The sequence below is a fragment of the Triticum aestivum genome, chromosome 4B (genome assembly GCF_018294505.1).
Source record: "Triticum aestivum cultivar Chinese Spring chromosome 4B, IWGSC CS RefSeq v2.1, whole genome shotgun sequence".
NCBI classification, from domain to species: Eukaryota; Viridiplantae; Streptophyta; class Magnoliopsida; order Poales; family Poaceae; genus Triticum; species Triticum aestivum.
In genome coordinates, this window is record NC_057804.1 from 24,184,975 (window position 1) to 24,257,063 (window position 72,089).

Consider the following 72,089-nt stretch of genomic DNA (forward strand, 5'->3'; position numbering starts at 1 on the left):
GATTCTTCGGTGCCTTCCTTGCTTGCATACAATTTCCTCAAATTGCTTACTTCCGCAAGGCTCTTGTAAACACCTTTCTCTATAATTCCCTTTAGTAAGCTACTTTCTTCCTCAAGTGTAACTTGGCTAAGAGAATCATTAGTGGAATCAAGAGAAGTACTAGAAGCAACAATATTGAATTTTACATGATTATTGTTACTACTAGAAGAAGAATCTTTCTTGTTCTTGTTGCTAGATTTTACTTGTGGCATGTAAGTAGACAAGAGTAAACACTTGGCAATGTAAGAAGAACTTTTCTTGTGAAGATCATCATTGATTGCTTTTAAGAACCCATGCTCTTGCTCAAGGTTGAGCTTTTCAAAGCGTAGCTTCTCATGAGTCTTTAAAAGCTCTCGATGATCTTCCAAGGTAGTTTCATGAACTAACTTAAGAGTGTTTAGTTCTTTAGTTAGACGCTCAATCTCCTTATTATCATTGTCATTTGTTTTATCTTGATTAGCATGATTGATAGCAAGTTCATCATAGTTTTCATCACTACAGTTGTCAACAAGTAAATCATCATCACCTAGCAAATCATCATCATCACTATTGAAATCAACATACTTGGGGTGTGATACCTTTGGGCCTTTAGCCATGAAGCATCTTCCAATTCCTTCATTTGGTGAGTCAAATATGTCGTAGGAGTTGGTTGACACAAGTGCTAGACCGGCAACACCTTCATCTTGAGTATATTCGGAGTAGGAGTGATAACTTATCTCGGAGTGATGGTCAGATTTGGAGCCGGATACCCATTCACCAACATGAGCTTGATGTCTTCGTTTTGTGTACCTCCTTGATGACTTGTCCTTCCTTTCCGAATCCTTGCTTCTATGAGAGGTTCTTCGTTCATAACGATCATCTCTACTCCTTCTCTCTCTTGGAGGTGATTCTTTTCTCCTACTTCTCCTTTTAGGTGAGTCTTCTCTTCTTTTGTAGGGAGTCGTACACTCATTGAAGTAGTGTCCGGGTCTTCCACAATTGTAGCAATTATGCTCACGACTAGAAGATCTTTTATCATTGTAGGACCTTGACTTGGAACTTCTTTCTTTTCTTCTACTCTTGTAGAACTTGTTGAAATTCTTCACCATTAGGCTCAATTCTTCATTGAAGGCTTGTTTCTCACTTGATAATGTAGGAGCATCATATGAGGCTTTGTAAGCACCACTTGACTTGTGATGAAGCTCTTCTTTATCTCATGAGCAACAATTCTTCCAATGACTTCCATTGGCTTGAGATCTTTGTAGTTGGGCATCATTTGGATCAATGTGCACACGGTATCATATTTTCCATCCAATGCTCTTAGGATCTTCTTGATGATGAATCTGTCAGTCATCTCTTCACTTCCTAAGCCGGCAATCTCATTTGTGATGAGAGCAAGCCTAGAGTACATTTTAGCGACACCTTCACCATCCTTCATCTTGAACTTGTCAAGCTGACTTTGAAGCACATCCAATTTGGATTCTTGACGGAGTCGGTACCTTTGTGCATATCAATCAAAGTATCCCAAATTTCCTTTGCATTCTCAAGACGGCTGATTTTGTTGAATTCTTCAGGGCATAATCCGTTGAGGAGGATATCGCAAGCTTGAGCATTGTATTGCAGCATCTTTAATTCTTCCGCGGTAGCTTCACGATTCAGTTCTCTCCCATCAAAGAATTCACCTTGCAAGCCAATACACACAATAGCCCAAACGGCGGGGTTATGTCCAAGAATATGCATTTGCATTTTTATCTTATGCCTCCAACTAGCAAAATTAGTACCATCAAAGTAAGGACCTCTACGGTGGTAATTCCCTCACTAGACGTCATACTCTTCTACGTTGTGAAACCAAGGCTATGGTCACCAAAGCTATGAGAATCAAGGCAAATGGAAACCAAAGCTCTGATACCACTTGTAGGATCGAAAGTATGTCTAGAAGGGGGGTGATTAGACTACTTGACAAAATAAAAATCTAGCCTTTTTCCCGATTTTAAGTCTTGGCAGATTTTAGCAACTTAGCACAAGTCAAGCAATCAACCTACACATGCAAGTCTAAGAGTATAGCAGTGGAATGTAAAAACATTGCATATGAAGGCAAAGGGAGGAGTTTAGAGGGAGCAAACACAATGTAGACACGAAGGTTTTTTTGTGTGGTTCCGATAGGTGGTGCTATCGTACATCCACGTTGATGGAGACTTCAACCCACGAAGGGTAACGGCTGCGCGAGTCCACGGAGGGCTCCACCCACAAAGGGTCCACGAAGAAGCAACCTTGTCTATCCCACCATGGCCATCGCCCACGAAGGACTCTCCACACTAGGATAGATCTTCACGAAGTAGGCGATCTCCTTGCCCGTACAAACTCCTTGGTTCGACTCCACAATCTTGACGGAGGCTCCCAAGTGACACCTAACCAATCTAAGAGACACCACTCTCCAAAAGGTAATAGATGATGTGTTGATGATGAACTCCTTGCTCTTGTGCTTCAAACGATAGTCTCCACAACACACAACTCTCTCACACAGATTTGGATTTGGTGGAAATATAATTTGAGTGGAAAGCAACTTGGGGAAGGCTAGAGATCAAGATTCTTGTGGTTGGATTGGAATATCTTGGTCTCAACAAATGAGTAGGTGGTTCTCTCTCAAAAAATGTATGTTGGAAGTGTAGGCACGCTCTGATGGCTCTCCACGAATGAAGAGTGGGTGGAGGGGTATATATAGACTCCACACAAAATCTAACCGTTACACACAATTTATCAAACTCGGTGGGACCGAATCATAAAACTCGGTCGGACCGATTTAGTTCAAAATGTGAACGTCAGGGTTTTTGTGGAACCGACATGATCAACTCGGTGGGACCGATTTCATTAGGGTTAGGGCATAACGTAATCTTGGTGAGACCAATCACATGAACTCGGTGGGACCGATTTCTGTAATGGGCAAACAGAGAGATGGTCAGGCAAACTCGGTGGGACTGATTCGCTCATCTCGGTGAGACCGAAACATTACGAAAAGGAAACAGAGAGTTTGCATTGCGAACTTGGTGGGACCGATCGCTCACTTCGGTTAGACCGAAGCATTACGAAGGGAAACAGAGAGTTTGCAATCCCATCTCGGTGAGACCGAGATTCCTATCGATGAGACATAACTGATTAGGGTTTCTGGCTATGGCTATGTCAAATGAACTCGGTGGCGCCGGATAGATCAAATCGGTTGGGCCGAGTTTGACTTTTGGTTTAGGACATATGTGGATATGAGAAAGTGGTTGAGGGCTTTTGGAGCATATCGCTAAGCATTTTGAGCAAGCAAGCCATTAAGCAACACCTCATCCCCTTTTAATAGTATTGGCTTTTCCTATGGACTCAATGTGATCTTGGATCACTAAAAATAGAAAATGTAGAGTCTTGAGCTTGAGCCAATATGTGTCCTTAGCATTTTGAGGGGTCCACATTCCTAGTCCATGCCATGCCAATCAGTGAACTTTTTGAAATTTTCATCTTAAAATAGTATTAGTTAAATGAGCTACATGTTGTTAAGAATTACCAAAACCACCCAGGGATAGTTGCACTTTCACTTTCTCTATCATGAAAAATGGTTGGGTTAAATGGATCGCCTATTGGCAGAGGAGCACCAAACAGATAGCTGGCTGCCACAAATTTAACAGAACTAGTGGTTGGGTCCGTCATTGCGGGTTGCTTGAGAGAAAGTTGTGCGCACCTGACCTTCATCTTGAAATTAAAAAAACATTCCCTCGTCACGCAGACATCACATCCATCTCAAAAAAAAGGCTCGAAAAACTTTTATCGGAAAGAAAAAGAGGAAAGTCTCACTGTCATTTAAAAAAATTAAAAATTTTCTCACCGTGATCAACTAGCATGCGCCATGTGGCGTAGCTGATTGGCCACCATTTTTCCACCGTACCTTAATGGGTTTAATTAGTCTGTGGCGATCTGTTGCCTGCCACCGTCTTCCTGATATTTGTTTCCTTATCTTGCCTGCAACTGTGTTTCTTTTATTGTTGCGCACGTCGTCACCTCCTACTTTTTTCCAGTTTTGTTTACTTTTGAAATACTGAGGAACGGCTGGTAATTAACTTTGGTTGTTGTTATTACTGTGGATTTTTGGACGCAGGACCAGCTTCCCCGGCCGCCGTCGTCAGCAACCCCCCACCCTTGCCACCCTCGCCTGAACCTCGCCGCAAGCAGCCAGCGCGTACACACCTATCTCTCGCGCGCTCTGTATATAACTGATTATCTACCTATGTTCATCTTAACCACCCTTTTACATATTAACTAACATGTGATTTCACTCGGTTTCACAGACGACACGCCAGCGATCCAGCGAGAAGTTGTTAAAGTTGTATCGAATATTGTGTACAAGGTAGGTTACAGTTGGATTCTGAGTAGTATTGTGTTTAGATATGGAGTCGTATCCTAATAGGACACTTGTATCCTAGGCCTCTCGTATATAGCGGGAGTAGATACACGATGTAACATATGCCAACATAATAGCACAGAAACGCAGGGGAAGTCGGCGGCATGTACCGGCGTCCAGGGCAACCGGGTGCGGTATTGTAGCGGTGTCATGAGGAGGATCGTCCATAGTCAGGCCCCAGGATACAGCCATATCGATAAACCTCGTTAACAAATTTCGGTGTTGTACTTGTGTGATTACTTGGTACTCAGATGATCGACGGAGTGCCTCGAATTTATTTTAACAGAAACCGCCCGACCGCCACAGCAGCATGACGGCACCGCCCACGCCAAGGCTGTCACCGCTCACATCAAGGCCGCCACCGCCACCCAAGAAGGTACATGCCCTAGCTGTTCCGTTTTTAGTATGCTTTTATCTGGGGATATATGGGTTCGTTGTTGAAGAATACACCTCTTTTTTTGTGGAATACACACGAATGTGCGTATTTTATATTATAGAAGGAGGGGAAAAGAGCCCTCATACAGTAGTTAATTACAAAGCGTATGAACGCTTACTCCACCCGGCCTTGCCGGTGTACATACAGGTTGCTAACTCCTCAGACACGCCCCCCTAGCTAACTCTCCGAAGAATCTTGCTGTGTCGCACTTGAGTAGGCCAGCCTTTTTCCATGTCCTTCCCCTCCTCTTGTATTTGTTTTAGCACGCACGATTATGGATGGCAGTGCACCATCGAAGACAATTGCGTTCCTGTTTTTCCACAGCTCCCATAGTACTAGCATGAAGAGAGTTCTGATGTCTTTGTGGGCTGCTTTGTTCGTAACCTTGTAAGTGCACCAATCCTGGAGCGAGTTGGGCAGCGCCATCGCCCATTCCGGTTTCCCCAATGCCCGGCAGAACACCGTCCACGCCTGTCTGGCAAAAACGCACTGTAGTAGGATGTGTTGGATGGACTCTTTTGCTTGTTCGCAGAAAGGGCAAGCCTCCTGGTGGTCCAATCCACGACGCGCTAACCTGTCAGAGGTCCAACAGCGGTTTCTGAGTGCTAACCATGTGAAGAAGCGGCATCGCATGGGCGCCCCAGAGTTCCATCTGAATGCAGCCGTCGGGATAACTTCACGTCCCCAGAACTTGGCCTCGTAGGCTGAACATGTGGAGTGTTGTCCATTCTGTTCCCAGGACCAACTAAACTTGTCAGCGCTTCCCGGTTGAAGTTACACTGCCTGCACTCTGGACCATAGTTGTAGATATTCATGCAACATCGGTTCTGTGAGCTCTGGGCCTATATCCACTGCCCAAGTGCCTTCCTTGAGAGCTTGCTGCACCATGCGCGAAGAGCGCGTACGCTTGACCACTATGTTGTGCAGGTTCGGCGCAACCTCCTGTATTCGCAGACCGTCCAACCACCGGTCTTCCTAGAATAGTGCCGTTCTTCCATCCCTCACGATTGCTCTAGTCGCCGCATGGAAAAGCTGCATGGATTGTTCCGGCACCGTTATGGCAAACTCCGCCCACGGTTTGGTAGGATCAGACCTTTGTAACCATGGCCACCGCGACTGCATCGCAACATTCAGCCAGCCCAGGTTGGGAATACCAAGCCCTCCTGCCCACTTCGGTTTACACCTCTAGTTTGAGAGAGTCGAAGCCGTTTATCTGTCGTTTCCACGTTCGCTTAGTTCTGCTAGCCGCTCTTCCTGTTGACTGTATCATGCAAGAGTAATAAGGCCATGAGTTCTCTTATTTCGATGCAAAACATCGACGAGATAAAGAGTTAGCAGGGCGATGTCGCATGTGTTTCCTGCCGTACGACATAGCTTTGTTAGCACAATTGTCCGTGCGTTGCAATGGTAGAAAAAATAGTGTGTATTTAAAGTTAGTGAGAATTATATGTGCAAGTAAAACGTTGTGTGCACGAGAAAAAGAAAACATTTAGCTTCTCGGTTTTGCCGGATGTGAAGTAAACAATACGCTATTTTTTCATTCATTGATCGAGGGCATTTAAGAGTTTTGTTACACCATCGTACGCCAGAGAAGGCCCATGAATTATTCAATCCACTTTTCCTTTCAATCGAGGACATTTCTAGATATAAAGTTTCTGAATATTGTAGAAAACATGACACAATTTTAAAATCCTGAACAGTTTTCAAAAATTATGTACATTTTCAGAAAAATGGGAATAGAATAACAGGAAGATTTTTTAACATTCACAAACATTTTTTGAAAACATCAACTTTTTTATAAAAACATGAATATTATTTGAATTTGTGAACATTTTTTGGAATGGGAACATTTGTTGAAAATTCCTAACTTTTCAAAAATGTGTATATTTTGACACTATTTTGAATTGTGAAAATTTCACTAAAACAAGAATATTTTTCAAATTTGGACACTTTTATAAATTGCGATTTTCTTTTTAGAAATCTCGAACAATTTTGAAGAACAATAAAACTTTTCGAAAAAATGGGAAACTTTTTTAAAGTTCTGAATATTTTTCAAAACAGCAACAAAATTTTGGAATTCTAAACATGTTCTATAATTTGGTTTTTTTTATTCTGAAATTTTTTTTAGAATTTGAAATTTATGAAATAAATACTATAAGAAAAATAAACATGAAAGTAAAAAAAAAAGATAAGGGAAGGAGAATACAAATAAAAATAAAACACAGAAACAAAGAGAAATGTGCTGATCAAGAAAAAGGCCGCGACTTCTTCAAACCCCACTGAAGAAGCCAAACTGTGAAATTTTCACTAAAACAAGAATATTTTTCAAATTTGGAGCATTTTATAAATTGCGATTTTCTTTTTATAAATCTTGAACAATTTTAAAGAACAATAAAAGTTTTCAAAAAATTGGGAAATGTTTTCAAGTTCTGAATATTTTTCAAAACAGTAACAAAATTTTGGAATTCTGAACATGTTCTATAATTTGGTTTTTTTAATTCTGATTTTTTTTTAGAATTTCAAATTTATGAAGTAAATTCTATAAGAAAAATAAACTTGGAAGTAAGAAAAGAGATAGGGGAAGGAGAATACAAATAAAATTAAAACACAGAAACAAAGAGAAATGGGCCAACCCATTACTGGTTGTCCTATGCGAAGCTCCTACTATTTCTCGCCCTGTGCGGAAAATAGAATTTTCACAGCTGCGTGGGCAGAAAGATAAGTGGGCTGGCTTCGCTGGGCCACAATGCGCGGCCCATGTACAAAATTCTGAAAAAAGCCTTTTTTTCCAGCAGACTAACGCATACGAATTTCGTACCACCTCGGATAAAAAAAATCGGCGGTGAACGGATGAAAAAATTGGTGAAACGCACCTTATTTTATTAGTAGGTGTAGATATAGATATCTGTGCTTAACAAAATTGAATTTAAAATGCTTGGCTTTTTTTTAAACAAGGCAAAAGACTTGCTATTTCCATTGATTAAGAAGAGGTTTTAGAATAGACATCGCCAAGCGGCGGAAAAACAAAACAATTACTCTCGCGGCATTACATTACGCAAATGCCTAGCGCCTGCAGTGGCCAAATAGAAACTTCCTCTTTGATGTGTCGCATGAAAGTCGCCATCGGCACCGCTTTGTTTCTAAAGACACGAGCATTCCTTTCATTTCAGATCTCATATCCCACTAGTAACAGAGAAGACATGGCCTTCGTCGGTGTGCGTTATCAGAGAGGACCGCATCCCACCAAGATTTCACTGAATCGAACAGGAGCCACGGGGCCATGGGAATAGCAAGCCCAAGCCATGAGAAGACCGCATTCCAAATCCGAACAGAGAAGCGGCACTTGAAGATTGGGTGTGCCGCGGATTCTTGCAGCTGATTGTAAAGTGGTCATTTGTCGCAATTTGGCCATCCTCTCCTCTGAAGCCTATTAGCCGTCCAAACTTTGTCTTGGATAACAAGCTAGGCGAAAAAATTGCATTTGTGGGGAGCCCGCGCGTTCCAGACCGTAGCAGCCAAACTTGAGTGCGGGAGGTCATGAAACTGCACCAAGTAAGCAGACTTTGCTGAGTACTGCCCGTCATTGGTTGACTTCCACACTATAGAGTCCTGGACACCCGGCTGAATGGCCACGGTCACTAGCTTCTCCCAAATTAAAGGGCCAAGAATTGTTGAAGATGTTCTAGAGTGAGGCGAGTGTCAATCTTGATTTGCTCTATCCAGTGCCCATCCTTTACGGCCGTGGCGACCGTAACATCTTTTTTGCGTGAAATATCAAAAATCTTTGGCGCAATATCATTGGGCCTAACACCCTGAAGCCAAGAAGATTCCCAGAAGGAAAGCTTCTGTCCATCGACGATCGTGACCTGATACGTCTCCAACGTATCTATATTTTTTTATTGTTCCATGCTATTATATTATTTGTTTTAGATATTTTATATGCATTAATATGATATTTTATATTATTTTGGGGACTAACCTATTAACCTAGAGCCCAGTGCCAGTTTCTGTTTTTTACTTGTTTTGAGTTTCGCAGAAAAGGAATACCAAACGGAGTCCAAATGGAATAAAACCTTCGCGATGATTTTTCTTGGACCAGAAGACACCCAGGAGACTTGGAGATGAAGTCGGAAGAGCCATGAGGCGGCCACAAGGGTGGACGGCGCGCCTAGGGGGTAGGGCACGCCCCCTGTCTTGTGGGCCCCCCGTGACTCCCTTGACCTAATTCCTTCGCCTATATATTCACATATATTCTCAAACCACCAGAGGCATCCACGAAAATACTTCTCCACCGCCGCAACCTTCTGTACCCGTGAGATCCCATCTAGGGACCTTTTCCGGCACCATGTCGGAGGGGGATTCGATCCCGGAGGGCTTCTACATCAACTCTATTGCCCTTTAGATGAAGCGTGAGTAGTTTACCACAGACCTACGGGTCCATAGCTAGTAGCTAGATGGCTTCTTCTCTCTCTCTTTGACTCTCAATACCATGCTCTCCTCGATGTTCTTAGAGATCTATCCGATGTAATATTTTTTTGCGGTGTGTTTGCCGAGATCTGGATTTATGATCAACTTATCTATGAATATTATTTGAATCTTCTATGAATTCTTTTATGCATGATTTGATATCTTTGTAATTCTCTTCGAATTATTGGTTTGGTTTGCCCAACTAGATTGGTTTTTCTTGCAATGGGAGAAGTGCTTAGCTTTGGGTTCAATCCTGCGGTGTCTTTTTCCAGTGACAGTAGGAGCAGCAAGGCACGTATTGTTTTGTTGCCATCGAAGATAAAAAGATGGGGTTTTCATCATATTGCTTGAGTTAATTCCTCTACATCATGTCATCTTACTTGATGCGTTACTCTGTTCTTCATGAACTTAATATTCTAGATGCAACCAGGAGTCGATCGATGTGTGGAGTAATAGTAGTAGATGCAGAATCATTTCGATCTACTTGACACAGATGTGATGCCTATATTTCATAATCATTGCCTTAGATATCGTCATAACTTTGTGCTTTTTTATCAATTGATCGGCAGTAATTTGTTCACTCACCATATTATTTGCTATCTTGAGAGAAGCCTCTAGTGAAACCTATGCCCCCGGTCTATTTTCCATCATATAAGTTTCCGATCTACAATATTAGTTTCCGATTCACTATTTTGCAATCTTTTACTTTTCGATCTATAAACCAAAAATACCGAAAATATCTACTTTACCTTTTGTTTAGTTTCATATATCTCTATCAGATACCACTTTTGCAACTAACCGCGAAGGGATTGACAACCCCTTTATCGCATTGGGTGCAAGTTGTTTGATTGCTTGTGCAGGAATTAGGTGATTTGTGCGTTATCTCCTACCGGATTGATTCCTTTGTTCTCAAACTGAGGAAAATACTTATCTCTACTTTGCTGCATCACCCTTTCCTTTTCAAGGAAAAAACCAACGCAAGCTCAAGAAGTAGCATGACCTCAGTCAAGTCCGCGAAAAGGTCGCAGTCAGATGTCGTGCAAGGCGTCCAAATCCACACCACTCACGGGGTGGGTCATCCCACTCAAGCCATAGCAACCTCAGTCGGAGGGCGGCTGCAAACTTGCGAAGGTGCAAAATGCCAAGGCCCACATATTCCTTTGGCTTGCAGACGTGGTCCCAGTTAATCTTGCACTTGCCGCCACTAATCGTGTCAGATCCTGCCCAGAGGTAGGCACGCCACAACTTGTCAATCACTTTTAGAACCTCCACCGGATGTCGAGCGGTGGATGTGATAAATAGCCCATTCGTTCGGCTCGGCCCAGGCAGAGCAAAAGTTTCCCGTGCTTTTCACTATGTAGTTTATCACCTCTTTCTTTTTGTCAATTATTTCAATGTGATACTCTGGTAAGACTAGTTTCCTACGGGTGGTTTTCGGACCTTCCTGAATCGTGAAAAAAAGTTGGGTCAAATTCATTGCCCATAGGATTAGTCTGTGGCTGTCTGGCCTACCAATGTGTTACCTATCTCGGACAGCTGGTAGTTAACTTGTTACTTTTGATTTGACTCAGGACCCACTACACCGGTTTTCACAAGTTGTCCCCGCGCATATTATCTGAGTATATCGGTTAGTACCGAGTGTGCTCTCCGCACGGAAGATGATTCATGTTGCTCTCTGCTGAGATCCACAATTTCTCCATCCAATGTGCCAGCATGCCTTTGCACGCTAGGCGAGAGTGGTGGTGTCAAGGAAACCGGAATGGGTGTTGAAGACATTATCAAGATCTATGCCGACTGTGTTAGGGTACAGCCGGACGACATCTACATCCCGACGAATGGATGCAAAGAAGGTACATGCATCAAACTTCCCTTTATATCTGATGAAATAAAAAAGTTAACTACGAGGCAGGAACTGATTGCATGCATTACTTTGTATTAGTTCTGAAGTCTGCACCCATCTCTCAGCCGCCAAATGCCGCATTATATTGGCATGTTCTTATCATTTTATCGGTGATTGCTTTCACGCTTGTACTCCTGGTGGTGTATTTGGTTGCAAACTCAGATCAAAATAAACATAAATTATTTATACCAAACTTTTATTTCTCTATAACATATAAAATCAATGTACAATTTTAGTTGTAATGTTTTCTGTCACACAAAGAAAAATTGACAACATATATGTATACGGTTCTGGCACTTATCACCCAAACCATATTTTTAGTAAATATACAATATTTTGCAATATTTATTATTATTATTTATTTGATGCCTTGACTATTCTAAATATTCATACAATCAAGTGTCGCAAGGTCCAAGAAAAAGGAAAAATGGAAGCCTACACTGATTGATTTGGGAAATTGAGATCAAAATCATAGTGTATATGTATGTATTATGTTTCATTTGTAGCTTCTAAATATCTGGACTGAGATCTCTAAAGAATGTTATACAACTGATGTCTAGACACAAATTTCTAGAATGTATGATTGTCTATTGGTACCCAGGTTTTGCATCGTAATAGGAGCAGAAAAATTGTCAGTTTTGTTAGTAATGTGATTTATTTTGAGCATATTTTATCAAATTTATTTTTTGTAGAATCACACCAACCAGGTTTTGAATGTACATGGGGGGCTCGAACCCAAGACTTATGCGGTTAGGAGAGGCGGGCTTACCACTTGAAGTGGGAAGCAATATGTGAACTTATGTGGTAAAACCTGCATATATCTTGTGAAGTTGGAATGTTTTAAACACAATGTTTTGTTTGGAATTTTCGGACCAATGTGTACTTGCAATTATCCTAGTGGTCACCTTTTTGTGATTATTGGCGCGCTAGTGATTCATCTTGTGTGGAAGGGTAAATTAATCCTGCAACTTAGAGCATCTACAGCCGGACCTCTCAAACTGGCCTCATAAGCCCGGCGGGCTGCCCGATCACGTTTTTACGACCCAGACGGCCCCCTCAAACGGCCCTCAAACACCCGGACTGACCGACACCCTCCATATCTAGCCCAAATATGGGGCAGATATGGGGGCGCCCTGGCACGCCTGCCACGTCGATATGACGGTAGGGTCCCACGCGGAAACACCAGGAAACCCGGCGGTCCGACGCTCGCCGCGTCCGTCGCCGTGGTGTGAACGCCGCGTGGCGCCGCTCCGGCTCGCCGCCCAAGACCAAATCCAGCTATTTAAGCCGGACGGCGTCCCGCAACCCTAACCCATCCCCCTTCCCCTCTTCCCGCAGCCAGTTCGAGCCCATCCACCTCCTCCCTCTGCCGCTCCTGCGCTCTGCCGACGGTCCAACGCTCCGCCCAGCTCCAGCAGTCAGTCATGGTCCGGAGCAAGATCATCTACTACGCCATGCTACGAGATCCGACAGGAGATCCGGACGAGGCAAGCCGCGCGCGCCGCCCACGTCGCTGCCGGGCTGTCTCCGGACTCGCCGGAGCCAGGGGAGGAGGAGCAGCAGCCGGGGGAGGAGGAGGAGGAGGAGATGGCTCCGAATTTAAATTTTTACATCTCTTGTTTTACATCTTCAAATTTGCGTCTTCTATTGAAGATGCTCTAAGTTCCTCATTGTGCCACTACATAGCTAAGTATCAATGGAAAACTAATGTAATTAACTCATCAAACAAGGATGAGGCATTTCGTACAAAAAGAAACCACAGGAGAATCCAAATCACACACAAACTAAAGAAATAGAAGGGGCATCAGAGAACATATGACTGCACCATTACACACTAAGTGTTAAAGTGTCTGAGACGACCGTCGTGAGTATATATGGTTTCTCGTCACATGCACAATACAGTATTGTAAAAATCAGTATGCATATTAACACAGATATTTTCCACCCATGATTATTAATTGTTAGTTCTACTTCTACCAATAAACATGTGCACAAAAGTTTCAGTAGTTCAAGTTATTATTCTAAAACTTGCATAACACGATGGTCTCCAGGAAAGTGTAAGGTGATGGCACTGCTGTCTAGCTTTTGTTCCAATAATCATAATACTAAAAGGTGGGGATGGGCATTGTACAGTTTCTAAATTTCACTTTGCAGCCTCTCTGCATTGCACTTCGCAGGGGTAAGACTAGGTTTCTATAATCCCTCCCCAGACCCCATCTTGTGTGGGAGATTCTATGCGCTGGATCCTTTTAGAATTCATGTAAATTTACACATGCAATGTTTGAGCCATTCAGATTCCAGTAGTTTTTCTTGGGAAAACAAACTTTTCTGTGTGTGGGCATAAGAAACCAATATAGGGCTCTAAAATGATTTGTTTAGGGCATAACAAACTTTTCTACGCCTGCGAATGGACAACACGTCCGAACCTTGTGGTCCGGACGTATGCGGGGGCGGTTGAGGGTCCGGGTTGAAGATGCCCTAATATTGAAAGTCACGCCTTTGGCTAAGGACCACGCAAAATGGCTGAAATGTGTCATGACCAGAGGGAGAAGGAGGGGGAGAGGGGATCGAGATTGGATCGGTAGGTGAGAAGAACAGGGGAGGAGGAGGAGAGAACTTGACGAAGGGGAAAGGAAGATTCGATTCTAATCACTTGCTGCCTCACGCATTCCATCATCGTACAATAAGTAGCTGTTCCCACTGGGCTCACCCTGGGCCACGACCCAACACACACACGTGGCCTCCAGCCCATACACGACACACACACGGTTGCGGTTCAGTTAACAGCAGTTAACTGAACTGCATTTGCAGTCCGCTGCAGATCGTCATCTGCAGGCGTGACATTGCCCCCGTCTTGAGAGGAAGCTCCTTCCCAGATGCAGACCAATGGGTAGCGCTCTTTTAATGTGTGATAATCTTCCCAGGTTGTGGTTGTTGGAGATCGATTGGACCACTGCACTTGTAGCTGGATTACTGGCGCATCTCCTTTCTTCATCATGCGACGCTCCACGATGGCCACTGGTTCCGTGTCGCCGGTGACCAAGTCCGGTACCTGCGGCAGCTCGGAGAAGACCGGGGTGTAATCGGGGGTGTAAGGCTTCAGCTGAGACACATGAAATACCGGATGGATTCAGCTGTCGGCTGGTAGTTGAAGACGGTACGCCAGGTTGCCGATCCGTTCAGTCACCGTGAATGGCCCGTAGAAGTTGTAGGAGAGCTTCCAGCAGGAGCGATTGACAACCGACGACTGTGCGTACGGTTGTAGCTTGAGCAGCACTTGCTCGCCGACGTCGAACGCGCGCTCGGCACGGTGACGATCAGCCTGCTTCTTGAAACGCGACTGAGCGTGAGCAAGCTGAGCACGGAGGTGTTCCGTGTGGGCCGCCCAGTCCAGATCCTCCGCAGGTGCGCTCGGGGTCGAGTTGTCGCTGAAGTGCGGTAAGCCACCCAGGTTAGGGTCGATGCCGTAGAGCGCCCTGAACGGCGAGCACTTGAGAGACGTGTGATGCGTGGAGTTATACCAGAACTCTGCTGCCGGCAGCCACTTGCGCCATTGCCGCGGGGTGTCGTGGACGGCGCATCGTAGGTACATCTCTAGACACTGGTTGACCCGCTCCGTCTGGCCGTCCGTCTGGGGGTGGTGGGCGGTGGAGTAGAGGAGCTTGGTGCCGGCCGCAGTGAGCAGTTGTCGCCACATGGCACTGGTGAAGATTTTGTCACGATCCGAGACGATGGAACGAGGGACGCCGTGCAGCTTTATGACGTGCTCCCAAAACGCGCGGGCCACCTGCGCTGCCGTGAAGGGGTGATGGAGTGGCACGAAGTGCGCGAACTTGGTGAGCCGATCGACGACGACCAGGATGGAGTCACATCCTTCGGACTTGGGTAGACCCTCGACGAAGTCCATGGTCACATCTTGCCATGGCGCGTCCGGAATCGGCAGGGGTTGAAGCTTGTCGGTCGGGTGCTTGTTCTCGTGCTTGGCGTGCTGGCAGATGCCGCATTGACGAACAAAGTCTTCCACGGCGCGCTTGAGGCCGGGCCAGGCAAAGAGCTTGCGCACTCTGTGGTAAGTGGTTGTAGCTCCCGAATGGCCCCCCACCGCGCTGTGATGGAGCGCTGCGATGAGCTTGGTCTGGAGCCCGGAGTTGGCGCCGATCCACAGGCGGCCGCGCTGACGTATTACTCCATTCTGCAGTCCCCGGCCTTGATCGTCCTCGCCCACCACTGCCAGCTTGGCGAGCAACTCTTGTGACTCGGGGTCAGTCTCGTAGGAGTTCGCCACCTCTTGCAGCCACTGGGGTTGGCACATGGACAGCGCGTCGAGCTCCAACAGGGCCAACGCGAGATAGTGCATCGGCGGGGCCGTTGTCGACACCTTTCTTGTAACGGAAGGAGAATTGGAGGCCCACCATCTTTGCCATAGCCTTGCGTTGCAGATCGGTGACCAGCTGCTGATCGCCCAGTGCGCACAAACTTTTGTGGTCGGTGACGATCTCGAACGGGGCACGTTGCAGGTACGGTCGCCACTTGTCGACGGCCATCATCACGGCGAGGAATTCTTTTTCATACGTGGAGAGCTTCTGATTCCGCACCCCAAGAGCCTTGCTGAGGTAGGCGACAGGGTGGCCATCTTGGGTGAGCACCGCGCCCACGCCCGTGTCGCATGCATCCCTTTCGATGGCGAACGGGCGTGTGAACTTGGGGAGAGCCAAGACCGGCGTGCTCATCATTGCCTGCTTGAGCATGTCAAAAGCTCGCTGTGCCGTGTCGCTCCAGACAAACCCTTTCTTCAAGAGGAGCTGCGTCAGAGGCTTGGCGATGATGCCATAGTGAGGAACGAACTTGCGGTAGTAGCCTATCAATCCCAAGAATCCACGTAGCTCAGTTGGTGTCGAGGGCACGGGCCAGGCCTGCATAGCACTGGTCTTGCTTGTATCTGTGGCAACGCCGTCTTGTGAGATCACGTGCCCAAGGTACTCGATGCTTGTTTGCGCGAACGAACACTTGCTGGCCTTGGCGAATAGCTGGTGCTCACGCAAAAGGTCCAAGGTGAGGCGCAGGTGTTCTTCGTGTTCCTGCAGGTCGAAGCTGAAAACCAAGATGTCATCCAAGAAAATGATGATGAACTTACGGACATAACGGCCGAAGACTGTGTTCATCAGGCACTGGAATGTGGCTGGCGCGTTGCACAATCTGAATGGCATGACGCGAAAATGGTAATGACTGTGATGAGTCTTGAACGTTGTTTTCTCCTCGTCTTGTTCCCTCATACGGATTTGGTGATAACCCGCGCGCAAGTCAATCTTGGAGAAGTACTTGGCCCCGGCCAATTCGTCGAGCAGCTCATCAACCACAGGGAGTGGAAATTTGTTCTTCACGGTTGCTGTGTTCAGGCATTGAAAATCAACGCAAAAACGCCAGCTGCCATCCTTCTTTTTCACAAGCAGCGCGGACTCATGCTATGCGCGATGAGGCCCGAGTCGAGCATCTCCTGAACTTGCCGTTCAATTTCATCCTTCTGCGCCGGCGAGTAGCGATACGGCTTTGTGTTGATCGGCGTGATACCCGGTTCCAGGTTGATGGTGTGATCATACTGACGACGCGGAGGCAGGGTGGTTGGTTCTGCAAACACATCTTGATACTCGCGCAGAACCTTCTGAATGTTGTCAGGGATAGGTGTAGATGGTGGTTCGTCAGTTTTCTCCATGATGACCAGAGCTGCTGTCCAGATGTCGTTGGCCATTTCCATTCTGTGAAGCTCATAAGCATCGAGCTCTGAAATTGGAGGCCTATTGGTGTTCTTCACCCCTTGCAGTTTCACTGTTTTGCCCCCAGTGTCAAACTGAATCGTCTTCAGTTCCCAGTGGCACAACATCGGGCTGTGGGCAGAGAGCCAGTCCATTCCCAGTACGCCATCGTAGGCACTCAGTGGCAACACTCGAAGGTCAGTGTGGAATGTGTGACCAGGCACTTGCCAGGCCATTTTGCGCACCATTTTGTTGCATAGCAGTCGTTGTCCATTTGACACCCGAACGGACACAGGAGGCAGATCTTCCTGCTTAGCAGCAATCCGGGCAGTGAAGTTTTCACTAATGAAACTGTGGGAACTCCCGGAGTCGACTAACAGCAACATGATCTGGTCGCCGACTTGAGCGCGTAAGCGAATTGTAGATGGCCCTTCCTCACCGGACACGGCATGCTGGCTCAGAGAGCAGCATTCTGGTTCTTGTTGAATTGGAGCATCCAACGGTTGCAGTGCGTGCACCGTGTCGTCGGACAGAGTTTCTCCGAATTCACCCACTTCAATCATCAGAATCTGCCCCGTGCGTTTGCACTCATGCTCGCGAGAGTACTTATCCCCACAACGGAAGCACAAGCCATTAGCTCTTCGGAATTCTCGTAGCTGCCGTTCCCGAGCAAAATCATCGTCCGCTGGGCGCGGTTGCGCTGCTGCTGTCCGGACTGGAATGGTGGCTGCTGTAGATGCTTGTGGAGGTAGGCGACCCACTGGCATGATCCTTTAGCGTTGTGCACGTTGTCGCTCCAACTCCTCTTCCTGAATCCTTGCAAACAGAGCTGCTCAAGTGATACTGGAGGGGGACTGAAGACGGACGCCTAGCCGGAGTTCATCCTTGAGGCCCAGCAGGAACTGAGAGACGAAAAACTGCGGGCTCAAGTGCGGATCCAGAGACAGCAAGTGATACATCGATGTCTCGAACTGCTGGCGATACTCTTGCACGCTCCCAGTCTGCCGCAACTGAACCAACTGATGCATTTGCGCTTCGAACTCTTTTGGCCCAAATTCCTCTTCCACGGCTGTACGGAAAGCCGCCCACGATAAGCCTGAATGTTTCTGACGGTGAGCCTGCAGCCACATCGCTGCCAAACCATCCATGTACAGCGAGGCCGTGATGACCCAACTGTGCGGCGGCACTCGGTACAGCTCGAAGTAGGAGATGCAGCGCTCGAGCCAGATGCGTGGGGCGTCGCCGTCGAACCGGGGAAAATCGTGCTTCGGTGGTTTGGTGTAGAGATCTGTCCCGCATTCCCGATCCGGGGCCGTCGGAGAGGGCTGAAGCAGCAGAGGTGGCCCGTGGTTGACCAGCCGCGCATAGGGAAGCTGAGCCGCTCCCTCCGTATAGAGTGGGGGAGGAGCGGGGCGAGTCGGCGGAGGTGGTGGTGGTGGTGGTGGTGTAGAGGAGCCCGCCGTCGCCGAAATTCCCGAGGGTGACAGGGCGGTGTGAGGCGCGGCGGAGGGGTCGACCGTCGGTGCGGCCTTGCGCGCCTCATCCACATCAGCCTGGGTGAGATCGATTTGCTTGGAGAGGTGCTTGAGCTCGGTGGAGACCTACTCGTTGTAGGAGAGATGCGCTTGGTGTCGCTCGTCGGCCGTTTTCTGATTCGCATCGAGGCGACGGATGACCGACTCCAGCAAGTTCTGCAGCTTGTCCGTGGTCTCCGACATCGCGTCGAGGACGCGGCGAGTCTGCGCCGAGGGCTTGGACGGCGCCGTGGTCTCGCTCCAAATCGGTTGAACCCCGAGCAGGATTTCGTGCAAACTCGCCGGAGCGGCTGCACCTGCCTCGGTGGATGTTACCGGCGATCGAGAGGGTATGAGAGTCGCGGCGGCGTGAGGTGGTGGGAAAAAAATCTAGGCTCTGATTACCAAATTGTCATGACCCGAGGGAGAAGGAGGGGGAGAGGGGATCGAGATTGGATCGGTAGGTGAGAAGAACAGGGGAGGAGGAGGAGAGAACTTGACGAAGGGGAAAGGAAGATTCGATTCTAATCACTTGCTGCCTCACGCATTCCATCACCATACAATAAGTAGCTGTTCCCACTGGGCTCACCCTGGGCCACGACCCAACACACACACATGGCCTCCGGCCCATACACGACACACACACGGTTGCGGTTCAGTTAACAGCAGTTAACTGAACTGCATTTGCAGTCCGCTGCAGATCGTCATCTGCAGGCGTGACAAAATGTAAGCATGGTGTATGGACATGAAACAGCCCTAACCGCCTCACATCGTTGGGGAGAACTTCTACTTCCTCTAGGAAATCCAGATCGTCCTCCTCCTCCCCATGTAGTTTCATGCTAGCAAAATAGTCTTTCAAGCTAGGTTCTGGCAGTTTTTACACTTGCCAACACCTGACACCACAATGGATGCAAGTGTTGCCTTCCCCTCACCCCTCGCATCCTCTTTTCTCCAAGATCTGTTGCTGAGAAGAAACCTGGTGGAGATGACAGTTCGTTGTTCGAGCAGCATTACCATAGGGAACGCTCAAGCTGGCCGGCCCATGTAGTGCAAGTCGCTCGTCGTTCCTCTGTATTTTTCCTGTTTTTATTACTAGTTTTCAAGTGATTGTTTTATTTCGTGCGTGAATGACAACTCAGGATCAGCCTCCTGAAAATCTGAGGAGGGTATTTTAGTCGTATAAAAAGTTTGGCCAAGAAATAATTCTGGTTAACTTAAAAACAATTTACGAGGACAATATAGCCTGAACTGTACATATCTTTGACCCCAGATACAATGTTAGTTATACCCTGTTTAATCTTTTACATGAGTGCAATTTGATCATGTTTGATTGCATACTTCAGAAAAGGAATCAACACAAGGTGAACTCAGTACTAGCACTTTTTCAAGAAAAAGTTCAACGGATCATAGAGAACTCCAGTGTTGTGCTACGTTTTCTTTTCAATCTGTGCTCGTTGCCACGACACATCGAACGAGTGAAGAGTCAGAAACACACTCACACATCCGGAAAAGGAAGCAACAAGGGAACCAACAAACATGACCTGCAGCTACTTTCGACCAAGATTCCACATTTATCGACCAACCATATGCAGTCATTGGATTGGACCAACAAAACCAACTCACAGATGGGGGACGGATTGCGACGTAATAACAGGCTAAGTTAGTTCTATAATAACAAAATGGCTCCCAGACTCTCTTCCTCTCGTGACCTCCACCCAAGCAAAATAATTCAACAACTAAGCATTTGCCTCAACCCTCTCGGCGTACGCGTGGCCTCCTCCCTGGTTGCTGTAGTAAGAGTTGCCGCCGCCAGACCGGCCGCCCCTGCCCCTGTTGTTGAAGTTCCTCGGCTGGTAGTACCCTTCTTCGTTGTTGTTGTAGTACCCGCCGCCGCCACCCCGGCCATTCTGGTACCCGCCACCGCCTCCCTGGTATCCGCCACCCCCACCCTGGTATCCACGCCCATTCTGGTAGCCGCCGCCCATGCCACGGCCGCCTCCACGCCCGCCACGGCCATTGGGGTAGGCCCCCCTCCTGCCACGACCACCTCCCCGCTGGTTCTGATGAGACCGCCTAGGGTGCTGGAACTGCTGCTCTTTTGGCTCAGCATCCCTCTCATCTTGCTCTTCCATGTCAAACTTCTCCTGCTCTGCCTGAACAGAGGGATATTCCTCGGGAGGGTTCACGGGGGCTTCACGATCCTGAAACTGGCGTGTTAGCATCAGCCTGTAAATATATATATATCATATACAGAAAAACAATCCACAGGTCATCGGTCTTTACCACATTTTGCACGTCCGCTGAATCAGACTGATGATCATTGTAAATTTCCGTAGCATGGGAGTCTTCCTTCTCCTCCTGTCAACAAGTAAACATACCAACAAGATCAATATAAGCTCAATCATTTCTACTTTTAGAGGTAGACAAACAAAATACTTGACCCCTCAAAATGTCAAACAATAAAACCGTGTGAAATTCAAATATAAACAACCATCTGATAGTTACAAAACGTATTTGCTCAGTCTATCATAGCTCAGCTAAAATGAATAATAACCAAGCCATTACAACTAAGCAACAGTAGAAACACTTTACACTAACAAAAACAATAAATCTAGCAAAGTATATTTTTTAAATCTCATAAGCAGAAACACTTCACACATGGTAGCGCTTTAGGTGCACCCTCAAAGTCCTGACTCTGATCACCATATGCTAGTATCAGGAAATTAGTGGTTCTTTTGCTTTTCTGGACAAAATATAGTGGCTGATTATTTGTTTTATACTTATTATACAATTGAACCTAGAGACAAGGAGTCTGGAATCAGAGTACAGCTAGCCAGGAGAACCAGTCTTCTGGGAAATATGACCCTCTCATCAAGAATAACAGTTACATGTACCTACATTTTGTTCTCTATATATCTATATACACCAGCTATCATGACACTGGCATGGCTCACTGGGCAGCCACCGGCAAATAACACCCAAATCTTCAGTGAAATCAGTGCAAGTGCAGATGACACTACAAGTTTGTTTTAAAATAGAACATAGGGAAAATGCTATTTTTACACAAATAGACACACTCAGAATGAGAAGGACATATCGAGTCAACAGCTGAAAACATATGAGCGGAAAACAAATGCAATCAACCCCTCAAACAAAGCTGAGGCACTCCGTACAAATAAAAACCACAGGAGAGCCCAAATCACATACAAACTGAAGAAACAGAAGGGGCATCAGAGAACATATGAATGCACCATTACACACAAAGTGTCTCAGACGACCATCGTGAGTTGCAAATGGTTTCTCATCACATGCACAACGCAATATTGTTTAAAAACAGTTTGCATGTTAACATGTTAACTTTCCCACCCAAGATCGTTAATGATTAGTTCTACCAATAAACATGTGAACGAAAGTTTCAGGAGTTCAGGTTATCCTAAAACTTGCATCAACACAATTCTCTCCAGGAACTAAAAAATACTGAAATGCCATCAGTGAAATATGAATGCACCATTACACACTGAGTGTCTCAGATGACCGTCGTGAGTTGGATAAGGTTTCTCATCATATGGCACAAAACAAAAACAGTTCCAGCGACTGGAAAACACACAAAAGTTAAACATGCACCCAAATTCATGATTGGATGTTTGAAAAGTGCAAGACAGCATGATTTCTCCAGGAGAACTATTTAATTATGAATGCACCATTTCAACGTATCCCACCTTGTTGATTTATCATAGGTATGGAGGTGCATCTTAATGGTACTCTACACCAAAGAACTGTGATATTACCAAAGGTGTTGTAAGTTGATGGCACTGCTGTCTAGCTTTTGTTCCAATAATCATAATACTAAAAGGTGGGGGATGGGCATTGTACAGTTTGTAAATATAATGTCTTGAGGCAACATGCAGCAGATGATGCCTGGACGATGTCTAGGTTGTTATAAAAAATGGAATGTGAGAGTGAACTCACAGGTTAGAAATCAGTTTAGAAATTTAGGAAAATGACACTAACTTTAGTTTGAGTACACATACAAAAGAGTGGGTACAGCAGCAGCCTTGTCTTCTACATATTTAAATTGTAAGTGATTTTATGACGAGCACCAGAGGCTGGAGCCTACACTTATCATATTAATGCTGGGTAAATAACATCCCTATAATCAAGCTTGCGCAACAAAACTGGCAAGAACAATAAGGGTAGATTCTGTAACTAGAAAGACTGTAAAGGGCTTAGGACCTTGCAGCTTAATCCTAAAATAGAAGTCAAAGAAGATTCCTCAGGACTCAACAAAGATTATGAATGACCTATAGTTATGAAAGAGAATCTGCACCTCAGGAAAGTAATCCTGCAACAATATCATAAGTACACAGCTAGAATGCCAAAGAGTACCAGACCCAAAGAATATTCAGCTTTTAAGTTGTTTTATCAAAGTTATGTTGGTCCTAAGTCATAATCATACAGTAGATATGCAACAAGCAAGAATGACAGAGAGGTAAAATGGAATGCAGGAGCATGTGCTTCTTCAGTAGATAGTAAATACTCCCTCTGTAAAGAAATATAAGAGCGGAGGGAGTAAATAATTTGAGTGTCTTAAAATTCAGGTGAAATTACACGTGCAAATGTGTGATCCATTCAGATTCCAGTAGCTTTTATTGGAAAAACAAACATATTTTTGCGCCTGAGCAAAAGAAACAAATCTAGGTCTCTAAAATGCAATTCTTTATGAGCACAAAAGTTGCTTTATACAAAGGGTACAAATATTGTCAGAGCGCTAAACTTTGTTTCTCCACTCATCCTGCAGAAATGCCAGTTTTTTTAGTTAAATTTACAAACAAAACACGTGTACCCTTTTTCAGAATGTTTTTACATCAGGTATTAGTGTTTTTCAACCAGCATTTTAAGTAATGGACAACAAAGTAGACTCTGAAAAATTAGACACGCAAAGAAAAAAAGAAACAGCTGCAAGATAAACAATCATGCTATTGCAAGACCACAACAATGAATTCTAGATAGTGGTGACACTACACATAATATTATACAAAGCACATAGTGGTTCAGTTATTATCTTCAGCAGTTTTTTCCAGAACACCAATGCACAGGCACTCTCTGTTACATCTAAGCAACGGCCCACAACATCCATATGGAACAGCATAATCTACATCCCAAATGGAGAGACCTTGCAGTTTTCCACATTGATCATTACTACTGAATCGGCACAAACAGCAGCAACAGCAGCATTGCTGATCATAATAATACTAGGAGCACATCATTGACCAATCGTTGACAAAGATCAGAGCACAGTTTAAGGGCAATGATAACTGCACCATGCTAAGCATAAATTAAATTACGCAAAAAATGCAGTTTGCGAACCTTGTGACCTTCAGCAGCTAGGTTCTCCTCCACTGCTGATGCCTCTGGTGAGGCAGTCATACTCTCCTGTGCCTGCACACCTTCAGCTCCATAGCTCCCTCCTCCAACTGCAGCTGCTGTGTAGTAGTCTGATGCCATGATCCTGTCCAGCTTAGCCCTCACCGCAGCATCTACAGCCAAAAGCCACAGCTTTCAGTCAGCAATAATTTCCAATCAAACCAGATAACAAATCTACCATATCAATAACACTCACAAGTAACAGAGGAGCCAGGGTGGATCGGCTCGTCGGCGCGGGCGAGCCATAAGCGGGCATGGTGGGCACAGGCCTGGAGCGCGTCGCGGTGGGAGACGCCCACCGCGGAAGCAGGGCGAGCCGCGGCAAGGGCCGCCACAGCGGACACGACGTCGAGGTCGCCCTCCACGAGCAGGTCCACAGTGTCGTCCCCGACGCAGTCGTAGGTGATGCAGCTGCTCCGCTCATGCTCGCGGGCGACCATGGTGGCGATGAAGTCGCTCTGCGGCTTGACGTCGAAGAGGGTGCCGAAGTAGACGAGCGCGAGGAGGTCCTGGACGGAGGAATCCGAGCCGGAGGGCTCCGGGGCCGGGGCCGGGGCGGGGGCGGGGGCGACGGAGACCTCCTCAGCGACGGCGACGGCGAGCGGCGCGCGGAGCCGCTCGAGCTCGTCGATGACGGCGGCGAGGGTGGGCTTGGAGCGCATCACCTCCTTCTGCTCCTGGTTGAGCGTCTTGCCGGCGGCGACGGCCTCCTCCATCTGCGCGATGCGGTTCTGCTTCTTGCGCAGCGCGCGGAGGCGCTTGGTGACCACGGAGAGCGTGGGCCCGTCGTTGGCCTCGGAGGCGGCCGCCGCCGCCGCGGCCGCGGAGCCGGAGGCGGAGGCGGTGGGGGAGGCGGCCATGGCGGCGGCTAGGGTTTTAGGGGCGATTTGGGGATTTGGGCTTGGGAGTCGCGTCGAGTCGGGGCGGCGAGATTGGGGCGGCGTGGGAGACTGGAATTTATGGACAAGGGAGGGGTAGGGCGATTTGCGGGCGGGCCAGATGGCCGCGCACGCATCGCAAAGCACTGCCTCCACCTACAATGAGATCTTTCTTTATTTTTGCGAAATTTCAACTTTTTTTTTTTTGAGTTGGCGAAATTACAGCTTATATAACACACATAAAAGTACAAGCAGCTTGTGGTTTGTTTTCTCACTTGTGTTTTTATATTATAAAAAGTATTACTCCCTTCGTCTCATAATGTAAGACGTTTTTGGCACTACACTAGGAAGTATATATGAGCAATCACAGATTTGAGCAAAGGCTTTCATAGGTTTGTTTTGGCGCATGGCAGGGATGTGCAAAACAAGCCTATGGGGATAGAAGGAGGTGTCTTTGGTTGAACTATATTTCTCCTTTCTTTCACGGTTGTATTGACATCTCTTATAATCCCCATGAGTAATGAATAAAGCCGTTGATTCGAAAGCAAAAAAAGTCAGTGTTTACAAAGCCTTAACAACTTTGGAAGTGGGCTTTTAACAATTCGTTGAACTCTTGGTTGTGTGGATGAATGTCATCTGAATGAAGTGAGGACTTGAGTGCTTAACGAAGACAGGTGACGTTGTATGTCCACAAATGACCAGATTTTCAAAACCGTGATGCAAATGACAAAAGAATAGTTGTCGTTACCACACACAAAATTTGTACATCCTCAAAAGAGCGGGATGGAGAAAGATGACCACCTAAGCAAAAAGGTTAAAGATAACTGTTAAGTAGGTACATCGCTTCTTCTTTGAGTTTGTCTTTCGGACTCCGATTCTCCACGAGTTCGTCCATCTTGGCGTAGTCAACGGAGTTTCATGTAGATTCTTGACTTCTCACTCGGGCGGCGACGTTAGGCTTTCTCGTCGTGCTTGTCGGATGGCGAGATTTGATGACATTTGCTTCAAATCTATTCAAGAGTTCAACGACAACGATTGTGACTCTAGGGTGTTGGTCCTAAGGGGCACGTGCACAATGACTTTCCGACAGACATCGACAAGGTCAAGCCGGTCTCTGGTAGGAGAGCGGCAACAATTACGTGTCAGTGGCTCTTTCTCACGGCTGTAGTGGTTGTTCAGTGGTTTAGAGACATTGATGTTAGTTTGATTATGTTTGATGTGCTTTGTACTTCGGATGAACTTTTATAATATATCTGATTTTTTCCCGTGGAAAAAACATGTTCTTTACCTCGAGAAATATCCATGGATGGATAAAACTAAAAATGATTTTTTTTGACTAGTCTTATTCGCAATCCGTACATGAATAAAACAGACTACCTCAGAATAGATTTTTTATTTTTTTGAGAATTACCTCAAAATAGGTACGAAAAGTTTTGCATGATAAATCATCGTGGGCGGGTGTTGGACAGGCCTTTGAAGGCAATATACCCAAATGCATTGTTAGTTTGTTGGTTCCAATGTTACGAGCCCGTGAGCTCATAAGCTATAGAGGCAGCGACAAGCTTTTCTGAATAACCCCATCTGTTGAACTCCCCTCTTGGATCAACTACACACGGAAATAACAGCCAAAATCCAAATAAAATAGATCAAAGACCCCACTATGGAGTATGTCAACATATATGAGTTGTACCGCGTGAGTTTGCGTTACGATTCCATGGCTACGCTCACTTGTTCTTAACTCTGTTGTATCCTCGGTGGTTTATTGGCCACTGCCAGCTAAAACAAGTTTGATTAAAGAGCATTTCCACGTGGTAGAACCTCTCAAGTTATATAAGATTTTCACAAGTTTGATCCTGAGCTACCATCTGCGCACGAACATATGCATCGTCGCTGACTTGTCTACACCACTGCTTCTCGTTTGCGTCCCGTTACGCAATAGTTTGAAAACATAAGAATATGAAGAAAGAAAATGTGATTGAGTGCCATGGAATCCTACATGATTACATAACACATTCTTATTGCAATACGTGCATTTTGATGGTGCATACAAAGCAAACACAATTGGCAAGCATGTCCCGTTCCGGCTGGGTTCTGGTTGATGATGTTCCGGCTGGGTTGTGCTCTGTCCCGTTCCTGATGGCTTTTGGTGTTCTGATTGGCAAGCCAATTGAGGTGGATTCTGAGTCTTTGGAGAAGATTGGCCCGGTCCGTATTAAGGTTTGGTGTGTGGAACCAGTTTGTGTGTGCGGTGTGGTTGACGTGTTTCCCTCCTCGGATGGAGTTCGGCTGCAGGTGCGGGTGGAGGGGGCTGATGTAACACCCGGATAATTAGACTACAGTAAAACTCTCCTAATGATGCCATGCCATCTCTGTTATTGTTGCTAATCAAGTGTTAGTTCAAAACATTTCAAATTTAAAAATGAATTAGTGACAAACACCCAAAGTTCTCAAAAGTTGAAACAAAAATGTTCGGACAGTGCCAAATATGGCATAGTTAATTATGGTGTAGAAGACACAATTTTATAAAATACTTAAATGTCCTAAATTAAATAAAACAGAAAAGGAAAAGAAATGAAAGAAAAGAAAATACAAAAGCAGAAGACAAAAGAAAAAAAAAGAGAAAAGAAACCCCCCAAACCCCCCTGGGCCAACTGGCCCAGCTAGCCAACAGCCAAACCGGCCCACTCCCCCCCGTTTCCCCGGTCGCCTCCTTCCCCGCGCCCTGTTCCCTCGACCGCACCATGAACAGGAGGAACAGGGGCGCGTCCCCGTCGCACCACCTCGCCGACCCCGCCGAGGGGATAAGATCGCCAACGCCCCCGCCTCCTCGATCCCTTCTCCCACTCACCTCACGCTCCCTCTCGGCCTCTCCCTCTCCCCTCGTTCCCTCACTCGCCCGTTAGCCTCCGCCGCTCGCCGTCGTCGATCCCGCGCTCTCCGATGACACCGAGCCTCGGCGAGATGTCGCGGAGCTTCGCCGCCCTCCGATGCGTCGCCTGAGTCGAGCCACTGGAGACGACGGGCTCGGCATCACGCGGATCGAGCTCGTCTTCGTCTTCTTCGTCGTCGGTGACCGCCGCCGTCTTCGTCATCCCCTGCTGCTACTAAACCCACCAAGGGCCACCGTGTGTGCCGCTCGGTGAGCTCCACCCCCTCCTGCTCTCCGTTTGCTCTCTCGCACGCCCTAGCTAGCTGCCACCAACGCGCCCGGACGCAGCGCCGCGGAGCTCGTCGCCGGCGAGTCTCCGGTAACCAAATGGTCACGGGCCAGTGCCGATTGCACTCACCGCGCCCTGTAGATCCTCCCCAGCCTCTTCGTTTGTTCGATAGCTCATCGTAGCTCCGATCTTCTTGAGCTCCCGTACGCATCGCCGCCCGCGCTCGTCGTCGGCAGCCGTCCAGTGACCCTTTGGTCCCGGGCTCGGGTCGTTGTGCTCGCGCGCGCACATGGGCCTCGCCCCGCCCTTCTGTTTTCCCAATAGCGAGCGCATCGTCGTTGTCGTTGCTCGCCCATAACGCCCCGTCGCCGGCGACGTCGTGCTGCTCGTCTCCAGCCACCGTAGCCCGCGAGACCACCATCGCTCGACGTGCGACGCCGAGCCACGTTTGGCTCGCCGGAGTCAACTCCGGCGCGTCTCCGACCAATGTCCGACGTGGCGTCCATGTGGCACCGCCTAGGCCACTGACTGGTGGGCCCAGGGCCCCCTTTGACCTGTTGACCGTGGTCAACTTGCTGACTGGGCTAGTCCTAGCAGCTGACTAGTGGCCCCCACCCTTTAAGCTAATTAAATTAGTTAATCTAATTAATATGGGCCAATTAGTCACGGACTAATGGGCCCCACACTTAGTTAATTCTAGTTAGTTTAAAAACAAATCCTATTTCACCTCTGTCTCAATGACAGGTGGGTCCCACTGGACCCACATGTCAGATTTGACCCAGTCAACCGCACTGTTGACTGATGATCTCAGCATTGTGTCATGCTGACATCAGCAGACACTATTCTGGATAATGTTAGAATTAAATAATTAAATAAATTCTAAAAATGATTAAAACTTTAGTAAAACATAGAAAATAAACCGTAGCTCAAATGGAAAAACTTTGTACATGAAAGTTGCTCAGAACGACGAGAAGAATCCGGATGCGCAACCCGTTCGTCCGCCACACATCCCTAGCGTAGCGAACATGCAACTTTCCCCCTCCGGTTCACCTGTGCGAAAACGCGAAACACCGGGGATACTTTCCCGGATGTTTCCCCCTTCCGTCGGTATCACCTACCACCGCGTTAGGGCACACCTAACACCGCTCATTGTCATATCATGCATCATCATGCTTATGTTTGCATTGTATTTACTGTTTCTTCCCCCTCTTCTCTCGGTAGACTACGAGACCGACATTGTTGCTGCCCAGTTCGAGTACGGAGTTGACGACCCCTCCTTCTTGCCAGAGCAACCAGGCAAGCCCCCCCTTCGATCACCAGATATCGCATATTCTTCTCTCTACTGCTTGCATTAGAGTTGTGTACCATGATACTGTTCGGTTACTCCTATTCTGTTGCATAGCCTGTCATTGTTGCTACAGTCATTGATACCTTACCCGCAATCCTAAATGCTTAGTATAGGATGCTAGTTTATCATCATTGGCCCTACATACTTGTCGGTCTGCCTTGCTATACTATCGGGCCGTGATCACTCAGGAGGTGATCACGGGTATATATTATACATATATACATACTATATAGATGGTGATTAAAGTCGGGTCGGCTCGTTGAGTACCCGTGAGTGATTCACAGATTGGGGGCTAAAAGGACCTTTGTCCCGACGGCCCTCTGTGTGGATCTTCGTGGCGGAGCGACAGGGCAGGTTGAGACCACCTAGGCGAGAGGTGGGCCTGGCCCTGGTCGACGTTCGCGGTTGCTTCATAATAACACGCCTAACGAGATCTTGGTATTTGATCTGAGTCTGGCCACTGGCCTATACGCACTAACCAACTACGAGGGAATAGTTATGGGCACTCGACGTCGTGGTATCAGCCGAAGCCTTCAGGACGTCAGCGACTGAGCGGTGCGCGCCAGATTAGACTGTAAGCCTGCTCGTGTATTAAGGGGGCTAGGTCTGCTTCCGGCCGCCCACACAACATGCAGGTGTGCAATGGGCGATGGGCCCAGACCCCTGCGTGCATAGGATTTCGACCGACGTGCTGACCTCTCTGTTGTGCCTAGGTGGGGTTGCGACGTGTTGATCTTCCGAGGCCGGGCATGACCCAGGAAAGTGTGTCCGACCAAATGGGATCGAGCGTGTTGGGTTATGTGGTGCACCCCTACAGGGAAGTTTATCTATTCGAATAGCCGTGTCCCTCGGTAAAAGGACGACCCAGAGTTGTACCTTGACCTTATGACAACTAGAACCGGATACTTAATAAAACACACCCAGACAAGTTCCAAAGATAACCCGGTGATCGCTTTCCCACAGGGTGACGAGGGGAGGATCGCCGGGTAGGATTATGCTATGCGATGCTACTTGGAGGACTTCAATCTACTCTCTTCTACATGCTGCAAGACGGAGGCTGCCAGAAGCGTAGTCTTCGATAGGACTAGCTATCCCCCTCTTATTTTGGCATTTTGTAGTTCAGTCCACTGATATTGCCTCTTTACACATATACCCATGCATATGTAGTGTAGATCCTTGCTTGCGAGTACTTTGGATGAGTACTCACGGTTGCTTTGCTCCCTCTTTCCCCCTTTTCCCTCTTCTTCCTGGATGCCGCAACCAGACGTTGGAGCCCAGGATCCAGACGCCACCATCAACGACGACTCCTACTACACTTGAGGTGCCTACTACTATGTGCAGGCCGCTGACGACGACCAGGAGTAGTTAGGAGGATCCCAGGCAGGAGGCATGCGCCTCTTTCGCTCTGTATCCCAGTTTGTGCTAGCCATCTTATGGCAACTTGTTTAACTTATGTTTGTACTCAGATATTGTTGATTCTGCTGACTCACTTATGTCGAGCACTTGTATTCGAGCCCTCGAGGCCCCTGGCTTGTAATATGATGCTTGTATGACTTATTTTACTTTTAGAGTTGTGTTGTGATATCTTCCCGTGAGTCCCTGATCTTGATCGTACACGTTTGCGTGCATGATTAGTGTATGATTGAATCGGGGGCGTCACAAGTTGGTATTAGAGCCGACTGCCTGTAGGAATCCCCCTTCCACACTCCTTGGCCGAAGTCGAGTCTAGTCACTACAAAACTTTTACAAACATGGCTGTGTGCCTTACGGGCCCACGTCGCCATTGTGTGGTATTAGGATCTTTTACTCCTCGACCTTTACTCTGGGGCTCTGGACTCTCTCCTACTCAGGTTAAACAAATTTACTAACTCTAACATTAGGATCCCATTACCACGTTCAACCCAAAGTTGGATAAGCCATAGTTATTCTGTAGGATAGTATTTTGAATAGTACCCACATTGTCATTTGACTCCATTGAAACATCTTTGTTTTCAGATGGAACCCACGAGGCAGGTCATGCGCCACACGACGGCCATTGGTGCCTCAGGATCACCTGATGTGCTAGCTGAGATGATGACCTATTTGGGTTATCGCTGGCACCCTGAGTACACCGTCTACGAGGAGTACCAGGACTTTAACCAGGAGTAGTACCGTGCCATCTTCCACCTCTACTCTCGGGAGTATGACTCCACTACTGTGTTGCACACCGCTCATGGTGTTGGAGTGACCATCGAGATGGAAGTTCACGATGCTGCCTATGCTGCTCTGACACGTCTTCGTGGAGAGTATCGGGCGTTGGACACTTCCCCTTTTAGGCACATTGCTGTCGCATCCGACGTTGGTGCGGAGGGATACTACACTGTTGCCTACTCCACTGTCACCCAAGAGCCCTTCCACCATCAGAGCCTGGTTCTGCATGCTGATGGGCTGGACCGAGCTAACAAAGCTCTTCGGCACGAGTTGTACACCACTTGTCAGCACCTTTACAGGGCTCTGGCATTGTTGCACCCCTTTGTCCGATCTAGACAGCTACCGCGTTCTTCAATCTACCCAGTCAGGACCGTGATGCCCCACGGTGTCGGTTGGACAGAGGTGGGAGGCTACTCTCCCGCACTTGGCCCTCTTCTGCCACCTGAGCGTCGGGTTCTACACCAGAGTATTCGCGGCCCCCAGGCCACTGACGTGGACTATCTGTTGCCTCACTACTAGTTGTCAGGCTACGACTACCTCCACAGTTCCTCCTGGGACTGATGTAGTCTTGCTCATTAGTATTAGATGCATTCGCCGCGAGCCTGCATGCCGCCTATGATGACTTAGACTATCTACTGTACTCTGTGTACTGAACTCTATGTCCGACCCCTTTTGTTATGCTGACTACTATGTAGTACCTACTGTGCTCCTTTCATTATGCATGTTTCATCATGAATGATTCTCGTCTATGCAATTTCTCAATGCTGAACTACCCCCTGTTATATATTAATAGGATGGTTAGACCAGGTGGTCGTGGTCATGGCGGCAACGCCCCACCACCACCTGAGTACATGGCTGGTATGGTCCAACAGCTCGAGATGAATCGCCAGTTCATGGAGAATATGATGGCTCAGTTCCCTCGCCCCAATATGAACCAGCAGCCAGCCCAAGTGACTCTGCAAGATTTCATGCGACTCAACCCAACCGTGTACCGCAGCTCAACTCAGCCGCCGGATGCTGATGACTGGCTCCGTGACATCACCTATGAGATGGAGTCTGCTGATGTAGCCCCTGCCCACTATGTCACCTTTGCTTCCTTCTTTCTGAAGGGACCCGCAGCTCAATGGTGGGATAGCCACAGGCGTACTCTACCAGTAGGAACAATCATCACCTGGCCATACTTCCAAGCTGCTTTTCGTGCCCGTTTCATTCCTCAAGGAATCATGGACAGGAAGAAGCGTGAGTTCCACAACCTCACCCAGGGCAAAAAAAACTGTGGAATCTTATCAGCGGGAGTTTCTGGACTTATCCCGCTATGCTGAAGAACACATTGCAACTGATGCATGCACACAGGAGAAGTTTCGCGATGGACTACAAGCTGACATCAAGCTCACACTTCTAGTGCATGACTTTGATGATTTTGCTACCTTGGTGAACAAGGCTATCAATGTCGAAACTGGTCTGCAGGAACACCAGAGCTCTCATAGGCGCAACCGTGACACAGGCTCATCTTCGGGCCCGCCCTCGCAGAAGCATAAGATATGGATCCCGAACAACATGTACCGTCCAAATGCACCTGCCCCAAGGCAAACCTATGCTGCACCTCGTCTGCCTCCTCCACCATCTAGGCAGCCTAGGCTTCCAGCTCCACCACCCCAAGCTCCTGTTCCCACTCCCAATAATGGTCTGTGCTACAAGTGTGGTCAACCAGGTCATCATGCCAGGGACTGCAATCAGAATCAGAATCAACTGGCCCTTCCCGCAGCTAGCCGTGGAAACAACCAGCCTCGCAACAACAATGCCAAGTCTTATGGCCGTGTTCATGCCAACCACGTTGATCTCAATGAAGCTCAAGACCAGCCTGCTACTGTAATGGGTACACTCCTCGTAAATTCTGTACCAGCATCCGTTTTATTTGATACAGGAGCATCGCATTCATTCATGTCAGAAGATTTTGCATACAAGCATGACCTTAAATGTGAGGTCATAAACACTCCAGTAGTGGTAAAAAAACCGCGGGCCAATGTCGAACCTCCATGATTTGCAACGACGTCCCTGTTGAAATCGAAAGATTGGAATTCTATGCCTCTCCCATTGTCCTGATGTCGTCTAACATCGACCTCATTCTGGGTATGGATTGGTTGAAAGTGCATACTGCTTCTATAGTTTGTGCCACTAAGACCGTCCATCTGCTGCACCCTTCTGATGAAATAATTAGCTACAATGCTCGTCTGGTTCAGAATGCTGAGGCAAGGCTTTATGCGTTGAATGCATTGAACGCTGCACCCCTCGAGGGCATTGAAAACATTTGTGTCGTTCGTGAATTCCAAGATGTCTTTCCTGAAGAACTTCCAGGGATTCCCCCTGCTAGAGCTGTCAAATTCATCATGTAAGTGCATCTAGTGCCCCTTAGTGATTTTGGTGTATTGAAGACTTATAGGTTAAGGGACTGATGCGTTTGTGAGTGTACACAGGTCTATAAGTCTATGAGGAGTTTGATATTTACAAAGAATGTCGACCCCTAAAAATGAAGTTCTTTGACTGAAGACTTTGGATTTCTGAAGACTTTGAAAGTGAAGAAATTGGTGTGACCTTGAAGACTAGGCAATCATTCGAGGAACATGAAGCGTGAAGACTTTTGTTTTCGTAGTTTCATTTTCTCTTTCTTGAGTCATAGGAAACACCTTACTGTTAAAGGGGGTCGAGGAAATACTAAGGAAAAATTTCCATGTGATGCTCAACTCAAAATCCTACACCTACCAATCCTTTAGAGTGAAGCCATTGGAAATCTCGCATAGTTCAGTCATATTCTTCAGTGACAGAGACGAAGTTCTTCTGGTTTTTGAGGAATTTGTTCTGACTGAAGAGTTAGGAATTCGCCAGTGCGGATTGCCTACAAAGTGAGGACCATGATAGCCCTGAGGAATTCGAACCTCAAATATTCAGACTGTTGCTGTGCTACGTGCCAGCTGTCCCAAAATATCTACCCACTTAACGGTCATATCAGACAAGGGCATTTATGTCTTATCATGTCGGGCTGCTCCCCGGCTATAAATAGCCGCCCCCTACAACCACTAGTTGGTTGGCTGCTCCGAGAGAAACTGACACTTGTCATTTGAGAGCAACACATCCTCCGAGGACTTTGAGTGAAAATCATCAAGTGAGGAAATCCCAAACCCAAACCTACAAAACCCCAAAGTGATTGAGCATCACTGAAGAGATTGATCCTGTGTGGATCCGACGCTTGTTTCCTTTGAAGACTGTGCTTCTTCCAGACGGTTAGGTGTCAAGGTCTAGAGCATCCAAGAGGAATTGTGGATCGCCGAGTGACCGAGTTTGTGAAGGTTCGGAAGTCACCTGAAGACTTACCACGAGTGATTGGGCGAGGTCTGTGTGACCTTAGCTCAAGGAGAATACGGTGGGGACTGTGTGTCCGGGACTGGGTGTCCTCGAGTTTAAATACTCAGCCGCTCCAACCAGATGTACAACTGAGGCAGCAGTTGGAACTGGTCTACCAAATCATTGTCTTCACCAAGCTTACTGGTTCTATCTCCTCAACTCTTTCATTTCCTCATATATGTTGTTGTGTGCCTGTTCATGTCTGTTTGAAGACATTGACTGAAGACTTTCTCAATTTCCTCAGTTCTATTTCTTCAGTCTATCCGTCTTCTTCCTTGTATTATCATGTGTTTACGCTTTCTGTACTCTGTGCTTGTCTTCATTTCATCATGATGACTATGCTTGTGTTCTGTTATGTTCCTTTCTGAGTACTTATTCCGCTGCAAGTAGTTCTTCATTTAGGAATTTCCTCACTAGCAAATTCCTCAGTGAAGAATTCATAAAAATCGCCTATTCACCCCCCTCTAGTCGATATAACGCACTTTAAATTGGTATTAGAGCAAGGTACTCCCTTGTTCTGTGTGATTTTGGTTTAACCACCTAGAGTTCTAGTTATGTCGACCACATGTATGATCAAGGTGTCTGCTGGGTGTCCTACCTTCGATGGCACAGACTACCCCTACTGGAAGAATAAGATGCGAATGCATCTTGAGGCAATTGACAATGATCTCTGGTATGTTGTGGAAAATGGTGTTCCCTCAGTCACACCTTCCCTGAATGCTGCTGATGTGAAGAGATTCAAGCAACTCGACTCTTAAGCGAAGAATATCATATGTGGCCATCTGAGTAAAGGGCAGTATGGTAGAGTGGGTGCTTTGGAAATTGCTAAGCTTATCTGGGATAGGCTCTCCAAAGTAAACGAAGGAGTCTCAACTCAACGTGACTCTCGTGTTGACGTTCTTCGCAATCTCTTCAACCGCTTCAAAAGACTTGACAATGAAAATGTTCAGCAAACCTTCGATCGCCTCACTGATATCTCAAATGAGCTTCAAGCGCTTGGCGCCACTGACATCACCGACCATGAGGTGGTGAAGAAATTGCTGAGATCACTCGATTCTTCATTTGACACTCTGGCACTGATGATTCAAGAGCGTGCTGATTACAAATCACTTGATCCCGCTGATATCCTCGAGAGGCTAAACACTCATGAGTTCCAGCTTGCTGAGAAGAGAGATCTCTATGGTTCGAGCTATGGCAAACCACGTGCTCTGTGAGTCCGAGGAAGAAGACTCTACCAGCAGCCTTGGTGATCCTGAAGAACTGAGCCAGGAACTAGCATTGCTCGTGAAGAAATTTCAGAAGTTCTCAAGACGTGGTCGCTTTGGAAAATCCTCAAGGAGCAACGATTCCTCATCTAGTGACTACAAGAAAAGGTTGTGCCACAAATGCAAGAAACCTGGTCACTACATTCAAGATTGTCCTCAGTGGGACAAGGAATTAAAGAACAAGAAATACAAGGATTACAGTTCTGATGATGCCAAGAAGAAGAAGAAATCTTCAAAGTCTTCATCATCAAAATCCTCGAAGTCTTCATCTCATAAGAAGAGCAGCTCCAAGAAGGCTCGGGCATTCATTGGCAAGGAAATGGATTCTGAGGCTGAATCTGAGGATCATGAGGAAGAGGAGGCATCCAAGGAGTTTGAGTCTGGTGTGGCAAGTCTAGCTCTTGCTACCGCATTTGTCAGCAAGTCTATCTTCAACTCTAAAGAAAATGGCAACACCAACAATGCTGATGAAGGCAATGATGACTACGCTCCCACCTATTGCTTCATGGCAAAGGGTGCCAAGGTAACTAAATACCCCTCCTCTGAATCAAGTGAGGATGAATCTGATGAAAATATTAGGCCCAGCTACTCTAAACTTGCTAAGATTGTTGTGAAACAACAAAAGGCTATTGAAAAACTTCAAAACATGCTAGACAAAAGTGATGATATGTTGGGTGATGAAATGGACCGCACTAAAGACTTAACTGAAAATCTTCAGAGACTTCAGTCTAAGTTTAACAACCTTCAAAGTCATCATAACACTCTCTTATATGATCACGAGAAGCTTTCTTATGAATTTCTTCAAAGAAAGCAAGATCTTGAGAAGCTAAGAGTGAGTTATGAAGATCTTCAGAAGGAGCGCGATTCATTACTTGCTCAACAAATCAGCGCTACTCAGGAAGAATTTGTTCCTCCATGTCTGAAGTGCATAGAACTTGAATCTGCTAATTCTTCACCTGAATGTTCAAATGCTTCAAATGTTACAAATTCTTCACCTGTCTCTGCTATCACTAATTCCTCATCTGAGGACATTGCTAGTACTACTAATGATGCAGGGCTGAAGGAATTGTACACGACAGGCATGTACAAAAGCCTCAAAGGGCATCAGATTCTTTGTGATGTGTGATGTCTACTACACAACCTTCTTCTTGTAGACGTTATTGGGCCTGCAAGTGCATAGGTTTGTAGGACAGTAGCAAATTTCCCTCAAGTGGATGACCTAAGGTTTATCAATCCGTAGGAGGCGTAGGATGAAGATGGTCTCTCTCAAACAACCCTGCAACCAAATAACAAAGAGTCTCTTGTGTCCCCAACACACCCAATACAATGGTAAATTGTATAGGTGCACTAGTTCGGCGAAGAGATGGTGATACAAGTGCAAAATAGATAGTAGATATAGGTTTTTGTAATCTGAAATAATAAAAACAGCAAGGTAGCGAGCGGTAAAAGTGAGCGTAAACGGTATTGCAATGATAGGAAACAAGGCCTAGGGTTCATACTTTCACTAGTGCAAGTTCTCTCAACAATAATAACATAGATAGATCATATAACAAGCCCTCAACATGCAACAAAGAGTCACTCCAAAGCCACTAATAGCGGAGAACAAACGTAGAAATTATGGTAGGGTACGAAACCACCTCAAAGTTATTCTTTCGGATCAATCTATAAAAGAGTTCGTACTAGAATAACACCTTAAGACACAAATCAACCAAAACCCTAATGTCACCTAGATACTCCATTGTCACCTCAAGTATCCATGGGCATGATTATACGATATGCGTCACACAATCTCAGATTCATCCAACCAACATAAAAGTACTTCAAAGAGTGCCCCAAAGCTACTACCGGAGAGTCAAGAACGTGTGCCAACCCCTATGCATAGGTTCCCAATGTCACGAACCCGCAAATTGATCACCAAAACATACATCAAGTGGCACATGATATCCCATTGTCACCACAGATAATCACGGCAAGACATACATCAAGTGTTCTCATAAAAGACTCAATCCGATAAGATAACTTCAAAGGGGAAACTCAATTCATCACAAGAGAGTAGAGGGGGAGAAACATCATAAGATCCAACTACAATAGAAAAGCTCAGGATACATCAAGATCGTGCCATAGAGGGAACACGAGAGAGAGAGAGATCAAACACATAGCTACTGGTACATACCCTCAGCCCCGAGGGTGAACTACTCCCTCCTCGTCATGGATAGCGCCGGGATGATGAAGATGGCCTCCGGTGATGGGACCCCCTTTCGGCAGGGTGCCGGAACAGGGTCCTGATTGGTTTTTGGTGGCTACAGAGGCTTGCGGTGGTGGAACTCCTGATCTATCTTCTGTTTTGGAAGTTTTAGGGTACGTAGGTATATATGGGTGCAAGGGGTATGTCGGTGGACCTCCGGGGTGCTCACGAGGCAGGGGGGCGCGCCCCCACCCTCGTGGGCAGCCCGGGTCTCCCCTGACGTGCGCTCCAAGTCCAACAGGTGGGTTTCCTTCCAAAATTAACTTCTCTAGTTGATTTTGTTCCGTTTTGACTCCGTCTGATATTCCTTTTCCTCGAAACACTGAAATAGGCATAAAACATCAAATCTGGGTTGGGCCTCCGGTTAATAGGTTAGTCCCAAAAATAATATAAAAGTGGATAATAAAGCCCAATATTGCCTAAAACAGTAGATAAAGTAGCATGGAGCAATCAAAAATTATAGATACGTTGGAGACGTATCAATGTGCTGAAAAAGCAGATCCTCAACAGAAACCCTAGGAAAGAGGGTATTGCCTTTGAGAGGAAACTCAATGCTGATGGAACATATTGGAAACCTGAGCAGTACCCCCAAACCTCATGGGTTGCTGCAAAGGGACCTCCAGTTGATCCATCCAATTTATCTGGCTTTACATGTGAATCTCCTCATTCTTCTGATGAGTCATTTAACTCCAACTATAAACTGTTCAAAAATCAGAATGGTGAAGTATTTGCTAGATATGTTGGGACTAACTGCAGGAACGGTTCCCCTATGAAGAAAATCTGGGTTCCCAAAAGTTGCCTTGAAAGTCTTCAGGTGAATGTCCTCATGACACCACCTGTGAAGAATAGGAACCCCAGATCAACTTCTTCATATGAACCAAATTCTTCATATGGATCCAAGTCCTCAAGTGGACCAAATTCCTCACGTGGATCAAATTCCTCAAATGGATCAAAGTCCTCATATGATCATCATCGTGCTAACCCTTCTGTTTCGTAGGGTAGAGCTAAGGGCTATGAATATGAGCGTTATTCTTCAAATCATTATGTTCATAAATCCTCGAAGAATTTCTCTGCTTACTCATATGCTTACCCTAACCCCTCTTATGTGAAACAAAGCGGACTGGCTTCTATGCCACCTTTCTCATATGGTGCTCACAGAGTGATGAATTCTTTGCCACCCCTTCAGATGTGGGTGGTGAAGAAAAAGAACTAATCTCTTATGCACGGTCAGGTCTCCAGACGTGCTCAAAGCGTCTGAAGAATTTGCTGGAGACCTGAATATGCCTGAAAGGACGCAGGCTAATCATGAAGAAATGAATTTTCATTTCTCACGTCCTCATACTGATTTATCTATGCTATTGCTTGATGAAATTGATCTGATGATATTGATGTCATATTCTTCACTGATGAAGTATATGAGTTCGTAAGTTGCACTAATTCATCTGCAGGATGATCAACCCAAAGCAAACGAGTGGGTCCTCGATAGTGGATGTACAAATCACATGACGGGTGACAAGAATCTATTGATGGATGCTCCTTTATCACCGTCACATCTGAAGCATATCATCTTTGCCGATAAAGGCAAAAGTCAGGTATTGGGTCTAGGTAAGGTTGCGATCTCAAAGGATCGTCACATGGACAATGTCATGCTTGTCGAGTCCTTAGGATACAACCTCATGTCTGTCTCAATGCTTTGTGATCTCGATATGGTTGTTGTCTTTGCAAGATATCATTGTGTTGTGATCATGGAAGCTGACCATTCCAAAGTCTTCGAAGGATTTAGGAGAGGAGATCTGTATATTGTTGATTTCTCTATAGGACCACAACTAGCCATGTGGTTACTTGCAAAAGCTTCAGAAGGCTGACTATGGCATCGACGACTTGGTCATGCTGGCATGAGGAATCTGCACACGCTTGCAAAGAAGAAGCATGTCATTGGCATTGAGAATGTCAAATTTCTCAAGGATCACTTATGTGGAGCTTGTGAAGTTGGAAAGATGACAAAGGCCAAGCATCCAGCGAAGACTGTCATGACTACCACTCGACCATTTGAATTGCTTCACATGGATCTCTTTGGTCCTAACCACTATTCTGCAATTCTGAATGATGCATCTCAATATGGATTTGTTATTGTTGATGATTATTCTCGTTACACATGGGTGCACATTGTCACTTACAAACATGAAGTGCAGGATGTCTTCAAACGATTTTCCTTGAGGGCTTCAACCAACTTTGGTGTGAAGATCAAGCACATCAAAACTGACAATGGGACCGAGTTCAAGAATTCCGGTCTAGATGGCTATCTTGATGAACTTGGTATTACTCATGAGTTATCTGCTCCTTATACTCCTCATCAGAATGGCGTCGTGGAGTGCAAGAACAGAACCCTCGCTGAAATGGCTCGCACTATGCTTGATGAATACAAGACGCCTCGTCGCTTCTGGATTGAGGCAATTGATACTGCGTGCCACGTCATCAACAAGGTATATCTTCACAAATTCTTTAAGAAAACTGCGTATGAACTCCTCAATGACAAAAAGCCCAATGTGAGTTATTTCAAAGTTTTCGGTGCTAAATGTTGGACTAGAGATCCTCATCACACTTCCAAATTCTCACCGAAAGCACATGAAGGTTTTATGCTTGGTTATGGAAAGGACTCGCACACCTACAGAGTCTTCAACGGCGTTCTTCACAAAGTTGTTGAAACTGTAGATGTGTGGTTCGATGAAACTAATGGTTCACAAAGAGAGCACCTACCTTCTGTGATAGATGAACCAGCACCTGAGGATTCTATCAATATCAAGGCTACTGAGGATGTCATTCCTACCGAAGAATCTGCTGAAGAATTCATTCTTGATCGTGATGATCGCCGAGCTGGCGCACCGGAAGAAAATGGTGCTGATGAAAATGCTCCTGAAGGGAATGCTGATCAAATTCCTCGAAGACAACCCACTCATCCTCACATTGCTAAAGAAGTGCAAATTGAGAAGATCATTGATGACATTGAAGCACCAGGTCCTCTCACTCGCTCAAAATCTTCACATTTATCTAACTTTTGTGGGCACTTTGCTTTTGTCTGTATCTCAGAGCCCACTAAGGTAGATGAAGCATTTCTGGAGCCTGAGTGGATTCAAGCTATGCAAGAAGAATTGCATCAATTCGATCTCAACAACGTCTGGGAACTGGTTAAATGTCTAGACCCTCGCAAGCACAACATCATTGGCACAAAGTGGATCTACCGCAACAAGCAAGATGAAAATGGCCTTGTGGTGATGAATAAGGCACGACCTGTAGCTCAAGGCTACACACAGGTTGAAGGAATTGATTTCGATGAAACTTTTGCACCTATTGCTAGATTTGAGGCTATTCGCATATTACTTGCTTACGCTAACCATCATAATATCACCTTATATCAAATGGATGTGAAAAGTGCATTCCTCAATGGTAAGCTTGAGGAAGAAGTATATGTTACTCAACCCCCAGGTTTTGAAGATCCAAAGAATCCCAACAAAGTCTTCAGACTCAACAAGGCCCTATATGGCCTCAAGCAAGCCCCTCGGGCGTGGTATGACACTTTGAAGGAATTCTTCATGAAGAAAGGCTTCAAACCCGTTTCTCTTGACCCAACTCTTTTCACAAAATCTTATGATGATGAACTGTTTGTGTGCCAAATCTATGTTGATGATATTATCTTTGGCTGTACTGACCAATGTTATAGTGATGAATTTGCCTATATGATGAGTGAAGAATATCAAATGTCTATGATGGGAGAATTGAAATTCTTTTTAGGTCTTCAAATTCGTCAACAGCGCAATGGCATATTCATATCTCAGGAGAAATACCTCAAAGATGTATTGAGGAAATTCGGCATGCAAGATTGCAAAGGGGTCAGAATTCCAATGCCCACAAATGGCCATCTATGCACCGATGAAAATGGTCGAGACTTCGATCAAAAGGTATACCGCTCCATGATTGGCTCTTTATTGTACCTATGTGCATCTAGGCCAGATATTATGCTTAGTGTTTGCATGTGTGCCCGATTTCAAGCTACACCGAAGGAATCACACCATAAGGCTGTGAAGCATATTCTTCGATATCTAGCTCACACACCAACACTTGGATTATGGTATCCCAAGGGCTCTTCATTTGATCTCATTGGATATTTAGACTCTGACTATGCTGGCGATCGCGTGGACTGCAAGTCAACATCAGGCACATGACATTTCCTCGGACGATCTTTGGTCTGTTGGTCCTCGAAGAAACAGAACTGCATATCTCTCTCCACTGCAGAAGCTGAGTACATTGCTGCTGGATCGTGCTGTGCTCAATTACTATGGATGAAGCAAACACTCAAGGACTATGGCATCAACATGAAGAATGTGCCTCTCTACTGCGACAATGAGAGCGCTATCAAGATTTCTCGCAACCCAGTTCAGCACTCGAAGACAAAGCACATCCAGATTCATCATCATTTTCTTCATGATCATGTGTTGAAGGGCAATATCTCCATCTGCCATGCAAGTACTGAAGATCAGCTGGCCGATATCTTCACTAAGCCCTTGGATGAGAAGAGATTTAGCAAGTTGCGGTGTGAGCTAAATATCCTAGAATCTTCGAATGTTCTCTGAAATGGACACTCATCCTAACACTTATGCTGACTTGATGACTTAGATGCGCAACACACGAAGTAACATTTTTCTTCAATCAATGAAGACTAACCCTCTAAGTGTGAATAAATTAACGAAGAAATTGACTCTCAGAGCCCTACGACAATTGTACATGGTGTCTGAAGCCAACTTTCTTATACGATGGGTTACGCCACCACAAAAGTTGAAAATCTTCAATTCGAGTTTTTCCTCAGTTTTTCAAATTCTTCAACTTGCAATGTCTTCATTATTTCCGTCATTTGTCTTCATTTGAATATATATATATATATATATATATATATATGAATTTATGTCCTCTACAACATTCACTTATTGCTAATTCTTCAAGTTGACTTTTTCCGCTAAGTGAATGTGATCGGACCCTTCCCCCTCTATGCTAAACTCAATCTAATCTTTTCACAAATTCTTCATGTGTGTTCTGATTTGAAACTCGTTCAAAATCTTCATTGTGTCCTTGACAGCTGAAGAAATTGCGAAAGAAAACTTAAAACTTATCTTATCTGAATTTTCGGCTTTGCCGCTCAAACTGTTCCGCTTCTCACGATAATATACTTATCTATTCACCCACGATCCAACAAGATCGCCACCTCACAGTACGTGGGTGACACATGTCATGTGAATGAGAAGGGCCAGGGGCACGTTCGTCCGAAATCTTCGGGCGCACAGTTTTTCACTGCCGCTATAAATACCCCTGCCTCTTCCTCACTTCACTTTTACTCCGCTCGACCTCTCTCCCACTCGAGCTTCCCAAACCCTAGCGCCGCTGCTACTTCATCGTCGCCGGTGAGGAAGAGCTTCACTGCCTCGACCTCGTCGCCATCGTACTCGCGCCAGTTGCGGATTTCTTCACTCCGCCGCCGCCGTAGTCGTCTTCCTCTGCCAAGTTAGGGCGTGGAAGATCTGAACGGACGAACTTCACCTCAACACTTCCCAGTTCGTCGTGTTCTTCACTTCGGGTAATTAAAAGTTACTTTTATTGCCCGCTTTGATTCATGTGTTTTCTTAAAAATCTTCAAAGGTGTTTATTCTTCAAATCTTCATACACTAAACACCTCACATGTTATCTGTTCTTGATTCGTTTCTCTAAGCAATGATTTTCTTCAAGATTCCTCAACTGTGTGGATTTTCAAATCTGTACAACTCTGGAACCTAAGATAAAGAACGCTTAGTGAAATTCTTCAAGACTCATCGGTCAAATTCCTCAAACCTATTCTTTTTGAAAATCTTCTGAGAATGCATATGGCCTCTCCAAATTCCTTGCAACTATACTCTGTTCATAGGTACAAATGTCCGCTGCTGAACCACTAGGTTCTCATCAACTTAACTCATTTGCAGTGTTCCTCGAAGAAAAGTTGCATACCTCTTCAGAAACTTCAGTTGTTCATCCTCAGCTGAAGAAAATGGCTGATGGCAAGAAGCCACAAAAGAGAGGAAAAAGGCCTGAGGTCAATACAGTGTTCAAAATCCCTGAGGACATTTATGCTGGATACTGCACTCCTGATGAGGCCAAGTTTGGCAAGGAGGACAAGAATCGGCGCAAGGTGCACATACAACGGATTGAGAGGAGATGGGCACGAGAATGGAGGGAGTACATGTATGCTACTCCCAAGTACATGAATAAATTCGCGCTCAACCCTCCATGCTCAAGACCTCCATTGGGACCTGGCCAACTGGCAGATCCCACCAGCCTCAAGCGCGGTGAGGACTATGCTTCTGAATGGGCTAGGCGCCAGGCCAAACTGGCCAAGCAAGCAAAGGAAGCAGTGAGGAAATTCAATGAAGATTCTGCTGCTGCTAACGCTGTTGAGGCCTCTGGTAGTAGGCCCAGGAAGGCTATGCCAAAGAAGCCTGCCCATAAGTCCAGTGCTTCTCCTTCAATGCCCTCACAGCCAAGCTCCTCAGAAATGCCCTCAAGGCCAGTATCTTCAAAGCCCTAATGGAAAATTCCCCAGTCTGCTCCTCCTCCTCCAAAGTCCGCAGTTCCTCCGACAAAGTCTTCAGCTGCTCCGACCAAACCTTCGGCACCTGTGCATCTTGCCACGTGTCAAAGGACAAACGACATCTCTATTGCCTCAGGAGCATCTGCTAGCTCCACTGCTGCACCAAGTTCCTCAGCCGGTCCATCTCTGCTGAAGAAAAAGGCCACTGCTGGACAAGGCCTTCGCCCAAGTCCTCACAAGAAGCAGGTTGCCTTCCAAATCCCCTCTGATGATGATGAGGCTGATGATGAAGAACTTGCTGAAATCGTTAGGGATAGGCAAGCCAAGGACGCTAGAGCCAAAGGCAGCAATGTGCCACTAATTCTGGATCCCAAGTTGATCCTTGATTTCATTGACTTATGGCACAAGGATCCCACTACACCTTTGCCGGAGATGAACCTCACTCCTGGTCAAAGTCATGTGCTGACTCACTTCATTAGGAAGAGAAGTGGAAATATGAAGAAGGATGAAGGCTGAAGAAAAGCGTAGTACAAGAAACAACGCTACCTCAAGGACAATGTCCTCACACTTACTCCTGAACATCATTGTTGTACAAGCTGAAATCAAGCAATTGAGTGATGATTTCAATCGGTACTATGCTGATTGGAAGGGCGCCAAGGTGCGTTTCGTCAATCTGACGAAGAAATTCACTTCAAGTGCTGCTCCACCTGTGCACGTTGAAGTTACTCAGGCTGAGGCATCTGCTCAGCCTACTGAAGAACTTGCCAGCACCGCTGATGACATTCAAGATGCTGAATAAACTGAGAGTACCAGGGCTGATGACTCCATTCCAGCCGCTGAAGATATTGCCAGGGCATCCACTAGTGATGCACCTGAGGAAAGTGAACAAATCAAGACAAATGCATCAGTTGTGCCTGAGGTAAATGAACCAAAGTACTCTGCACCTCCTGCGCCTACACCAACTCCAAGCCTACCATCTACATCAGATGCGAAGAAGACCAAGGCTGCAGAACGTGCAGCTGTGAAGAAAAGAAAGGCATCAACTTCTTCAAATTCTTCAGCTCCGAAGAAGATGAAGACTCTAATCAGTTCAATTGACAATCCAATTGATGTCATTCCAGTCTCATCAATGCCATCAAAGGACCTTGTTCCTTTTGGTGAAGACTATGAGATTCCCGAGGAATCCGATGAAGAAACTCCTTCTGTTGCTTCGACAGAGCAGTTGGACGAAGAAATTGAAGTGGATAAGATCCCTTCAACCCTAGTCATTTCCTCACCTATGCCTCAGTTTACTGCTGAAGAGGCAGGTGTTGAAGAAATGGAAGATGAGGATGTGGACATCGGATGTACCACACCCGTTCTGAATGATGATTTCTGGGAAAGTCAGCATCCCAATTCTCTGTTGTTCACTCCTCTCCAAGATGTTCCTCAGTCCCCAGTCCCTACTGAAGTACAAGTGGAATCTGATGAACCTCATGCAACCCCAAGTGTTCATGAAGAAATTCCAGCCACTAGTGCTGAAGAAAATGTGAATGAAGAAGTGATGACCCAGGCTGTAGCTGCAGAAGAAACTGAAATTCCTCAGCATGAGGAACCTGAGATTGTGATTCCTGAGGTGGTACTGCAGATCACTGACACCCCTCAACCCAAGCCAAAGAATCCCTTCTCCAAGAAGCCAAAATTCAAGGCTGATGATTTCTTCGGCGAGCGTGTGTTCTTCACTGATTTTAACCCATATGACAATGCTCGTCTTAGAAGGAAGCACTTCTGGACTGCCAGCCAGGCCAACTTCTATTCCTCAGTTCTCTTTGACAAGGACAAAGTCTTCGATCATGAGCACATTCCTCACGTGGACATGGAATCTATGCCTTGCTTCACGCCAATTCTCAGTATGCTTCACGATGCAGGCTTGCTCAATTTCTGCTCTGACATAGTTGATTGGAATGAAGAGCTCATTCTTCAGTTCTACGCAACTTTGCATATCACAGGCGATGCTGCTGACGTCAACTCGTGGGTGTTGGACTGGATGACCGAAAACACTCATTACAAGGCACCGGCCTCTAAATTGCTTCGTGTCTTTCCAATCAGTCCTCCACCAGAAGGCGCTCGCTGTCTGTATGATGAACCTGAACTCACTGACCACTATATGCAAGTGCTCATGAAGCCGCTGAAGCCTGAACAAGCCCAAAGGACCAAATTCCTTATGAAGGGTTTGCTCTATGTGCCCAGAGCCATCTACCGCATTCTGATGAAGACCATGGGTCCTATCAAAGGCCATGATTCATCAGATGAAGAAATTGTGGGGATGATGAAGAATATGCTCTTCAACATCATGCATGGTATCCCTATCAATTACCATGATTTCTTCATGAGGACTCTGGCGAATGTTGCACTTTCACCGTTTGAGATGAAGCCTTATGCGCCGTGGATCATGAGATTCCTCAGAACAAGGTCTTCACTCAACTACAAGGCTGATTTTCAGAATCACCTCAGCTACTTGCCCCTATTGAAGTCCTCAAGCAGACAATTTCCTCATCCAATGAGAAGGGCAAGTCACCAGCCGTGATCGATGAAGGCATTCGTCCATTGGATGGTCAGTTCCGCAAAGCTGCATCTTACTCCACCAATGATGACTCTGCCACACATGATTCTACTGCCAATGCTCCAAAGTCAAGTCCTCAAGCTACTGCTCCTCGTGTGATGACTGACCGTGAACTACTTATAAGTCTTCACCAGAAGGTGGATCGAAACCACAAGTGGGTTAAGCGTCAGTTTGGTTCTATTCTTCACAACATGACTTCTACACATAATGCAGTGAAGAAAAACCACTACTACCTCCATGAAGTGTTTGATCACACCTGGGCTATTCTGTCACATCTATATGGCGAAGAAGATCTAAAGCAAATGGGCTTCAAGGAAGACTTTGACTGGTCTGCACCTCCACCGAAGAGATTCAAGAAAGTCAAGGTTCCTTCCTTGGTGGCCAGCTCATATTCTTCATCACGCGCCACGGACGAGCATGAAGACTTGGACGACACTGCAGCAGGCCCTACAACGACTCAAGACCCTGACAACACTGGCGCTCCTCCATCAGCATGATATTCTTCAAGGGCATTAGTCCTCACTTTCAACCCTTTTGGTCGTTCGATGACAAAGGGGGAGAAATTTGAGTTAGTCTTCAAGCGGGTCTATCTTATATGGGCGTTTTTTTGCTAAGTTACAACTCCCGTTCTTCTGATGACTTTGCTGGATTGAGTTGTAATCTTAAACTCTATGGTGACTTGATACTTTTGCTGTGTTCTTCTGCATGCTTATTCCTCTTTAATGTTAATGCATGCATGCTGAATTACATCAGTCACCATATTTCATCATGCATTTCAAATTCTTCATATTATATATCAAATGCGTGTATGAAATACAAGATATAGGGGGAGATCTCCATGATTATACTCTTCAAGTGTGCAATGCTTCAAAAGCAAATTCCTCACTATGCACATCTTCAGGGGGAGTTCTTCTATATCTTGCAATCAAATTCCTCAATATCAATATTTACACTTCACATGTTTATCCCCGTTGAAAACTTAACCTATATTGTCATCAATCACCAAAAAGGGGAGATTGTAAGTGCATCTAGTGCCCCTTAGTGATTTTGGTGTATTGAAGACTTATAGGTTAAGGGGCTGATGCGTTTGTGAGTGTACATAGGTCTATAAGTCTATGAGGAGTTTGATATTTACAGAGAATGTCGACCCCTAAAAATGAAGTTCTTCGACTGAAGACTTTGGATTCCTGAAGACTTTGAAAGTGAAGAAATTGGTGTGACCTTGAAGACTAGGCAATCATGCGAGGAACATGAAGCGTGAAGACTTTTGTTTTCGTAGTTTCATTTTCTCTTTCTTGAGTCATAGGAAACACCGTACTGTTAAAGGGGGTCGAGGAAATACTAAGGAAAAATTTCCATGTGATGCTCAACTCAAAATCCTACACCTACCAATCCTTTAGAGTGAAGCCATTGGAAATCTCGCATAGTTCAATCATATTCTTCAGTGACAGAGACGAAGTTCTTCTGGTCTCTGAGGAATTTGTTCTGACTGAAGAGTTAGGAATTCGCCAGTGCGGATTGCCTACAAAGTGAGGAACATGATAGCCCTGAGGAATTCGAACCTCAAATATTCAGACCGTTGTTGTGCTACGCGCTAGCTGTCCCAAAATACCTACCCACCTAACGGTCATATCAGACAAGGGCATTTATGTCTTATCATGTCGGGCTGCTCCCCGGCTATAAATAGCCGCCTCCTACAACCACTAGTTGGTTGGCTGCTCCGAGAGAAACTGACACTTGTCATTTGAGAGCAACCCATCCTCCGAGGACTTTGAGTGAAAATCATCAAGTGAGGAAATCCCAAACCCAAACCTACAAAACCCCAAAGTGATTGAGCATCACTGAAGAGATTGATCCTGCGTGGATCCGATGCTTGTTTCCTTTGAAGACTGTGCATCTTCCAGACGGTTAGGCATCAAGGTCTAGAGTATCCAAGAGGAATTGTGGATCGCCGAGTGACCGAGTTTGCGAAGGTTCGGAAGTCACCTGAAGACTTACCACGAGTGATTGGGCGAGGTCTGTGTGACCTTAGCTCAAGGAGAATACGGTGAGGACTGTGTGTCCGGGACTGGGTGTCCTCGAGTTTAAATACTCAACTGCTCCAACCAGATGTACAACTGAGATAGTAGTTGGAACTGGTCTACCAAATCATTGTCTTCACCGAGCTTACTGGTTCTATCTCCTCAAATCTTTCATTTCCTCATATATGTTGTTATGTGCCTGTTCATGTCTGTTTGAAGACATTGACTGAAGACTTTCTCAATTTCCTCAGTTCTATTTCTTCAGTCTGTCTGTCTTCTTCCTTGTATTATCCTATGTTTACGCTTTTTGTACTCTATGCTTGTCTTCATTTCATCATGATGACTATGCTTGTGTTTTGTTATGTTCCTTTCTGAGTACTTATTCTGCTGCAAGTAGTTCTTCATTTAGGAATTTCCTCATTAGCAAATTCCTCAATGAAGAATTCATAAAATTGCCTATTCACCCCCCTCTAGTCGATATAACGCACTTTCACATCATCGACTTGAAACCAAGCACCACTCCTATAGCCAAACGACCCTACAAGATGCCGCCGCATGAACTCACTGAGCTGAAGGAGGAAATCGACAAATCTCTTCACAAAGGTTTCATTCGCCCAAGTTGCTCTCCATGGGGAGCACCTTCTCTCTTTGTTAAGAAGAAGGATGGGACAAACCGATGAGTCCAAGACTACCGTCCTATTAACCAAGCTACCATTCAGAACTAGTATCCTCTTCCTCGGATCAATGACCTATATGATCAACTGGCTGGTTCGTCAGTGTTCTCCAAACTCGAATTGAGGTTGGGTTACCACCAGATCCGTGTTCGCAAAGAGGATATCCCAAAGACCGCATTTGTGACTCGCTATGGTTCATACGAGTACGCCGTCATGTCTTTTGGATTAAGCAATGCTCCAGCCACCTTCTCTCGTCTGATGAACTATATCTTTATGGAATACCTCGACAAGTTTGTCGTGGTTTATATGGATGATATCCTTGTATATTCCAAGAATGAAGAAGAACATGCTGAACATCTTCGTCTTGTTTTGGAAAAGCTTAGAGAGCATCAACTCTATGCCAAGTTCTCCAAGTGTGAATTCTGGCTTCCCGAAGTAACCTATCTTGGGCATGTCATCTCCAAGGATGGTATTGCCGTCAACCCCGAGCGAGTTCAGGCTATTCTTGATTGGACTCCTCCGAAGAATGTCAAGCAAGTCAGAAGTTTTCTCAGACTCGCCAGCTATTGCCGTCGATTCGTCAAGAACTTCTCCAAGATCGCTAGACCTTTGACTAACCTGCTTCATAAGGGCGTCAAGTTTGAGTGGATAGAAAAGTGTCAGGAAAGTTTCCAGGCGCTCAAAGACAAGTTGACTTCTGCCCCAGTGCTTGCTCCTCCAGATATTGAGAAGGACTTCGTCATCTATTGTGATGCTTCACGTCAAGGCCTAGGCGTTGTCCTAATGCAGGAACGTAAGGTGATTGCTTATGCCTCTCGGCAACTGCGCCCTCACGAAGAGAACTATCCAGTTCACAACCTCGAGCTTGCTGTTGTTATACACGCACTGAAACAGTGGCGACATTACCTTTTCGGTAATCGTTGCGAGATCTTCACCGACCACCAAAGTCTGAAGTATCTATTTACTCAGCCAGACCTGAACCTCCGTAAGTAGAGATGGATGGAGACTGTTGCACATTTTAACTTGGGTATTTTGTATACCCCAGGCAAGGCTAATGTAATGGCTGATGCCTTGAGCCACAAATCATATTGCAACCACCTCTAGGTTCACAAAGTTCAGCCCTCGCTTGTTGAAGAATTCAGAAAGCTGAACCTCCATATTGTTCCTCCTGGTGCACTCGCTCCCCCTCCCCCAGAGTTTCAAAAGACGAATCTTCGTGTTGTTCCTCAGGGTTCTCTAAATACCCTCGCTATCGAGCCAGATCTCGTGGGTGATATCAAGACTATTCAACATTATGACTCTGAAGTCGAGAATATTAAACGCTATCTCTCAGAAGGAAAGCCCTCATTCTTCACTATTGCCGATGATGGTACCTTGTACATCAAAGGCCGCCTAGTGGTGCCATGTGCGAGTGAAAACCTGAACCTGACTCCAAGGGTTATGAAAGAAGCTCATGATATGCCTTTGTCTATTCATCCCGGTAGCACCAAGATGTACCAAGACATTCGTCAGAGATTCTGGTGGTCTAATATGAAGCAAGACATTGCTTGTTATGTTGCTGAATGTGACGTTTGCCGTCGTATCAAAGCAGAACATCAAAGGCCTGCTGGAACTCTGCAACCTATCTCTATTCCTGAATGGAAATGGGACCATGTTGAAATGGACTTCATCACTGGATTCCCCAAATCGCAGAAAGGTAATGATGCTATTCTAGTAGTCATTGACCGGCTTTCTAAAGTTGCACATTTTCTGGCTGTCAAAGAAACAATCACTGCTAGTCAGCTGGCAACCCTCTACATGTCCAGAATTGTCTCGCTTCACGGTATTCCATTGGTAATCAGTTCAGACCGAGGCAGTTTATTCACTTCAAGATTCTGGGCAAGTTTCCAAGAAGCTATGGGGACTCATCTGTCTTTCAGCACTGCCTTTCATCCTCAATCGCAAGGGCAAGTTGAACGTGTCAACCAAGTTCTTGAAGACATGCTTCGAGCTTGTGTTATTTCCTTCGGCAAGAAATGGGAGGAATCTCTCCCGTTTGCTGAGTTCACTTATAATAATAGCTATCAAGCTAGTGTGAAGATGGCCCCCTTCGAAGTGTTATATGGACGAAAGTGCCGAACCCCTCTTAACTAGTCAGAAACTGGGGAACATCCACTCTTCGGTCCGCGGATATTATCCAACATGCCGAAGAACAAGTCTGCATTATTCGTGAGAATCTTAAGATTGCTCAGTCGCGTCAGAAGAGTCAGTATGACCGTCATCATAAGTACATGGTCTATCAACCTGGCGAAAAGTCTTATCTTCAAGTCACACCAATGAAGGGTGCTCACCGCTTCGGGATCAAGGGCAAGCTAGCTCCTCGCTATATTGGTCCATTCACTATTCTCAAAAGGCGTGGAAAAGTGGCATACCAACTAGAGCTTCCGTCGAACCTTTCTCAGGTCCACGATGTGTTCCACGTGTCACAACTCCGTCGTTGCTTCAAGTACCCAATCCGAGGAGTGGATCATGAAGTGCTCGAATTGCAACAGGACCTCTCCTATAATGAGCATCCGGTTCGCATTCTTGACCAAGCTGAACGCCGCACACGTCAGAAGGCGATCAAGTTCCTCAAGGTCCAGTGGTCGCACCATTCTGAAGATGAAGCCACTTGGGAACGTGAGTATCGTCTGCGCGAAGAATACCCCACACTGTTTCCTTCTACCTCCTAAATCTAGGGACGATATTTCTTGTAGTGGAGGAGAACTGTAATGCCTGGATAATTAGGCTATAGTAAAACTCTCCTAATGATGCCATGTCATCTCTGTTACTGTTGCTAATCAAGTGTTAGTTCAAAACATTTCAAATTCAAAAATGAATTAGTGACAAACACCCAAAGTTTTCAAAAGTTGAAACAAAAATGTTCGGACAATACCAAATATGGCATAGGTAATTATGGTGTAGAAGACACAATTTTATAAAATACTTAAATGTCCTAAATTAAATAAAACAGAAAAGGAAAAGAAATAAAAGAAAAGAAAATACAAAAGCACAAGACAAAAGAAAAAAAGAAGAAGAGAAAAGAAACCCCCCAAATCCCCCTGCGCCAACTGGCCCAGCTAGCCAACAGCCAAACCGGCCCAGCCGGGTTGGCCCACTCCCCCCCGTTTCCCTGGTCGCCTCCTTCCCCGCGCCGTGTTCCCTCGACCGCACCATGAACATGAGGAACAGGGGTGTGTTCCCGTCGCACCACCTCGCCGACCCCACCGAGGGGATAAGATCGCCAGCACCCCCACCTCCTCGATCCCTTCTCCCACTCACTTCACGCTCCCTCTCGGCCTCTCCCTCTCCCCTCGTTACCCCACTCACCCGTTAGCCTCCGCCGCTCGCCACCATCGATCACGCGCTCTCCGACGACACCGAGACCCGGCGAGATGTCGCGGAGCTTCGCCACCCTTCGCTGCGTCGCCTGAGCCGAGCCACTAGAGAAGACGGGCTCGGCATCACGCGGATCGAGCTCGTCTCCGTCTTCTTCGTCGTCGGTGACCGCCGCCGTCTTCGTCATCCCCTACTGCTACTAAACCCACCAAGGGCCATCGTGTGTGCCGCTCGGTGAGCTCCACCCCTCCTGCTCTCCGTTTGCTCTCTCGCACGCCCTAGCTAGCTGCCGCCAACGCGCCCGGACGCAGCACCGTGGAGCTCGTCGCCGACGAGTCTCCGATGACCAAATGGTCACGGGCCAGTGCCGATTGCACTCACTGCGCCCCGTAGATCCTCCCTAGCCTCTTCGTTTGTTTGATAACTCGCCGTAGCTCTGATCTTCTCGAGCTCCCGTACGCGTCGCTGCCCGCGCTCGTCGCCGGCAGCCGTTCGGTGACCCTTTGGTCCCGGGCTCGGGCCGTTGTGCTCGCGCGCGCATGTGGGCCTCTCCCGCCCTTCTGTTTGCCCAATAGTGCGCCGCATCGCTGTTGCCGTTGCTCGCCCGTAACGCCCCATCGCCGGTGATGTCGTGCTGCTCATCTCCGGCCACCGCAGCCCGCGAGACCACCACCGCTCGACGCGCGACGCCGAGCCGCGTCGAACACGCCCGGCCACAACCCAGCAGACCCCCTGTGCGTGAAATCCGCGCCCCTCCCAAGCCGCGCCACCGCGTTTGGCTTGCTGGAGTCAGCTCCGGCGCGTCTCCGGCCAGTGTCCGACGTGGCGTCCACGTGGCACTGCCTGGGCCACTGACTGGTGGGCCCAGGGCCCCCTTTGACCTGTTGACCGTGGTCAACTTGCTGACTGGGCTGGTCCCAACAGCTGACCAGTGGCCCCCACCCTTTAAGCTAATTAAATTAGTTAATCTAATTAATCTGGGCCAATTAGTCACTGACTAATGGGGCCCACACTTAGTTAATTCTTTTTAGTTTAGAAACAAATCCTATTTCACCTCTGTCTCAATGACAGGTGGGTCCCACTGGACCCACATGTCAGATTTGACCCAGTCAACCGCACTGTTGACTGATGATCTCAGCATTGTGTCATGCTGACATCAGCAGACACTATTTTGGATAATGTTAGAATTAAATAATTAAATAAATTCTAAAAATGATTAAAACTTTAGAAAAACATAGAAAATAAACCGTAGCTCAAATGGAAAAACTTTGTACATGAAAGTTGCTCAGAACGACGAGAAGAATCCGGATGCGCAACCCGTTCGTCCGCCACACATCCCTAGCATAGCGAACATGCAACTTTCCCCCTCCGGTTCACCTGTGCGAAAACGCGAAACACTGGGGATACTTTCCCGGATGTTTCCCCCTTCCGTCGGTATCACCTACCACCACGTTAGGGCACACCTAACACCGCTCATTGTCATATCATGCATCGTCATGCTTATGTTTGCATTGTATTTACTGTTTCTTCCCCCTCTTCTCTCCGGTAAACTACGAGACCGACGTTGTTGCTGCCCAGTTCGAGTACGGAGTTGACGACCCCTCCTTCTTGCCAGAGCAACCAGGCAAGCCCCCCCTTCGATCACCAGATATCGCATATTCTTCTCTCTACTGCTTGCATTAGAGTTGTGTAGCATGATACTGTTTGGTTACTCCTATTCTGTTGCATAGCCTATCATTGTTGCTACAGTCATTGATACCTTACCCACAATCCTAAATGCTTAGTATAGGATGCTAGTTTATCATCATTGGCCCTACATACTTGTCAGTCTGCCTTGCTATACTATCGGGCCGTGATCACTCAGGAGGTGATCACGGGTATATATTATACATATATACATACTATATAGATGGTGATTAAAGTCGGGTCGGCTCGTTGAGTACCCGCGAGTGATTCACAGATTGGGGGCTAAAAGGACCTTTGTCCCGACGTCCCTCTGTGTGGATCTTCGTGGCGGAGCGACAGGGCAGGTTGAGACCACCTAGGCGAGAGGTGGGCCTGGCCCTGGTCGACGTGCGCGGTTGCTTCATAATAACACGCCTAACGAGATCTTGGTATTTGATCTGAGTCTGGCCACTGGCCTATACGCACTAACCAACTACAAGGGAATAGTTATGGGCACTCGACATCGTGGTATCAGCCGAAGCCTTCGTGACGTCAGCGACTGAGTGGCGTGCGCCAGATTAGACTGTAAGCCTGCTCTTGTATTAAGGGGGCTAGGTCTGCTTCCGGCCGCCCACGCAACATGCAGGTGTGCAATGGGCGATGGGCCCAGACCCCTGCATGCATAGGATTTAGACCGGCATGTTGACCTCTCTGTTGTGCCTAGGTGGGGCTGCGATGTGTTGATCTTCCGAGGCCGGGCATGACCCAGGAAAGTGTGTCCGGCCAAATGGAATCGAGCGTGTTGGGTTATGTGGTGCACCCATGCAAGGAAGTTTATCTATTCAAATAGCCGTGTCCCTCGGTAAAAGGACGACCCGGAGTTGTACCTTGACCTTATGACAACTAGAACTTGATACTTAATAAAACACACCCAGACAAGTTCGAGAGACAACCCGGTGATTGCTTTCCAACAGGGCGACGAGGGGAGGATCGTCGGGTAGGATTATGCTATGCGATGCTACTTGGAGGACTTCAATCTACTCTCTTCTACATGCTGTAAGACGGAGGCTGCCAGAAGCGTAGTCTTCGATAGGACTAGCTATCCCCCTCTTATTCTAGCATTCTGCAGTTCAGTCCACCGATATTGCCTCTTTACACATATACCCATGCATATGTAGTGTAGATTCTTGCTTGCGAGTACTTTGGATGAGTACTCACGGTTGCTTTGCTCCCTCTTTCCCCCCTTTTCCCTCTTCTTCCCGGATGCCGCAACCAGACGTTGGAGCCCAGGATCCAGACGCCACCATCGACGACGACTCCTACTACACTGGAGGTGCCTACTACTACGTGCAGGCCGCTGACAACGACCAAGAGTAGTTAGAAGGATCCCAGGCAGGAGGCATGCGCCTCTTTCGATCTGTATCCCAGTTTGTGCTAGCCATCTTATGGCAACTTGTTTAACTTATGTCTGTACTCAGATATTGTTGCTTCCGCTGACTCGTTTATGTCGAGCACTTGTATTCGAGCCCTCGAGGCCCCTGGCTTGTAATATGATGCTTGTATGACTTATTTTACTTTTAGAGTTGTGTTGTGATATCTTCTCGTGAGTCCCCGATCTTGATCATACACGTTTGCGTGCATGATTAGTGTACGATTGAATCCAGGGCGTCACAAGTTGGTATCAAAGCCGACTGCCTGTAGGAATCCCTCTTCCACACTGCTTGGCCGAAGTCGAGTCTAGTCACTACAAAACTTTTACTAACATGGTTGTGTGCCTTACGGGCCCACGTCACCATTGGGTGGTATTAGGATCTTTTACTTCTCGACCTTTACTCTGGGGCTCTGAACTCTCTCCTACTCGGGATAAACAAATTTACTAACTCTAACATTAGGATCCTGTTACCACGTTCACCCCAAAGTTGGATAAGCCATAGTTATTCTGTAGGATAGTATTTTGAATAGTACCCACATTGTCATTTTACTCCGTTGAAACATCTTTGTTTTCAGATGGAACCCACGAGGCAGGTCGTGCGCCACACGACGGCCATTGGTGCCTCAGGATCACCTGCTGTGCTAGCTGAGATGATGACCTATTTGGGTTATCGCTGGCACCCTGAGTACACCGTCTACGAGGAGTACCAGGACTTTAACCAGGAGTAGTACCGTGCCATCGTCCACCTCTACTCTCGGGAGTATGACTCCACTACTGTGCTGCACACCACTCATGGTGTTGGAGTGACCATCGAGATGGCAGTTCACGATGCTGCCTATGCTGCTCTGACACGTCTTCGTGGAGAGTATTGGGCGTTGGACACTTCCCCTTTCAGGCGTTCGAGGCTCCCCCACCTCCTCCTCCTCCTCCTCCTCCGAACTCTGTTAACCCTGATAACCATGGTGGTGGCTCGGTGGATGGGCAGAATCCTAGCGATGGCACTGATGCTCACTTCACCCATTCTGAATGGGATGGCATGGAACCAGAGGTCCGTGATCTGTTCAAGTCCAATGCTCCAGTGGGTCATACTCAGAAGGAGGCGGCAGAGGTTCCTACGCAGGGCGCCATGGGCACCCCCATCTCGGGGGTTTGATCCAATATGTCGGCCCGTCCCCTTTCTCCTACCTTCTCTGGTATCGAAGATCCGCTTCCCTCTCCTCCTCGCCCTACTGAAACGGCCATGGCCAAGAAGAAGAAATCCACTATCAGGAAGTTCTCGGCCAAGAGTAGGGCCTCTTCGGGTTCCAAACAATCGATGACGGGCCTCTGTCGGCGTCTGGATAAGGATTTGGGCTCTGCGTTGGGCTCCGGGCCTGTGTTGGCGTCTCCAGTGGCTCGCTCCCCCCTGCTTCGGTTGCCTGCCTCCACGGCTCGCAAAGGTTGGCGTGTGCGGGACTCTGGAGAGCCGGTGGCTTTGCGGGCGGAGCATCGTGCGCCGGCCAAATACCTTCCTCCCTCAGGTACATTGCCCAGCTCCCTTCCTCCTTCCTCCCCGATTCGGCTAGTTTTGCCTTCTCTTCCGGGCGATCACCTGTTGCATATCTTATCAGACGTGGGTGTTTCTCTTGAACCTGGGTATGGGCCTCCCTCGTTTATACTGTCCACTATCAGGGCCAATGAGATGGCCCAAGCGGCCATTACCAAGGCCAAAGAGGCCACCGCCGCTGCGGCTAAAGGGGACGTGGTTGTGCCGGTCAGGGACGGGGGGGGGGGGGTGGATGATGGTTGTGGCCAATCTCACCCCCTCCATCCAAAAGGGGCCCTTCAAAACGCTCCAAATCCTGCGTTTCCCCGTGCAGGTCTAGCCTTCACATCAAGAATCTTTCTTTCAAATGAAAGCTCTTTTCTAGAATATTAGAGGGTTCGGAGCTAGGGGGTTGAGACTAGATTAGGGATGTCTTTTGAGGAGAGAACATTGGCATTTTAGGGTTGATTGGAACCTTCAAAGAACCCTTCTCCCCTAGTGAACTTTCTGCGATTGCGGGCATGGACATATTTGATTCGCATTTTCTACCGCCTTCAGGCCATTCTGGGGGCATCCTTATTGGCTCCAGACGGGACATGTTTGATTTTGTTGCCTTTGATCATGGTATTTTTTGGGCAAGCATTGTGGTGCACCATCGGCGGATTAACACCTTATGGGAATTTATGGTTGTCTATGGCCCAGCGGATCATTCCTTAACCTCTATTTTCCTTGAATAAATGTCTACTAAAATTGAGGCATGTACATTACCTATTGTGATAGGAGGAGACTTTAATCTTTTGCACACACCCTCTGATAAGAATAACTGCAATTTCTCTTGGCCCCTTGCCAATGCGTTTAATGATTTCATTCGTGATTGTGCTTTACGCGAACTACCTAGGGTGGGGGCTCATTTTACGTGGACTAATCATCAGAGTAACCCGGTCTGGTCGATGCTGGATCGGGCCTTTATCTGCTCGAACTGGGACTCTTTATTCCCACGTGCCTCTCTTAAAGCTAAAGTTATTTTGGTTTCGGATCATGCCCCCCTCATCTTGGACGATGGCATGGACCAACCTATGGTTTCCTCTCGCTTCCAATTTGATGCCTCTTGGCTTGTAGTTGAGGGTTTCATCGATATGCTTGCTTCCAAGATTCTAGTTTACTCACTTCTTCTCGCTGATCCTTTGACCCCATGGATGATTGGCACAAATGCTCCTACGAGCTTCACGAGTTTCTTCGGGGTTGCTCTCGTAACAGAGCTACGGAGGCACGCCGGGAGAAAAAAAATCTTTAGAGGCCCAGATTGCTGGTCTGGACCTCGTGGCTGATGGAACAAGCCTCTAGGAGAGTGATCGGTCAGTCCGTTACAATCTTGAAGCCGCGCTGATGCAGTTGCATCAGCAGGCGGAGATCCATTGGCGTCAGCGTGGCACCCTAAATTGGACCCTTAAAGGTGATTTCCCTACTGCTTGTTTGACATTGCTAATGGTAGAAGAAGAAGGTGTTTTATTGATAGCCTCATCATTAACTGAGTTCATACCTCGGATCAATCCCTTATCATGTCTCATGTAGTGGATTTCTTCTCCTCTTTTTTGGGTGTTAAGCAGGAGGCTGGTCTCACTATCTCTCCCTCCTTATGGGACAATCACAGTATGATTTCAATTGCCAAAAATGAGGCCTTAATGTTGCCTTTGTCTGATGCTGAGATCTCGTAAGTTATCAACTTGGCTAACCCTAATGCGTCTCCGGGCCCTGACGGGTATTCTATCACCTTCTTCAAGAAGTTCTGGCCCCAGATGCACCTGCTGGTGTGTCAAATCATTCAAGGTTTCTGTCTGGGGACAGTTGATATCTCTCGCCTTAATTATGCTGTCATTACCCTTATACCTAAAGTTAAAGGAGCCAAGTTGATTTCCCAGTTTAGACCAATTGCTCTCATTAACAACTTTGCTAAGTTCTGTGCGAAGGGCTTCGCCACTCGTCTTACACCAATATCCCACAAAACTATTAATCATTTCCAATCAGCTTTTATTAAAGGCTATTTTATCCTAGATGGGATCCTTTGCCTACACGAGATAGTTCATGACCTCAGAATTCATAAGTCTAAAGCCGTGATATTAAAGCTGGACTTTGGAAAAGCATACGATTCGGTCAGTTGGCCTTTCTTGAGAAAGGTTCTCCTGGCCAAAGGTTTCGATGGGGCTTATTGATACGTCTCCAACGTATCGACTTTTTCTCACGCTTTTCCTCTTGTTTTGGACTCTAATTTGCATGATTTGAATGAAACTAACCCCAGACTGACGCTGTTTTTAGCAGAACTACCATGGTGTTGTTTTTGTGCAGAAATAAAAGTTCTCAGAATGGAACGAAACTTTGCGAGGATTTTTTATATCAATAATAAGAATTTCTAGAGCCAATACCTGCAGGAGAGGGGCACCTGGGTGGGAACAACCCACCAGGGCATGCCCTCCTCTCCTGGCACGCCCAGGTGGGTATGACCCCCTGATACTATAAAATCACATATTTCCAGAAAAAAATCAGGGAGAAAGAATTTGTTGGGGAACGTTGCATAAAATAAAAATTTTCCTACGTTCACCAAGATCAATCTATGAGTTCATCTAGCAACGAGAGAGAGGAGTGCATCTACATACCCTTGTAGATCGCGAGCGGAAGCGTTCAAGAGAACGGGGTTGAGGGAGTCGTACTCGTCGTGATCCAAATCACCGGAGATCCTAGCGCCGAACGGACGGCACCTCCGCGTTCAACACACGTATGGTCAGCATGACGTCTCCTCCTTCTTGATACAGCAAGGGGGAAGGAGAGGTTGATGAAGATCCAGCAGCACGACAGCGTGGTGGTGGATGCAGCAGGGATCCGGCAGGGCTTCGCCAAGCGACTGCGGGAGGGAGAGGTGTAGCAAGGGGGGAAGGGAGGCGCCAGGTGTCAGGGTGCGGCTGCCCTCCCACCCCCCCTCTTTATATAGGGACCCCAGGGGGGCGGCCCTAGGAGATGGGATCCCCTAGGGGGGGCGGCCAAGGGGAAACTTGCCCCCCAAGGCAAGTGAAGGTGCCCCCTCCCCTAGGGTTCCCAACCCTAGGCGCAGAGGGGGGCCCAGGGGGGGCGAACCAGCCCACCAGGGACTGGTTCCCCTCCCACTTCAGCCCATGGGGCCCTTCGGGATGGGTGGCCCCACCCGGTGGACCCCCGGGACCCTTCCGGTGGTCCCGGTACAATACCGGTGACCCCCGAAACTTTCCCGATGGCCGAAACTCGACTTCCCATATATGATTCTTTACCTCCGGACCATTCCGGAACTCCTCGTGACGTCTGGGATCTCATCCGGGACTCCGAACAACTTTCGGTTTGCTGCATACTAATATCTTTACAACCCTAGCATCACCGAACCTTAAGTGTGTAGACCCCAAGGGTTCGGGAGACACGTAGACATGACCGAGACGGCTCTCCGGTTAATAACCAACAGCGGGATCTAGATACCCATGTTGGCTCCCACATGCTCCTCGATGATCTCATCGTATGAACCACGATGTCGAGGATTCAAGCAACCCCGTATACAATTCCCTTTGTCAATCAGTATTTTACTTGCCCGAGATTCGATCATCGGTATCCCAATACCTCGTTCAATCTCGTTACCGGCAAGTCACTTTACTCTTACCGTAATGCATGATCCCGTGACCAGACACTTGGTCACTTTGAGCTCATTATGATGATGCATTACCGAGTGGGCCCAGAGATACCTCTTCGTCATACGGAGTGACAAATCCCAGTCTCGATCCGTGTCAACCCAACAGACACTTTCGGAGATACCCGTATCGTACCTTTATAGTCACCCATTTACGTTGTGACGTTTGGTACGCCCAAAGCACTCCTACGGTATCCGGGAGTTACACGATCTCATGGTCTAAGGAAAGGATACTTGACATTGGAAAAGCTCTAGCAAACGAACTACACGATCTTGTGCTATGCTTAGGATTGGGTCTTGTCCATCACATCATTCTCCTAATGATGTGATCCCGTTATCAATGACATCCAATGTCCATAGTCAGGAAACCATGACTATCTGTTGATCAACGAGCTAGTCAACTAGAGGCTCACTAGGGACATGTTGTGGTCTATGTATTCACACGTGCATTACGATTTTCGGATAATACAATTATAGCATGAATAAAAGACAATTATCACGAACAAGGAAATATAATAATAATCCTTTTATTATTGCCTCTAGGGCATATTTCCAACAGTCTCCCACTTGCACTAGAGTCAATAATCTAGTTACATTGGGATGAATCGAACACCCATAGAGTTCTGGTGTTGATCATGTTTTGCTCGCGGAAGAGGTTTAGTCAACGGTTCTGCGACATTCAGATCCGTATGTACTTTGCAAATATCTATGTCTCCATCTTGAACATTTTCACGGATGGAGTTGAAACGACGCTTGATGTGCCTGGTCTTCTTGTGAAACCTGGGCTCCTTGGCAAGGGTAATAGCTCCAGTGTTGTCACAGAAGAGAGTGATTAGCCCCGACACATTGGGTATGACTCCTAGGACGGTGATGAACTCCTTCGTCCATATTGCTTCATGCGCTGCCTCCGAGGCTGCCATGTACTCATGTTCACATGTAGATCCCGCCACGACGCTCTGCTTGCAACTGCACCAGCTTACTGCTCCACGATTCAACATATACACGTATCCGGTCTGTGACTTAGAGTCATCCAGATCTGTGTCGAAGCTAGCATCGACGTAACCCTTTACGACGAGATCTTCGTCACCTCCATAAATGAGAAACATTTCCTTTGTCCTTTTCAGGTACTTAAGGATATTCTTGACCGTTGTCCAGTGTTCCTTGCCGGGATTACTTTGGTACCTTCCTACCAAACTTATGGCAAGGTTTACATCAGGTCTGGTACACAGCATGGCATACATAATAGATCCTATGGCTGAGGCATAGGGGATGACACTCATCTCTTCTTTATCTTCTGCCGTGGTCGGGCATTGAGCCGAGCTCAATCTCACACCTTGCAACACAGGCAAGAACCCTTTCTTGGACTGATCCATATTGAACTTCTTCAATATCTTATCAAGGTATGTGCTTTGTGAAAGACCTATGAGGCGTCTCGATCTATCCTTATAGATCTTGATGCCTAATATGTAAGCAGCTTCTCCAAGGTCCTTCATTGAAAAACACTTATTCAAGTAGGCCTTAATGCTGTCTAAAAGTTCTATATCATTTCCCATCAACAGTATGTCATCTACATATAATATGAGAAATGCTACAGAGCTCCCACTCACTTTCTTGTAAACGTAGGCTTCTCCATAAGTCTGCATAAACCCAAACGCTTTGATCATCTCATTAAAGCGAATGTTCCAACTCCGAGATGCCTGCACCAGCCCATAAATGGATCGCTGGAGCTTGCATACCTTGTTAGCATTCTTAGGATCGACAAAACCTTCCGGCTGCATCATATACAATTCTTCCTTAAGATAGCCGTTAAGGAATGCCGTTTTGACGTCCATCTACCATATCTCATAATCATAGTATGCGGCAATTGCTAACATGATTCGGACGGACTTCAGCTTCGCTACGGGAGAGAATGTCTCATCGTAGTCAACCCCTTGAACTTGTCTATAACCCTTAGCAACAAGTCAAGCTTTATAGATGGTAACATTACCATCCGCGTCCGTCTTCTTCTTAAAGATCCATTTGTTTTCTATCGCTCGTCGATCATCGGGCAAGTCTGTCAAAGTCCATACTTTGTTTTCATACATGGATTCTATCTTGGATTGCATGGCTTCAAGCCATTTGTTGGAATCTGGGCCCGCCATCGCTTCTTCATAGTTCGAAGGTTCACCGTTGTCTAACAACATGATTTCCAGGACAGGGTTGCCATACCACTCTGGTGTGGAACGTGTCCTTGTGAACCTACAAAGTTCAGTAGCAACTTGATCCTAAGTACCTTGATCATCATCATTAATTTCCTCTCCAGTCGGTGTAGGCACCATAGGAACATTTCCCTGAGCTGCATTACTTTCCGGTTCAAGAGGTAGTACTTCATCGAGTTCTACTTTCCTCCCACTTACTCCTTTCGAGAGAAACTCTTTTTCCAGAAAGGATCCGTTCTTGGCAACAAAGATCTTGCCTTCGGATCTAAGGTAGAAGGTATACCCAATGGTTTCCTTAGGGTATCCTATGAAGACGCATTTTTCCGACTTGGGTTTGAGCTTTTCAGGTTGAAGTTTATTGACATAAGCATCGCATCCCCAAACTTTTAGAAACGACAGCTTAGGTTTCTTCCCAAACCATAATTCATACGGTGTCGTCTCAACGGATTTAGGAGGAGCCCTATTTAAAGTGAATGTAGCTGTCTCTAGAGCGTATCCCCAAAATGATAGCGGTAAATCGGCAAGAGACATCATAGATCGCACCATATCCAATAGAGTGCGATTACGACGTTCGGACACACCATTACGCTGAGGTGTTCCAGGTGGCGTGAGTTATGAAACGATTCCACATTTTCTTAAGTGCGTACCAAATTCGTGACTTAAATATTCTCCTCCACGATCTGATCGTAAGAATTTTATCTTTCGGTCATGTTGATTCTCTACTTCATTCTGAAATTCCTTGAACTTTTCAAAGGTCTTAGACTTGTGTTTCATCAAGTAGACATACCCATATCTACTTAAGTCATCATTGAGAGTGAGAACATAACGATATCCTCCGCGAGCCTCAACGCTCATTGGACCACACACATCAGTATGTATGATTTCCAATAAGTTGGTTGCTCGCTCCATTGTTCTGGAGAACAGAGTCTTGTTCATTTTGCCCATGAGGCATGGTTCGCATGTGTCAAATGATTCATAATTGAGAGACTCTAAAAGTCCATCAACATGGAACTTCTTCATGCGCTTGACACCAATGTGACCAAGGCGGCAGTGCCACAAGTATGTGGGACTATCATTATCAACTTTACATCTTTTGGTATTCACACTATGAATATGTGTAACATTACCTTCGAGATTCATTAAGAATAAACCATTGACCATCGGGGCATGACCATAAAACATATCTCTCATATAAATAGAACAACCATTATTCTTGGATTTAAATGAGTAGCCATCTCGTATTAAATGAGATCCAGATACAATGTTCATGCTCAAACTTGGCACTAAATAACAATTATTGAGGTTTAAAACTAATCCCGTGGGTAAATGTAGAGGCAGCGTGCCGACGACGATCACATCGACCTTGGAACCATTCCCGACGTGCATCGTCACCTCGTCCTTCGCCAGTCTCCGCTTATTCCGCAGCTCCTGCTGTGAGTTACAAATATGAGCAATGGCACCGGTATCAAATACCCAGGAGTTGCTACGAGTACTGGTAAGGTACACATCAATTACATGTATATCACATATACCTTTAGTGTTGTCAGCCTTCTTGTCCGCTAAGTATTTTGGGAAGTTATGCTTCCAGTGACCCTTCCCTTTGCAATAAAAGCACTCAGTCTCAGGCTTTGGTCCATTCTTTGACTTCTTCCCGGCAACTGGCTTACCGGGCGCGGCAACATCCTTGCCGTCCTTCTTGAAGTTCTTCTTACCCTTGCCTTTCTTGAACTTGGTGGTTTTATTGACCATCAACACTTGATGTTCTTTCTTGATTTCTACCTCTGCCGACTTCAGCATTGAAAATACTTCAGGAATAGTTTTCACCATCCCCTGCATATTGTAGTTCATCACAAAGCTCTTGTAGCTCAGTGGGAGCGACTGAAGGATTCTGTTAATGACCGCCTCGTCCGAGAGGTTAATGTCCAGCTAGGACAGGCGGTTGTGCAACCCAGACATTTTGAGTATGTGCTCACTGATAGAACTATTTTCCTCCATCTTACAACTATAGAACTTGACGGAGACTTCATATCTCTCGACCCGGGCGTGAGCTTGGAAAACCATTTTCAGCTCCTCGAACATCTCATATGCTCCGTGTTGCTCAAAACGCTTTTGGAGCCCCGGTTCTAAGCTGTAAAGCATGCCGCACTGAACGAGGGAGTAATCATCAGCACGTGACTGCCAAGCGTTCATAACGTCTTGGTTCTCTGGGATGGGTGCTTCACCTAGCGGTCCTTGTAGGACATGCTTTCTTGGCAGCTATGAGGATGATCCTCAGGTTCCAGACCCAGTCCATATAGTTGCTGCCATCATCTTTCAGCTTGGTTTTCTCTAGGAACGCGTTGAAGTTCATGTTGACATGAGCGTTGGCCATTTGATCTACAAGACATTTTTGCAAAGATTTTAGACTAAGTTCATGATAATTAAGTTCATCTAATCAAATTATTTAATGAACTCCCACTCATATTAGACATCCCTCTAGTCATCTAAGTGTTACATGATCCGAGTCGACTAGGCCGTGTCCGATCATCACGTGAGACGGACTAGTCATCATCGGTGAACATCTCCATGTTGATCGTATCTTCCATATGACTCATGTTTGACCTTTCGGTCTTTGTGTTCCGAGGCCATGTCAGTACATGCTAGGCTCGTCAAGTTAACCTAAGTGTTTTGCATGTGTAAAACTGTCTTACACCCGTTGTATGTGAATGTAGGAATCTATCACACCCGATCATCACGTGGTGCTTCGAAACGACGAACTTTAGCAACGGCGCACAGTTAGGGGGAACACTTTCTTGAAATTATTATGAGGGATCATCTTATTTACTACCGTCGTTCTAAGTAAACAAGATGCATAAACATAATAAACATCACATGCAATTAAATAGTAGTGACATGATATGGCCAATATCATATAGCTCCTTTGATCTCCATCTTTGGGGCTCCATGATCATCTTCGTCACCGGCATGACACCATGATCTCCATCATCATGATCTCCATGAAGTTGCTCGCCAACTATTACTTCTACCACTATGGCTAACAATTTAGCAATAAAGTAAAGTAATTACATGGCGTTAAATCATTGACACGATACAGTAATTAAGACAACTCCTACGGCTCCTGCCGGTTGTCATACTCATTGACATGCAAGTCGTGATTCCTATTACAAGAACATGATCTCATACATCACAATATATCATTCATTATTCATCACAACTTTTGGCCATATCACATCACAAAGCAATTGCTGCAAAAACAAGTTAGACGTCCTCTAATTGTTGTTGCATATTTTACGTGGCTGCAATAGGGTTCTAGCAAGAACGTTTTCTTACCTATGAATAACCACAACGTGATTTGTCAACTTCTATTTACCCTTCATAAGGACCCTTTTCATCGAATCCGCTCCACCTAAAGTGGGAGAGACAGACACCCGCTAGCCACCTTATGCAACTAGTGCATGTCAGTCGGTGGAACCTGTCTCACGTAAGCGTACGTGTAAGGTCGGTCCGGGCCGCTTCATCCCACAATACTGCTGAAGCAAAATAAAACAAGTAGTGGCAAGAAAGTTGACAACATCTACGCCCACAACAGATTTGTGTTCTACTTGTGCAATAGAGAACTACGCATAGACCTAGCTCATGATGCCACTGTTGTGGAACGTTGCATAAAATAAAAAATTTCCTACGTTCACCAAGATCAATCTATGAGTTCATCTAGCAACGAGAGAGAGGAGTGCATCTACATACCCTTGTAGATCGCGAGTGGAAGCGTTCAAGAGAACGGGGTTGAGGGAGTCGTACTCGTCGTGATCCAAATCACCGGAGATCCTAGCGCCGAACGGACGGCACCTCCGCGTTCAACACACGTACGGTCAGCGTGATGTCTCCTCCTTCTTGATGCAGCAAGGGGGAAGGAGAGGTTGATGAAGATCCAGCAGCACGACGGCGTGGTGGTAGATGCAGCAGGGATCCGGCAGGGCTTCGCCAAGCGACTGCGAGAAGGAGAGGTGTAGCAAGGGGGGAAGGGAGGTGCCAGGTGTCAGGGTGCGTCTGCCCTTCCACCCCCCCTCTTTATATATGGACCCCAGGGGGGGCGCTGGCCCTAGGAGATGGGCTATCCTAGGGGGGGCGGCAGCCAAGGGGAAACTTGCCCCCCAAGGCAAGTGGAGGCGCCCCCTCCCCTAGGGTTCCCAACCCTAGGCGCAGAGGGAGGCCCAGGAGGGCGCACCAGCCCACCAGGGGCTGGTTCCCCTCCCACTTCAGCCCATGGGGCCCTCCGGGATGGGTGGCCCCACCCGGTGGACCCCCGGGACCCTTCCGGTGGTCCCGGTTGTAAGTGCATATAGTGCCCCTTAGTGATTTTGGTGTATTGAAGACTTATAGGTTAAGGGACTAATGCGTTTGTGAGTGTACACAGGTCTATAAGTCTATGAGGAGTTTGATATTTACAGAGAAAGTCGACCCCTAAAAATGAAGTTCTTCAACTGAAGACTTTGATATTCTGAAGACTTTCTGAAGACTTTGAAAGGGAAGAAATTGGTGTGACCTTGAAGACTTGGTATTCACTTGTGGAACATGAAGCGTAAAGACTTTTGTTTTCGTAGTTTCATTTTCTCCTTCTTGAGTCATAGGAAACACCGTACTGTTAAAGGGGGTCAAGGAAATACTAAGGAAAAATTTCCATGTGATGCTCAACTAAAAATCCTACACCTACCAATCCCTTCGAGTGAAGCCTTTGGAAATCTCATACAGTTCAGTCACTTTCTTCAGTGACAGAGACGAAGTTCTTCTGGTCGCTGATGAATTTGTTCTGACTGAGGAGTTAGGAATTCGCCAGTGTGAATTACCTACACAGTGAGGAACATGATAGCCCTGAGGAATTTGAGAGTCAAATTTCCGACCGTTGCTGTGCTGCGCGCCAGCTGTCCCAAAATATCTTATCCACCTAACGGTCATATCATTGAGGGGCATTTATGTCTTATCATGTCGGGCTGCTCCCTAGGCTATAAATAGCCGCCCCCTACAACCACTAGCTGGTTGGCTGCTCCGAGAGAACTTGACACTTGTCATTTGAGAGCAACCCATCCTCCGAGGACTTTGAGCGAAAATCATCAAGTGAGGAAAATCCCAAACCCAAACATCTACAAACCCCAAAGTGATTGAGCATCACTGAAGAAATTGATCCTGCGTGGATCCGACGCTTGTTACCTTTGAAGACTGTGCTTATTCCAAACGGTTAGGCGTCAAGGTCTAGAGCATCCAAGAGGAATTGTGGATCGCCGAGTGACCAAGTCTGTGAAGGTTTGGAAGTCGCCTGAAGACTTACCATGAGTGATTGGACGAGGTCTGCGTGACCTTAGTTCAAGGAGAATACGGTGAGGACTGGGTATCCTAAGCTGCGTGCTCAGAGACTGGGTGTCCGGGACTGTGTGTCCTCGAGTTTAAATACTCAGCCGCTCCAACCAGACGTACAACTGAGACAGCAGTTGGAACTGGTCTACCAAATCATTGTCTTCACCAACCTACTGGTTCTATTTCCTCAACCCTTTCATTTCCTCATTACTGTGTTGAGTGTTTGTTCATATCTGTGTTTGAAGACTTTGACTGAAGACTTTCTCAATTTCCTCAGTTCAATTTCTTCAGTCTGTTTGTCTTCATCTTGTGTTATCCTGTGATTACGCTTTCTGTACTCTGTGTTAGTCTTCATTTCATCATGATGACCATGCTTGTATTCTGTTATGCTTACTTCTGAGTACTTATTCCGCTGCTAATAGTTCTTCGCTAAGGAATTTCCTCACCGGCAAATTCCTCAGTGAAGAATTCATAAAAATCGCCTATTCACCCCCCCTCTACTCGACATAACGCACTTTCAATTGGTATCAGAGCAAGGTACTCCCTTGTTCTATGTGATTTTGGTTTAACCGCCTGGAGTTTTAGTTATGTCGACCGGAGGTATGAAGAAAGTGACATGCCCTATCTTTGACGGTCATGATTATCCCAAGTGGAAGGCCATGATGAGGAAGCGCCTCATGGCAAGGGACAACGAGCTGTGGACTGTCACTGAGATTGGTCTTACTGATCTATGCAAGTCGGCGAACGCAGATGATATTCGCAAATACACTCGACTTGACCTCATGGCGAAGGATATCATCTGTTCCTGCCTATCCAGAGATCAATTCAGGCACATTATGCATCTTTGCAATGCAAAGCTTATCTGGGACCGAATCTCCAACGTCTATGAAGGTCATCGAACCCGTCATGATCCTTGGTTTGAGGACTTCAAGGAATCTCTCAAAACGATGACTTTCGAACCAGAATCATCATCTTCTGCATCATGTCTCATGGCAAAGGGTGTCGAGTTAACCGAATGTTCCTCATCTGAATTTAGTGACTGTGAATCTGATGATGATGAATCTGATGATGATATTGAATCTAGCTATACCAAACTTGTTTGCATTGCCACCAAACAACAACATGCCTTGGAAAAGGTTCAAAACATGCTAGATAAGAGTGATGATATGTTAGGTGAAGAAATGGATCGCACTAAAGCCCTGACTGAAAATCTTCAGAGACTTCAGTCTAGGTTTGATAACCTTCAAAGTCATCATAACACTCTCTTATCTGATCATGAGAAACTTTCTTATGAATTTCTTCAAAGAAAGCAAGATCTTGAGAAGCTAAGAGTGAGTTATGAAGATCTTCAGAAGGAGCGCGATTCATTACTTGCTCAACAAATCAGCACCTCTCAGGAAGAATTTGTTCCTCCATGCTTAAAGTGCATTGAACGTGAATCTGCTAATTCTTCACCTGAATGTTCAAATGCTTCAACTGTTACAAATTCTTCACCTGCCTCTGCTATCACTAATTCCTCATCTGAGGACATTGCTAGTATCACTGACGATGCAGGGCTGAAGGAACTGTACACGACAGGCATGTACAAAAGCCTCAAAGGGCATTAGATTCTTTGTGATGTACTCAAAAAGCAGATCCTCAACAGAAACCCTAGGAAAGAGGGTATTGCCTTTGAGAGGAAACTTAATGCTGATGGAACATATTGGAAGCCTGAGCAGTACCCCAAAACCTCATGGGTTGCTGCAAAGGGACCTCCAGTTGATCCATCCATGTTATCTGGCTTTACATGTGAATCTCCTCATTCTTCTGATGAGTCATTTGACTCCAACTATAAACTGTTCAAAAATCAGAATGGTGAAGTATTTGCTAGATATGTTGGGACTAACTGCAGGAACGGTTCCCCTATGAAGAAAATCTGGGTTCCCAAAAGTTATGTTGAAAGTCTTCAGGTGAATGTCCTCATGACACCACCTGTGAAGAATAGGAACCCCAGAACAAACTCTTCATATGGACCTACTTCTTCATATGGATCCAAGTCCTCATATGGACCAAATTCCTCACGTGGATCAAATTCCTCAAATGGATCAAAGTCCTCATATGACTATCATCGTGCTAACAACTCTATTTTGCAGGGTAGAGCTAAGGGCTACGAATATGCACATTATTCTTCAAATCATTATGTTCATGAGTCCTCGAAGAATTTCTCTGCTTATTCATATGCTTACCCTAACCCCTCTTATGTGAAACGAAATGGTTTGGCTTCTATGCCACCATTCTCGTATGGTGCTCGCAGAGTGATGAATTCTTTGCCACCCCTTTAGATGTGGGTGGTGAAGAAAAAGAACTAATCTCTTCTGCAGGGTCAGGTCTCCAGACGTGCCTTAACGTCTGAAGAATTTGCTGGGGACCTGACAAAATTGCCTGAAAGGACGCAGGCTAACCATGATGAAATGAACTTTCATTTCACACGCCCTCATACTGCTATATCTGTTTACCGTTTGATGAAATTCATCTGATGAACTTAATATCATA

At 46.4% G+C, this 72,089-nt stretch overlaps 1 protein-coding gene, 2 non-coding genes and 1 pseudogene across 6 annotated transcripts; all 4 read right to left on the bottom strand.

Annotated features, from left to right (window-relative positions):
- Positions 1-13,055: 13,055 nt before the first annotated feature.
- LOC123095341 (uncharacterized) lies at positions 13,056-13,151 on the bottom strand (annotated as a pseudogene).
- A 6,791-nt stretch (positions 13,152-19,942) lies between these two features.
- LOC123090708 (nuclear transport factor 2) lies at positions 19,943-24,891 on the bottom strand. 4 transcript variants are annotated; one of them, XM_044512038.1, is made up of 4 exons: positions 24,141-24,891; positions 23,888-24,057; positions 20,804-20,875; positions 19,943-20,727 (listed from the first exon to the last, which is right to left on the bottom strand). In XM_044512038.1, exons 1-4 carry the CDS (start codon positions 24,802-24,804, stop codon positions 20,257-20,259), a joined length of 1,377 nt encoding a protein of 458 aa, XP_044367973.1. In that variant the 5' UTR covers positions 24,805-24,891; the 3' UTR covers positions 19,943-20,256. The 4 variants fall into 4 exon arrangements, with proteins under 4 accessions (XP_044367973.1, XP_044367972.1, XP_044367975.1 ...); XM_044512037.1 differs by having other exon boundaries at positions 20,804-20,878; XM_044512040.1 differs by having other exon boundaries at positions 19,943-20,721; positions 24,141-24,890.
- On the bottom strand, positions 21,746-21,834 carry LOC123095339 (small nucleolar RNA Z161/Z228). Its single transcript, XR_006446200.1, has one exon. It is a non-coding gene; the product is annotated as a small nucleolar RNA Z161/Z228 (small nucleolar RNA).
- Positions 22,004-22,091, bottom strand: LOC123095340 (small nucleolar RNA Z161/Z228). Its single transcript, XR_006446201.1, has one exon. It is a non-coding gene; the product is annotated as a small nucleolar RNA Z161/Z228 (small nucleolar RNA).
- Positions 24,892-72,089: the final 47,198 nt, after the last annotated feature.

Coding starts and splice junctions, on each gene's coding strand:
- LOC123090708 (XM_044512037.1), bottom strand. CDS start 24,804: ATGGCCGCCTCCCCCACCGCCTCCGCCTCCGGCTCCGCGGCCGCGGCG. Junction 24,058..24,140: donor CCCTGGCTCCTCTGTTACTT/GTGAGTGTTATT, acceptor TTTTGGCTGTAG/ATGCTGCGGTGAGGGCTAAG. Junction 20,728..20,803: donor CAGCGGACGTGCAAAATGTG/GTAAAGACCGAT, acceptor CTAACACGCCAG/TTTCAGGATCGTGAAGCCCC.